This window comes from Rattus norvegicus (genome assembly GCF_036323735.1).
Source record: "Rattus norvegicus strain BN/NHsdMcwi chromosome Y unlocalized genomic scaffold, GRCr8 chrY_unlocalized_31, whole genome shotgun sequence".
Taxonomy (NCBI): Eukaryota; Metazoa; Chordata; class Mammalia; order Rodentia; family Muridae; genus Rattus; species Rattus norvegicus.
Window position 1 is genome coordinate 3,027 of NW_026947391.1, and position 72,089 is coordinate 75,115.

Sequence of the window (72,089 nt, forward strand, 5' to 3'; positions counted from 1 at the left end):
AAAATAGTAAAGGTCATGAGCTCTCAGGAAATCTACTGTGCACTTCATAAAACTTGGTTTTGGAATAAAAAAATGAATGATATAATCCCTCTGTCATCCACGAACCATAAAAACAGGGAAGTCAAGATGTTTCTGAGAGTCTCCCAGCTCTTGATTTCCTTATGTGGAAGGCTCAGATCAAGGCTATCTCTTCAGCGATACCACTCAACCACAACCCAGAACTCACTGAGCTTTCCAAACGACCTTGTTTTTATACCAAGACAGAAGGCCAGTTTCCTTTCCCCTATTTCCAATCTCATCATCCACTTTGTTATCACTCTCCAATTTTCTCTGAATTAGGGGCCAATTATTAAACCCTAGAGTTACTGAAGGATATCTGAGAAGCAGTTGCAGTTATGAGAACAGTTGTGAAATCAGAGAAGAAGGTATGACTCTCCAGGTTTCAAGAGTGTTTTAAGGGAAGGCCTAATGGTGATGTCACTGAGAACTGCCATAGCCTACATCCTGAACAGCTTTCCTTACATTGACAGGATCGAGGGTGCCCTTTCCAGGTCCATCTCCATTGATGCGGAGGAAACCTTTACGTACACCATCTCTCTAAAGCTAGAGATTTCTGTCTACTTCAATAGAGGTTACATGTTCTGTGTGGAGAAAGTTAGTCAGGGTCTTGGCATGGGTAGAAAAGATTTAGGAACATGGAGTGTCGGAGATTCTTCTAGATAGTACTTATATTCCCAGGTTCATTCCTGTGACTCACTTCAATATTCTAGGTATTCTCTGTTTCCCAAAGGCCAGTATTTTCCCTACAGACGTTTAATTGAATGAATGTTGTATTTCAATTTCTTATTGAAAATTCGTTGATAGGGGACTTTGTAAATATTCCTCAATGTGTACTCAAAAATTCTGTTTTCCAATTCCATTTTCTGCAATGATTTTGGTCACAAAGGGGGCCCAACTAAAGGGTGAATATAAAAGTGTAAATACTGTGTACCTACTTCAAATGGTAAACTCCCAAATTTTTATTTTCTTGAAAAATTACCAGACATCAGGAAAGCAAAGGACAACATGGACTATTAAGTTTCTTGTCCCATTTGATATCAGTACTACACTCTCTAGCTTCCTGTGTTGTGAAGGCCAAAAGTAAGATACCGGATGATGTGCAGGGAGAAGAATGGTTTGAGGACCTGTTAAAGGTCTACTTCAATAGATTATAAAAACAGGAGGGATTCTTTTAAAAATTGTCATTTGTGAATTCTCCATTCTTGAAATAGTTGTGCAGAATCCATGTTAACATTCCTCTTAACTACATAGGTGTAGGATCCACCAAAAGTATATATGTTTACATCAGCCAACAAAACTAGATAAGATTGATGAAGGTAAGAAGTGCGTTCTTCCATGAACTGGATATAGATATTTCCTGAGAGACAGAGATACAGCAAGTCAAGTACAGAAGTGGATGCCAGTAGCAAACTAGTGAACTGAAAACGGACCACTTGTTAGTAATTTTTGAAAAAAAATATTAGAAGAGCTGAAGGTGCTTTCAACCCCATAGGAACAACAATGCCAATGAACCACCACTTTCTCATACTAGACCAATATACAAAGAACGTACATTGAACCTATGGCTCCAAATGCATATGTGGCAGAAGATGAGATTTTGAGCAACATTGGAAAGGAAGCACTTGTCTTCCCTAGCTTGTCTCCCAGTTTAAGGGAATGTCATGCAGCAGAAAGGCTGGTTAGGGAAGAAAGAAATGGAATGGTTAGGGATTTTATGGGCAGAAAACTGGGATAGGAAAGAATATTTTAAATGTAAATATAGAGAATTCCAATTAAAAAAATCAATAAATTTCTCTAAAAAATAAAAAAAAAAATGAATGATATAAAGGAAAAGAAACCTGCCAAGTAATCACACGTATTAACTCAGAAATCCGAAGTGTAATAGTAAAGTAAAATAGTGAAGTAATTAAATAGTGAAGTAGTCAGAGTAATACTCGTGGAAAGTCTGGGATGATGAAATCTCAACTAGTAGCACTTCTTTCTTCCAAATATCAGTGTCAGACAGAAACTGCACTATAGATATCCAAAGCATGGAGGAGTTTACTCAGACCTAGGGACACAATACTTGTTTTTCACTTCTTCCTTATGACCTTCTCTTCTTGACAAATTGAGTAAAGGCCATGAGCTCTTAGGAAAACAACTGTGCCCTTCACAACACTTGGCTTTTGGAAGTTAGAAATGAAGGATATAAACTCTCCAGGAACCATAAGAACAGGGAAGTCCAGATTCTTCTGAGGGTCTCCCAGCTCCTGATTCCCTCATGTGGGAGGCTCAGATCAAGGCTATCTCTTCACCCATAGCACTCAACCCCTATATATGTCTCACTGAGCTTTCCGTAGGACCATATATTTGTTCCTTGTATTTTGTACCAAGACAGAGGACCAGCTTCTTTCTCCCTATTTCTGATCTCTTCATCCTCTTTGTTATCACTCCCCAATTTGCTCTGAATTTAGAGGCCAATTAGTAAAACCTAGAGTTACTGAAGGAATATCTGAGAGACAGTTGCAGTCACGACAACTCATGTGATATCACAGAAGAAGCTAATGCTCTCCAGGATACAAGAGATTTTGCATGAATGAACTAACTATGATGTCTCTAAGACCTGCCATGGCCTATCTGCTAAAGAGCTTTCCTTAAATTGACCAGATTTGAGGGTGCCCTTTCCACATATATCTCCTATTACACAGTGGAAATGTTTACGTACTCCGTCTCTCTAAAGCTAGTGACTTCTCTTTGCTTCATTAGTGGTTACATGCTCTGAATGGACAAAGTTATTCAGGGTCTTGGCATGAGTCGATAAGATTTAGGAATTTGAGTTTAGAAGATTCTTCTAGATAATATTTTCTTTCCCAGGTTCATTCCTGTGACACACAGTTCAATTTTCTTCATTTCCTCTGTTCCCAAAGGCCAGTATTTTCCCTACGGATCTTTAATTGAATGCATGTGTATTTCAATTTTTATTGAATATTCCTTGATAGGTGACTTTATATATATTCCTGAATTTGTACTCAAAAATTTGCTTTTCCACTTCCATTTTCTGCAATGATTTTAGCAACAAAGGCGCCCAGCTATAGAGTGATTATAACAGTGTAAATAGGGTGTACCTACTTCAAATGGCAATCTCCAAATTCCTATTTCATCCAAAAATTTCCAGATATCAATAAACCATAGGACCACATGGAGTATAGAATTTGGTTCTCAGGTCCCTTTTGATCTCGGTTCCTCAATATCTCTTTTCCAGTGTCTCAGGGTTAGATTTGAGGTTTTTGGATGTTTTACCATGATTCTTTCTTGAGGCCAAACATAAGATAGAGAAGTATGGGAAGTGATAAGAATGGCTTCAGGACCAGGGAAACCTCAACTTCAATAGTTTCATAAGAACAGGAGGGAATCTATTTGCCAATTCTATTTGTGGATTCTACATTCTTGACCCAGTTGCACTGAATCCATGATAAAATTCCCCCTAACTTCATACAGTAGGAGCCACCAAAAGTAATATATATGTATATATATATATATATATATATATATACATATATATATATATATATATATATATATATATATATATATATATAAAATCAGCCACCAAAACTAGATAAGATTTAGGAAGCTAAGTGCATTCTACCAGGAACTGGATATAGGTCTTGCCTGAGAGAGAGCTGGAGCATATCAAATACAGGAGTGAATGTTAGTGGCAAACCAGTGAACTGAAAACAGACCTCTTGTTGGTAGGTTTTGAGAAAGGATTACAAGAGTTGAAGGTGCTGTTAACCCCAAAAGAAAACAATGTCAATGAAACAGAGCTTTCTGGTAATAGACCAATATTCAAAGAATGAACACGGACAGACCTATGGCTCCAAATGTATATTTGGCAGAGGATGGCGTTGCTGGCACCAATGGAAGGAGAAGTCCTTGGTCTTATGGTGGTTTGTCACCCAGTTCAAGGAAATGTCAAGGGGTAGAAGTATGGTTAGATAAGAAAGGATTGTGAACAGGTAGTGATCTTATGGGCAGGAAACTAAGAAAGGAAATAATATTTTAAATGTAAATATAGACTCATCCACTTTAAAAACACTAAAATTTTATAAAAAATAAGAAAGATATAAAAATAAAGAAAACTGCCAACTAATCACAGTTATTCACTCAGAAATCTATAGTGGTATTCAGAGTAATACTAGTGGAAAGACAAAGATGATGGAAGTCTCAATTAGAAGAACTTCTCTCTCCCAGATATCAATGTCAGACACAAACTGCACTATAGGTATCCAAATCTTGGAGGAGTTTCCTCTGAGCTGTGGACATAATACTTGTCCATCCTTCTTCTTTAGGACCTTTTTCTTAGGACAAAAATAATAAAGGCCATAGCTCTCAGAGAAACAACTGTGCCATCTCAAACTCTTGACTTTGCAATAAAGAAATGAATGATATAAATCCTCTGACATCCAGGAATCATTAGATCAGGGAAGTCCAGATGCTTCAGTGAAGCTTCCAGATCTTGATTCCCATATGAGTAAGGCTCAGATCAAGTCTATCTCTTCAGTGATACCACTCAACCCCTACCAAGGGCTCTCTGAACTTTCCCAGTACCACTTATTTCTTCATTTTTTTAATACTAAGACAGAAGGCAAGCTTCCTTCCTCTCTTCTCTGATCTCTTCATCCTGTTTGTACTCCCTCCCAAATGGCTGTTTACTCTGAATAAGTGGCCTATTAGTAAACTGGAGAGGTACTGAAGGAATATCTGAGAGGCAGTTCCTGTCAGGACAATACTTGTTACATCACAGAAGAAGCTAGGGCTCTCCAGTTACAACAGATTTTTCAGGTGGTGCCTATTTATTATGTCACTGATAACTGGCAGGGCCTACCTACTGAACAGCTTTCCTTACATTGACCAGATTCAAGGGTGTCCTTTCTAGGTCTGTCTCCTTTGGCACAGTGGAAACCTTTACGTACTCCATCTCTCTAAAGCTACAGAATTCTCTCTGCATCACTCGTGGTTACATGCTCTGATGGAGAAAGTTAGTCAGGGCCTTGGCATGTGTCCCAAAGATCTAAGAATATGGAGTGCAGGAGATTCTACTGGATAATAATTTTATCCCTAGTTCCATTCCTCTGGCTTATAGTACAATTTCCTCAGATATCTCTCTTTTCTAAAGGCCAGTATTTTCCCTACAGACCTTTAGTTTAGTGAATATTTTATTAAAATTTTTTGTACATTCCTTGATAGTGGAATATATATATTGCTGAATGTGTACTCAAATGTTCTATTATCCTATTCCATTTTTTTGTTATGATTTTGAAACAAAGGGGCCCAGCTCTATAGTTCTGAATATCTTGTATTTACTTAAATGATAAACTCCCAAATCCTTATTTTATCCAAAAATTACCAGATATTAGTAAAAGAAACGACAGCATAGACTATATGATGCATTTCTGTAGTCGCATTAGATAGCAGTTCTCTAATATCTATCTTCCTGTGTTTCAAGGGCCAGACTTGAGGGTTTTGGATGCTTTACCATGATTCTTTCTGCAGTCCAAAAATAAGGTTCATGTCATGGGCTGAGGGATGAGGGGCTTGAGGTCCAGTGAATCTTTTACTTCAATAGGTTCATAAGAATAGGATGGAGTCTCTTTGGCTTAGTCATTTGTGGATTCTAAATTCTTGACCTAGTTTCACAGAATCCTTGTTAAAAATCAACGAAACACCCTAGCTGTATGAGGCACCAAATATATCTTAGCCATTCTGATTGGTGTGCTGTGGAACCTCAGGATTTTTTTTTATTTCCATTTACCTAGTGGCTAAGAATGTGGATATTCCTCAGTTGAGAATCCATTGTTCAGCTCTACACACACACACACACACACACACACACACACATACACACACACAGACACACACACACACACAGACACACACACACACTCAGCAACCAAATGTAGATAAGACTGATGAAGCTAAGGAGTCTATGCTGCCAGTGAACTGAAAACGGACATCTTTTTGGTAGAGTTTGAGAAAGGATTAAAAGAGCTAAAGGTGCTTTCAACCCTATAAGAACAACAATGATAATGAACCAGAGATTTCTGGTACTAAACCAATATTCAAAGACTATACATGGATAGAACTATGGCTCCAATGGCATCTGTGGCAAAGGATAGCGTTGTTGGTCACCAATGGAAGGAGAAGTCCAATGGAAGGAGAAGTCCTTGGTACTGCCTGGGTTTGACTCCAAGTTCAAGGGAAAGTCAGGGGGCAGTAAGGTGGGTTATATAAGAAGGTTAGCGGATTTAGATAGGGCAATTATGGAAAAGAAACTGAAAAAGGAAATAACATTTGAAATGCAAATGTAGAAATATCCAAATAAAAAAGCAATAAAATTGTATTAAAAATAAAAAAAATGAAAGAAAGAAAAGAAACCTGCCAGATAATCAAACCTATTGACAGAGAAATCCAAACAGTCACTGTCTGGAAATGGTATTCAGTGTAATACTAATGGAAAGACTGAGATGATGAAGTCTCAACTAGATCCCTTCCAGATATCAGTGTCAGACACAAATTGCACTACAGGTATACAAAGCTTGGAGGCATTTACACTGAGTTGAGGACACAATACTTGTCTTTTCTTTGTTTCTTTGGACCTTTTTCTTCAGGGCAAAAAGAGTAAAAGCCATGAGCTCTGAGGAGAACAACTGTGCCCTTCCCAACAACTAGCTTTTGGAATGAAGAAATTGATTATATAAAAACTCTGATTTACAGGAACCATAAGAAAAGAGAAGTCCAGATGCTTCTGAGAGGGTCCCAGCTCCTGATTTGCATATGTGGATGGCTCAGATCAAGGCTATCTGTTCAGCAATACCAGTCAACCCCTACCAAGGAGTCACTGAGTTTTCCCAAGCACACATATTACTTCCCTTTTTTAGACAAAGACAGAATGGCAGTTTCCTTCTACCCATTTCTGATCTTTTCATCCTCTTTGTTCTTACTCCAAAATGGATGTTTATTCTGAATTAGATGCCTATTACTGAACCCTAGAGGTACTGAAGGAATACCTGAGATGCAGATGAAGTCATGACAACAATTGTGACATCACAGAAGAAAAATCTCTCCAGGTTACAAGAGATTTTTCAGGCAAGGCCTAATGATGATATCACTGAGAACTGCCATGGCCTACCTGCTGAACAGCTTTCCTTACATTGACCATATTTGAGGGTGTCCTTTCCTGGTATGTCTCCTGTGACACAGTGGAAACCTTTATATCCTCCATCTCTGTAAAACTATAGATTTCGCTTTGCTTTATATGAGATTACATGCTCTGAACAGAAAAAGTTAGTCAAGGGCTTGGAATGGGTAGAAAAGGTCTTTTAACATAGAATGGATGGGATTCTTTTGGATATTAATGTTATTCCCAGGTACATTTCGTGAAATACAGTTCAATTTTGTTTCTCTTCTCTGCTTCCCAAAGGCCAGTATTTTCACTACGGACCTTCAATTGAATTAATATTGTGTTTCACTTTCTTACTGTACATTCCTCGATATGGGACTTAATAAATATTTCTGAATGTGTACTCAAAAATTCGGTATTCCAATTCCTTTTTCTGCAATGATTTTGGAAACAAATGTGGCCCAGCTCTAGAATGAGTATAACATTGTACATATTGTATACCTACTTGAAATGATAAACTCATAAATCCTAAATTTATCCCAAAATTACCAGACATCAGTAAAGCAAAAAAAAAAAAAAAAAACATGGACTGTAGAATTCGGTTCTCTAGTCCAATTTGATACCAGTCCTGCATTATCTACCTTACTGTGTTCCCGTGGCAAGACTAGAGTGTTGTGGATACTTGACTATGATTCTTTCTTCAGGCCAAACATAAGATTCACGAGGTTTGGAAGAGTGAGGAATGGCTTGAGGTCCTCAGTTTCATTAGGTTCATAAGAACAAGAGAGAGTCTACTTTGCACTGTCCTTTTTAGATTCTACTTTCTTGACATTATTCCCCAGAATCCATGTTAAAATTCCATCTAATTTCATATCTGTAGGTTACATATGTATATATATATATATATATATATATATATATATATATATATATAGAGAGAGAGAGAGAGAGAGAGAGAGAGAGAGAGATGGAGATGCAGATGTAGATATAGATATACAGATATATATATATACAGATATATATATATATATATATACATATATATGTATATGGGTATATATATATATATATATATATAGAGAGAGAGAGAGAGAGAGAGAGAGATGGAGATGCAGATGTAGATATAGATATACAGATATATATATACATATATATATGTATGTATATATATATATATATATATATATATATATATATATATATATATATATCAGCCACCAAAACTAAATAAGATTGATGAAACTTAAAATTGCATGATCAGAAGATATGGATATAGGTCTTTCCTGAGAGACACAGCTAGAACATGTCAAATACAAAAGTGAATTGTAGTAGCAAAAAAGTGAACTGAAAGCACATCTCTTGTTGGTAGATTTTTGAGGAAGGATTACAGGAGCTGAAGGAGCTTTCAGTCCAATAAAAAAGACAATGCCAACGAACCGGAGTTTTCTTGTAATATATGAATATTCAAATATAGTACATGGATAGACCTATGGCCCCAACTTCATATGTAGCAGAGAATGTCCTTGCTGGGCACCAATAGAAAGAGATGCCCTGGGTCTAACCTAGGTTTTATTACCAATTCAAGGGAATTTCAAAGGGCAGTAAGGGGAATTATATAAGAAGTGTGGGGGGACGGGGAGGGATCGTATGGACAGGAAACTGGGAAAGGCAAAAATATTTGAAATGTAAATATGGAAAAATCAAATAAAAAAGCAAAAAAAATTGCTAAAAATAAAAAGAATTAAATATGTTAAACATAAGAAAACTGCCATCTAATCAGACATATTGACTGAGAAATCTGAAGGGTCACAACCAGGCAATGGGAGACAGAGTAATATTAGTGGAAAAATGATAGGATGAACTATAAACATGTCTCTCTCCCGAATACCAGTATCAGAGTCAAACTGCACTTTAGGTATCCAAATAATCGAGGAGTTTACTCTGAGCTGAAGACACAATACTTGTCTTTCACTTCTTCCTTAGGACCTTTTTCTTCTGAGCAAAAAAAAAATAAATAAATAAAAGCCATCAGCTCTAAGGAAAAGAACAGTGCCCTTCACAACGCCTGGTTTTTGGGATAAAGATATTAATGATATAAACTCTCTAACAGGAACCACTTGAAGCAGGGAAGTCCAGATGCTTCTGACAGGCTCCGAGCTCCGAGCTCCTGATCCCATGTGTGGAAGGCTCAGATCAATTCTATCTCTTCAAGGTAACTACTCAACTCCTACCAAGGACTCAGTGAGATTTCTCTGGGTGGACATATTTCTTCCTTTTTTTATACCAAGGCAGAAGTCCATCTTCATTCTCCCCATCTCTGAGCTTTTCATCCTCTTTATTCTTACTCCCAAATTGATGTTTCCTCTGAAATAGAGGCCAATTAGTAAAACCTATAGGTACTGAAGGAATATACGAGAGGCATTGCAGACATGACAACATGATATCACAGGAGAAACTAGGGATCTCCAAGATACAAGATATTTTTTCATGGAGGGCCTAATGATGATGTAACTGAGAATTTCCATGGCCTACCTCTAAACAGCTTTCTTTACATTGAGCAGTTTCGAGAGTGCCGTTTCCAGGTATGTGCCCTGTAACACAGGGGAATCCTTTATGTACTCTGTCTCTCTAAAGCTAGAGACTTCCCTTTGCTTCATTACTGTTTACATGTTCTGAATGGACAAAGTTAGTCAGGGTCTTGGCAGGGGTAGAAATGATCTAGACACACAGAGTAGAGGAGATACTTCTGGATAATAATTTTATTCCCAGTTCAATTCCTGTGACATACAGTGCAATTTCCTAGGTTTTCTCTGTTTCCTAAAGGACAGAATTTGCCCTACAGTATTTTGACTGAATATTGTATTACACTTTCTTATTGTACTTCTTTTATTGGAGACTTTGTATATATTCCTTTGTATATATATATATATATATATATATATATATATATATATATATATATATATATATATATTTGTGTACTCAAAAACTGTATTTTTCAATTCATTTTTTGCACTGATTTTGGCAACAAAGAGGGTCGAGCTATAGAGTAAATCTAAGACTTTAAATATAGTGTACCTAATTCAAATGATAAACTCCCAAATCATAATTTTATCCCAATATTACCAGACATCAGTAAAGCAAAGGACAAAATGAAGTACAGATTATGTTTCTTGTAGTCCCATTAGATATCAGTACTCTAATATCTGAATTCCTGAGTTCACAGGGACGGACTTGAGGGTTTTAAATAAATTACCCCGATTCTTTCTTCTGGTAAAACATAAGATTCAGGAGGATGGGCAGGGAGAAAAATCACTTGAGGTCAAGATAAACCTCAACTTCAATAGTTTCATAAGAACAGGAGGGAGTCTATTTGACATTGTCATTTGGTGATTCTACATTCATGACCTAGTTTCCCAGAAAACATGTTAAAATTCCACCCAACATCCTAGCTGTAGGAGCCAGCAAAATGTGTGTGTGTGTGTGTGTGTGTGTGTGTGTGTGTGTGTGTGTGCATACATTTTCTATATATATTTCAGACACCAAAATTAGATAAGATTGATGATGCTAAGAAGTGCATGCTGTGTGGAAAACAAGGGCACTGGAGAAAAATTCCTGAAGAAACCATGGCCTATGATCTAAGATCAAGAATCAACAAATGGGATCTCATAAAACTGAAAAGCTTTTGAAGGCAAAGGATACTGTGGTTAGGAAAAAACAGCAACCAACATATTGGGAAAAGATCTTTACCGATCCTACAACAGATAGAGGGTATATATATATATATATATATATATATATATATATATATCTCCAAACTCAAAAAGTTAGACAGCCGCAGGGAGTCAAATAACCCTATTAAAAATGGGGTTCAGAGCTAAACAAAGAATTCACAGCTGATGAACACGGAATGGCAGAGAAACACCTAAAGAAATGTTCAACATCTTTAGTCATAAGGGAAATAAAAATCAAAGCAAACCTGAGATTTCACCTCACACCAGTGAGAATGGCTAAGATCAAAATCTCAGGTGACAGCAAGTGCTGGCAAGGTTGTGGAGAAAGAGGAACACTCCTCCATTGTTGGTGGGATTGCAGACTTGTACAACCCTTCTGGAAATCAGTCTGGAGGTTCCTCAGAAAATTGGACATTGAACTACCTGAGGATCCAGCTATACCTCTCTTGGGGATATACTCAAAAGATGCCCAAACATATAAAAAAAAAACACGTGTTCTACTATGTTCATAGCAGCCTTATTTATAATAGCCAGAAGCTGGAAAGAACCCAGATGCCCTTTAAGGGAGGAATGGATACAGAAAATGTGGTACATCTACACAATGGAATATTACACAGCTATCAAAAACATCGCCTTTATGAAATTCATAGGCAAATTGATCAAACTGCAAAATATCATCCTGAGTGACGTAACCCAATCACAGAAAAACACACATGGTATGCACTCATTGATAAGTGTCTATTAACCCAAATGCATGAAATATCCTAGATGCACAGAACACGTGATACTCAAGACGGATGATCAAAATGTGAATGCTTCACTCCTTCTTTAAAAGTGGAACCAGAATACACTTGGCATGGAATAGGGAGGCAAAGATCAAATGAGCGGCAGAAGGAACACCCATTCAGAGCCTGCCCCACATAGGGCCTATACATATACAGTCACCCAATTAGAAAAGATCGATGAAGCAAAGAAATGCAGACTGACAGTTACCACATGTAAATCTCTCCTGAGAGGCACAGTCAGAATACAGCAAATACACAGGCGAATGCCAGCAGCAAACCAATGATCTGAGAAAGGGACCTGCGTTGTAAGAATCAGAAAAAGGACTGGATGACCCTGAAGGGGTTCGAGACCACATATGAACAACAATACCAACCAACCAGAGCTTCCAGGGAGTAAGTCACTACCCAAAGACTATACATGGACTGACCCTGGACTCTGACCTCATAGGCATCTATGAATATCCTAGTAAGAGCACCAGTGGAAGGGGAAGCCCTTTGTCCTTCTAAGACTAAATCCCCAGTGAACGTGATTGTTGGGGGGCTGGAGGTAATGGGGGGAGGATGGGAAGGGGATCACCCATATAGAATTGGTTATACAATGGACACCTTTACATACTACATCTCCCTAAAGTTAGAAACTATTTCTTGCTTCATTAGTGTATACATGCTGTAAATGTAGAAGGTCAGGCACTGGGCATACAGAGAAAGGATCTAGGAACATGGGGTGAAGTAGATTCTTCTGGACAATCATTTTATTCCCAATTCCATTCCTCTGACATACAATTCAATTTCCTAGGTTTTCTATGTTTTCCACAAGCCAGTATTTTTTCTACAGACCTTTAATTGAATGAATTTCACATTACATTTTCTTATTTTACATTCCTTGATAGGGGACTTTATAAATATATTCCTGAATGTGTACTCAAAACTTCTGTTTTCCAATTCCAATATTTTAAATGATTTTTTCAACAAAGGGGACTCAGCTATAGAGTATAATAATTTAAATATTATGTACCTACTTCAAAGGATAAACTCCCTAAACCTTATTTTATCCAAAAATTACCAGACATCAGTAATGCAAAAAACACCATGGAGTGTAGAATGCAGTTCTCTTGTCTCATTAGATATCAGTTCTCATATATCTACCTTCCTGTGTTCCCAGTCCCTGTCTTGAGGGTTTTGGATGTTCTACCATGATTATTTCTACAGGCAAAACATAATATTCAGGAGGATGGGCAGTGAGAGGAATGGCTTTAGGTCCAGTAAAACCTCAAAACCAATATGTTCATATGAACAGGAGGGAGTCTATTGGTCATATTCATTTGTGGATTATAAAATCTTGACATAGTTGTGCAGAATCCATTTTGAAATTGCACCTAACCAGCTGTACGAGCCAAAAAATGTATATTTACTAGCCACAAAAACTAGATAATGTTGATAAAGCTAAGCAGTGCATTCTGCAAGGAAGCTGATATAGATCTTCCCTGAGAGACACAGGAAGAACCTGTCAAGCAGAGAAGTGAATGCAAGTGGCAAACCAGTGAACTGAAAACAGACCTCTTGTTGGTATATTTTGAGAAAGAATTAAAGGAGCTGAAGTGGTTTTCAACCCCATAAGAACAACAATGCCAATGAACCAGAGCTTTCTGGGTCTAAACCAATATTCAAAGACTAAATGGACAGACCTATGGCTCCAACTGGATATGTAGCAAAGGATGGCTTTTTTGTGCATCAACAGGAGAAGCCCTTCATCCTCCCTGGGTTTGACTCCCAGTTCAAGGGAATGTCAAGGAGCAGTAAGGGACATTGTAGAAATGGGGAGAGGGACAGTTTAGGGATCTTATGGGCCGGAAATTGGGGAGGAAATAACATTTGAATTGTAAATATAGAATTATCCAATTGAAAAAAGGAATAAAATTTGCTAAAAAAATAAAAGAAATTAAAGTAAAGAAATCTGCCACCTAATCACACCTACTGATTCAGAAATCTAAAAGGTCACTGTCAAGGAATGGAACTCAGATTATTACTAGTGAAAAGACTGAGATGATGAAGTCTCAACTAGAAACAATTCTATCTCCCAGATATCAGTGTCAGACACAAACTGCAAAATAAGACCAATTTTTCCCTAAGTTTCAAACCACAGATGAAAATCACCACGTGATTCAGGTAGTCTCTTTACTCTCCTTAAAACAAACTTTAAACACCTTCTATTGTTGTTGTAAAAATTAATAAAAATAAAAAATAAAAAATAAAAATGAAACAGTAAATGTTTTTCTCTGGTTGGTTTACCCTGCTTGGGTTCCACACCTCAGTGCCCCAGATATCTGCTGGATATCTTGGCAGAAACACAGCCCAGCCACACACTTTCTTACAGTGAGACTCTTACATATAAAAACACACCACACAATAATCTTATTTCCAATTGGTAAGATATAATTGCCCACTTAAACATACAAAGCCCGGTACCATCTATCCCTTGCACCTTATATTTACCAAGTCTCCAGCTTCTCCCACAACGACTCCTTGCTTCTCCTCTCTCTCTCTCTTTCTTTACTCACTCTCCCAAATATATCAACCCTTTCATGCTTTAGTTTCTCTTTCTCTTACAAAGACTCCTAGCTTCTCCCCTCTCTCCATCTCCTGTCAATTCTAACTCTTCTCAGTTCCCCATCCTGTCTCTAAACCGTTCCCTTCTCCTCCTAGCTTCCTTCTCCTCCCCTATCTCCATCTCCTGTCTCTTCTAAGACTTCTCAGTTCCCCATCCTATCTCTAAACCATTCCCTTCTCCTCCTTGCTTCCTTCTCCTCCCTTCACAGTCCCAACTGTTCCATCCTCTCCCCCTCCTGCTCAGGTTCCACTGGCTCAACTGTCAGCAACTGTTCTCTCTAACCCTATTCTCTGAATCTAATCCCCCTCTTGCTCCTGACTTTTCCCTCTGTCCAAATCTCACGCTCTTGCCTTTATTTAACAAATTCAGAGAAAATTTCAAGGCAAACCACAACATTCTATCAATTCTACAATCAATATGCAACTTAAAACTCAGGGCTTTAGCCCAAAATATATCCATCACTTAAGCTCTCTACCCGGAGCCACAGATTTTTCTTTAACCTTAATAACTTCTACAATATATGTCTGCATTCACTCTGCCTGCTGTTACAGACATTTATCACAACTCTCAACTTGGTGGTAGTGACTAATTTTTCCTTATCTAAGTTCTGAAGCTTTTATGAAAATCCCCCCTGTTTCAGGAAATGTCCCTACACTCTTCTTTCTAAAACCAAATTTTATCACTTTTTAATAATACCTTTAATAATGAAGTACCTTGTGTAGCTAGGATTTAATCCCAAAATTCACTTGGAGCCCACCTTAAAAAGAATATGAGTATCCTGAAAAACTTTCTAAACAACTTTCTTTAAAAAGCAGCTTTAATCTCTTAACTCTCTGAGCTGCCCTTACTTATCACAGAGCAGCGGACCTACAGCCTGTCAGTACAGGCTGCTTCGCTTTTTCATTATTTGAATTCCTGGCCTTAAGTTATCACATGCCTTAACATAGAGCCTGTGTCCTCTTACTTAGAAAATAAAACTTTTCAGTAAACTCTAAGGAATGCTATTGGATTCTTGATCATCACCTTGGTTCATGATCTGTTGTAAAAAGAGAAAAGAAAAAAGTAATGTTGCCTTTTACACCGCTAGCACTGGCACCATATTGTCCCATGATATCTGGTAGATATCTTTTGGAAAACACATCCCCACTCCTTGGCTGCCCAGTGTCTCTTGCTGCCACACACTTTCCTATCCTCAAACCCTCATGTAAAAGAACACACAACACAATAATTTTGACCCAATTAATAAGATATAATTGCCCACTTAAACAAACAAAGCACTTTACCATCTATCCCTTAGGAACATTAATACCAACCTGTAAATACAGAGAGCAGAATCTTGACTTCACCTTCAATGGCTTCTCACCCTCTCCTCTTCCTGTCTCTCCCTTTTCCTCTAGTCTCCTCCTCTCCTTTCAAACATCTCTCCCGCCCATCCTTCCTTCTCCTCCAATGACAGGATTCCTTCTATCCTGTTCCTGCCCCTCACATGTACTTTACAAATTCAATGGGAGGTGGTTCTTGTGAAGTCACCTGAGTTCTGAGTACAAGACTAGGCAACTATCCTTGGGCCAGTGGATTTAGCATCAAAATACAGATAACTTCAGGGCAAACCACAACAAGTAGCTTTGATATCCTAGTGAAATCTTTCAAGCCGTTAAAAATTGCAAATGTGAACATGTACTAATTTTCTTCTCTTGCTTGATGGTGAAAAAAAGTGGTACCCAACACTGTATGAGACCTAGTATTACATAATACAAGTAGAGAAAACAAATTACTCCCAAGGCCAACGTAACTTCATAAGTAAGCAATTTGTTATAAAGTAACAAAGAACAAACAAAGTACTTTTTTCAGTTGGTTTCCCTTCACTGTAGGCAGCAATTTGAATTTCTAGAGCAATGGTTAAGTATTGTATTATTTATCATTAAAAGTACCCTCATAATAATCTTAAAAAAAAAAAGAAATCTAAACATCTGTATAAAAACGTCATATCTGCTTTAAATGATCAGAATATACGTCTGTGATTGGAAATCCTTATTAAATCTTATCAGGAAGCTGAGGGTAAAACTGGATCAGAAATGAGTCATCAACAGTCCAGCTTCTGTGACAGTCACACCATTACCTGTACCACCATTGTTCTTGATCCCTGACCTTAAAAGGTCCCAGCCTTTCCGAACATCAAATTGTTCCATATATATATATATATTTTACATCAGAGACAGTAGTGAAAACATCTTAGCCAGCTTCACGAACAATTTTATTTTCCCAAAAGCTTTTTAAGGGTTGTGGTCGTCTCTGACCATTGTACATTTCCTCAGGCAATGATGGAAGCACTGATCTGCCCCAGAGGCAATCCCTAAATGACCTTGACCACTGTTATTGCCAATACCAATAGTGCTGCCTTTTGAATGGTGGGAATCTCCATGAGGATTTTCATGCACTTCTTAGATTAAGAGAGATATGAGTGGTATAACCGAGCAACACTCTGCATGAAGTCCTCGTTGGGTTCATGACTCACCAATGCCCAATGAGACTGTGCTGAAGAGTGGGCCATACCCCAGGAGTTCTAAATCTCTATGCCATTTCTCCTTCTCAGGCCTTGGCCATACTCCATGTCAGAACCAAATTTGAACCATTCTTTTACCATGGATAGAATTTCAAATACTCTACTGATAGTGGGCATCCTTACATTGTCCTTGACTTTAATGGAATTGCTTTATGTTTCTCTCCATTTAGGTTGATGTAGGGTACCGACTTGCAGCTCATTGCTTCTATTATGTTTCTGCATAGGACTGGTATCCCTGCTCGCTCTTATCCTTTTAACATGAAAACGGTTTCGAATATTTTTGCAAGCCTTTTCAGCATCTAATCAGATTATCATGTGATTTTTTTCTTTTATTTTCATTAGGTAGTGCATTATATTGATGGATTTTCAGAAATTGAACCATCCCTGCCTCCCACTAGAAATTAATAATTGCACAGCATAACCTACAGAAGTGTTCTCATATTCACACACATACTCTAAGAGCTCCTCCAAAAAACAAAAACGAAACATGTTAACAAAAAAAGCCATGCACCCTACAGAACATATCTAATACTCACATACACACTCAAACATCCCAATCGAAAAAACAAAAACCAAAAAACATGCAATCAAAAAAAATAACCATGCTTCGACAACATCAAAATAGAATGAACTAAATATCACTTATCATTAATGCCTTTAAGCATTAATGGCCTCTACTCAATAGTAAAAGAACACAGGCTATCACAATGGATTTAAAAACAGGATCTATCCTTCTGTTGCACTCAAGAAACACAATCCAGCAACTGAGATAGACACAACCTCATACAAAGGTGTTTGAAAAGCTTTTCCAAGCAAATAGACACAAGAAACAAATGGCGTAGATATTCTAACATCCAGCAAATCAGACATGCAACCAAAAGTAATCAATAGAGTTGGGGAAGGACAATTCATATGCATCAGAAGAAAAATCCACCAAAATGCCATCTCGATTCTAGATGTCTATATGCCAAAGACAAAGGCAGCAATATTGCTGAAGCTTAAATATCAAATCGAACCTCACAAATGAGTAGTAGGGAATATCAATGTCCTACTCTTACCAAGGGCAGGCCATTGAGACAGAAATTAAAAAAAAATGATGTAACTAACACGGGGTTCAATTAAGTTGACCTCACTGATATCTAAATAATAATTCACCTGAATACAAAAGTAAACACTCTCCTTTCAGTACCTCATGGAACCTTATCCTAAACTGACCATGTTCTCACACTCTAAAAAAGCCACAAGAGATACAGAAAGACTGTGCTAACCAATGTATTTTCTCAGATGACAATGGATTAAAACTGGACTTCAACAATAAGAAAAAGTGTATAAACTCATTGAAATTCAATAACTCGCAACTGAAGAACCATCAGTTCAGAGAAGACATAAAAAAAAGCATTCCTAGAATTCAAAGAAAATGAAGGCACAGCTTCTCCAAACTTAAGGGAAATAAGGAAAGCATTGCTAAGAGTAACAGGCATATGCAGCACAAGGCGCTTTCATAAAGAAACCAGAGAGAACCAACACTAGCAACTTCCCAGCACACCCTAAGTCTCTAAAATAAAAAGAAGCAAATACATATTAAAGGAGGAGACAGCAAGAAATAATCAGACTCGGGGTGAAAGTGGTACATCAGAAACAAAGAATACAAAGATCAACAAAAAAAAAAAAATAGCTGGTTCCTTGGGAACATCAACAAGACAGACAAACCCTAAGACAGATAATGTACTAGGAGGAGAAATAGCATCCAAATCAGAAATGATCAGGGAGCCACATCGATGGACACTGATGAAAGTCACAAAATCCTTAGGTCTCACTTCAGAAACCTGGTGGTTACACAATTTGAAGCTCTGAATGAAATGGATGATTTTGTAGATGGATAACACTGACCACATGTAAACTGAGGTAAGATAAACTATGTAAATAGCTCTACAACACCTAAAGAGACAAAAGAGTAATTAAAAGTTTCCCCACTGAAAGAGCCACAAGGCCAGATTGTTTGAGCACAGAGTCCTACCAGATTTTCAAAGAATTCTCAACATACTCCAAAAAACAGAAACAGGAGGAAAATTGCCAAACTTATTCCTTGACAGCACAGTCACTCTGACACCTAAATCACAAAAGGACTTAACACAGCAAGAATTTCAGACGAACTTCCCTTAAGAACATAGGTGGAAAAAATACTAGGTAAAATTATAGAAAACAAAATCCAAGGACACATGAATATTCCATCCAGTGCCATCTAGTAGGCTTCCTCCTGTAGCTGCAGGAGTGGTTCAGTCTATGAAAATCGATCAAAGTGATTCACCATATAAGCAAACTGAAGTGTAAAAAATTCTGCCCTCAGCATTTCACATTAACTTGTGAGCTACACATGGAGTTAAACTTTGTTTAAGTTGCATATAAACCAATATATATATATATATATATATATATATATATATATATATATATATATATATACCTAGCTATACTACTCCTGGCCTTATAACTGAAAAGACCTCTGCCATACCTCAAGGACATGTGCTCCATAAGTTTCCTTACTGCTTTCTTCATAATAAGAAGGAAATAGAAATAACCCAGATGCCCCTCAACCAAAGAATGGCTACAGAAAATGTGGTTCATTTATAGTATGGAATACTATGCAGCTATGAAAATAAGTACATTGTGAGGATGTAGTCAAGTAGATGGAATGAGAAAGTATTGTTCTGAATGAGGTAATTGAGACACAAAATAACATGTACATATTCACTTAAAAGAAGGTATTAGCCATAAAGTACAGAATTCACAAGCTACGATCTACGGAACCAAAGAAGCTAAACAAGAAGAAAGGCCTAAGAAAATGCTTAAATTTCACTCAGAAAGATGAATAAAATAATGAGAGTAGGCAGATGGAAGGAAAGGATTGGGTGGTGAGAGGATGGGAAGGGAAATGGGGTTTGAGAATCATTTCTTGGGAGAGATGGGCAAGAGGGACAGACGGCAGGAGAATAAACTGAAATCAGTGACTGTCCAGGGTGGGTGATATCTGTATTATTTGCCTGCAATCTGGGATGTGTGAGGCTACCCCAGCATCCATGAGGGTGACTTTAGCTGAGATTCGTAGCAGTGGGGATACGGGTACTGAAATGGTCACTTTCCATAGCCACAGAGGACCCAAGGTGGAAGGATAATAACCCAAACACACTCCCAAAATTTTGACCCAGAATTTGACCTCTCTATAAGAAACACAAGTACAGAGATGGAAGAGGAAATGAGGGAATGGCGACAAGGTAAGTGGCCGGATGTGAGACTTATCCTATGGGCAAACGGCAAACCCTGACATTATTAATGGTCCTTTCTTATGTTTGCAGACAGGAGGGTAGCATTATTGTCCTCTGCAAGACTCAACAGAGCAGCCGACTGACACACGTGCACAGACATACGGCCAAATATCGAATGGAGCTCAGTGAGTCTCACTGAAGGGCTGAGGGAAGTGCAGACAGAGACAGAGGAGCACAATGATCTTCAGGTGGGGTCACTAAACCAGTCGCTTGTCTGTGGATCCTGTTCTCCTACCCGGGCTGCGTTTTCAGGACCTGGTGGGAGACGATGAATCTAGTTGAGTAGAGACTTGATGTGCCAGGGGAGAGGGTGAACCCAGAGGGGTCCTCCACTCTCTCAGATAAGAAGGGGAGAGGATAGAAGGAGGGAGTATAAATGGTAGGAGCCTGGAGGAGTATGGTTCCAGGGCAGCATTCAGAATGCTACCTGGTGAATAGATGCAACCATTCTAGCAAGGGACTCAGGCATGACATCACTGGGAAGGGGGCGGGACATCATGGGTGTGGGACATGACATCATGGTGGTGGGGCATGACATCACGATTATCCATCAGAAGTAATTATCTGGCTAAACATTCATCACGAGTGTCAGCTCCACAGGCTCACTGAAGATCCTAAACCATAGTTGTTAGTGAAGTTATATATTGAAAAACCCAGTCAATATCTTATCTTGTGTCCTTTCACCTGTACCAAATCGTTTGATCTCTTTGTTTGACTCTTGATAACTGTTTTGGAACCTCTTGGAATGTGTTCTGAGTAGGATTAAGTCTGTTTACTCTCTCAGAACAATTAAATGGTCACACCTGGGAGACTGGCAGAGTTGTCACTGGAATTTTGACTAATAGAAAGAGACTTATAGCAGTCCCACTATAAAAGAGCTTAATAACCATTGATATAATTTTAAGAATTATTGTAGGATCGTTATTAAGACTAAAGAATTCATCTACTTGTCTGTATACTAACACTACGGGACAGTACAACTTCATAGGCCTGCAGAGATGTGCTCCAAAGGTGCTATAACTCAATTATTGTTATATATGTCTAATAATAACAACAGGAATAGCATTTTAATAGCAGGAAACTTTCCCAAAATGAATCCATTACAGCCTTGCTTAATAAGGGTGTACCAGTTGTGGATTATAAAGTAATCCGATGCTGTTCATCTGAGGATGATCACCTGCCAGTTATTAGCTTGTCCAGTCATGGCTCCTGACACTTTCTTCTCAGTCCCACATAGTACCTTCTCCAAAACTGACAATATGATCCATCACAAAACAGGCCTCAACAAATACAAGAAGACTGAATTAATCCCTTGCATCCTATGAGATCACTAAACACTAAGAATGGTCTTCAATAACAACAAGAACAACTAAAGACCCACATATACATGGTAGCTCAGGAATGATTTACTCGAGGAGAACTTGTTCAAGGAAGAAATAAAGAAAAAATTAAAGACACTTTTGAATTTAATGAAAATGAAGGCATAACTTGGGAACACAAAAAAGAAATTCTAAGAGGAAAACTCACAGCTCTGAGAGCCTCCACAAAGAAACAATTGCTATGATCCACTAGTAGTTTGACAGAACACCTGAAATCTCAGAACCAATACAAATCCAAATACACCAAGAGGACTATACAGCAGGAAATAATCAAACTCCAGACTGAAATCAACCAAGTAGAAACAAAAGGAATTATATAAAGAATCAACAAAACCAGGAGCTGGTTCTTTGAAAAATCCAGAAATAGGTAAATCCTTAGTATTCAAATTAAAAATAACAAAATCAGAATTGAAATAGAGATATAACCATAGAAAATGAGAAAACTCGAAAAATTATCAGATCCTACTATAAAAGCCTATGCTTAAAAAAACGGGAAAGTAAGGAATAAATGGATAATTTTCTATTCAGATACAAGTTACCAAAGTTGAAACAGGATCAGATAAACCATCTAAATACTCCCATAACTCATAAAGTAGTAGAAGCAGTCATTAAATATCTCCCAACCAAAGATCCCAGGACTGGAAAGGTTTAGTACAGAATTCTCTCAGACCTTCACAGAATACCTAATACCAATATTCTCCAAACTATTCAACAAACTAGAAATAGAAGAAACACTACACAATTCTTTCTCTGATGCCATAGTTATGCTTATAACTAAAGCAAACAAAGACCCATCAAAAAAAGAGAATTTCAGACCAATTTATTCATGAATATCCCTGCAAATATTCTCAGTAAATTTCTTTCAAACCAAATCCAAGAACACATCAAAACAATCATCCATCATGATCAAGTAGGCTTCATCCTGGAGATACTGGGATTGTTTAATATACAGAACCTGATCACTAATCAAACTAATCCCAGTATAAAAACAAATTCAAAGAAAAGAAAACAATTAATTATCTCATTAGATGCTGAGAAAGCATTTTACAGTTAAAAGTCTTGGAAATATCTTAAATTCAAGGACCATACTGAAGCACAGTAAAAGCAATATACAGCAAACCAGTAGCCAGCATCAAACTAAATGGAGAGAAATTTAATGCAATCCCACTAAAATCAGGAACTAGACAAGGACACCCACTCTTTCCCTACCTTTTCAATATAGTATTCGAAGTCCTAGCCAGAGTAATTAGACAACAAATGTAGGTAAACAGACTAATATTGCAAATGAAGTATTCAAAATGTCACTATGTGCAGATGATGTGGTAGTATATTTAATTGGCCCCAAAATTTCCACCAGTGAATTTATAAGCCTAATAAACAACTTTAGCAAAGTGGCAGGGTAAAAAATTGATTCAAACAAATCAGTACTCTACTCAAAAGAGAAATAGACTGAGAAAGAAATTACAGAAATGACACACTTGACAATAGTCAAAAAGCATATGAAATACTTCAGTGTGACTCTAACCAAGCAAGTGAAAGATATATATGACAAGAACACATGTCTCTGAAGAATTAAATTGAAGGTCTCAGAAATTAGAAAGATCTCCCATGCTTGTGTATTGACAGGACAAATGTTGTGAAAATGTCCATTTTGCCAAAAGCAATTTACAGATTCAATTCAATCCCCATCAATATTACAAGTGAATTCTTCACAGACATAAAAATGACAGTTTGCCAATTTATTTGGAATAAAATAAATCCCAGGATAGAGAAAACTATTCTCAAAAATAAAAGCATTTTGGGGAAATCACCATCCCTGAGCTCATGTTGTGTTACAGAGCAATGGTGATGAAAAACTGTAATGTATTGGTATTGAGACAGGCAGGTAAATAAATGGAATAGAATTGAAGATGCAGAAATGAACCCACACAGCTATGGCCACTTGGAAATTGATAAAAGATCTAAAACCATTCAGTGGAAAAAACGATAGCATTTTTTAAAAAATTGTGCTGTTTCACCTGAAGGGCAGAATGTAGAAGAATGCAAATTAATCCATTCTTATCTCCTTGTACAAAGTTTAAGTAAATGTGGATTAAAGTCCTCCACATAAAGATCACCAGTGGAACAGGAAGCACTTGGTCCTGGTAAGACTGAAACCCCAGTGAATGTGATTGTTGGGGGAGGGTGTCAATGGAGGTAGGGTGGGGATGGGAACACCCATAAAGGGGAGGGGGAGGGATTAGTGGGATGTTTGCCTGGAAAACTGGAAAGGGAATAACACTGGTAATGTAAATAAGAAATACTCAAGTTAATAAAAAAATTAAAAAAAGACCTCCAAATAAAACCAGATACACTGAAACTAACTGATGAAAAAGCAGGGAAAAGCCTTGAACACTTTAGAATTGGGGAAAATTTCCTGAATACAACACCAAAGTCTTTTGTTCTAAGATCAAAAATTGAAAAATGAAACTTCATAAAATTTCAAAGTTTCTGTAAGGCAAAGGACACTGTCATTACTTCCATACAGCAACTAACATCTTGGGAAAAGATATTTAAAAATCCTATATCCGATGGAGCACTAATCTACAATATATACAAAAAATTCAATAAGCTATCCTTCAGAGAACCAAATAACACTATTTAATAGTGGACTACAGTTCTAAACACAAAAATTCTCAACTGATTAATATTGAATGGCTGAGAAGCACCTAAAGATATTTTCAACATCCTTAGTCCTTGGGGAAAAGCAAATCAAAACAATCCTGAGATTCTACCTCATACCACTCAGAATGGCTAAGATAAAAAAGTCAGGTGACAAAAGAGGCTGGCAAGGATGTGGAGAGAAAGGAACACTCTGTCACTGTTGAAATTGCAAGCTCTTTAAATACTCTGGAAACCGGCTGGAGGTTCCTCAGAAAATTGAACGTAGTATTTACTACTTGAGGACCCAGCTGTACCATTCGATGGCATATATCCAAAACTTGCTCCAACCTACAACAAGTTCACATACACCACTATGTTTATAACAGCCTTATTTATAAAGGACCGAAGCTGGAAAGAGCCCACATGTCCCTCAAAAGACAAACAGATAAGGTGGTACATTTACACAATGGTGTGGTACTGAGGTATTAAATAGAATGACTTCAGGCAATTCTTAGGCAAATGGATGAAACTAGAAAATATCCTGAGTGAAGTAACCCTAACACAAATAAAGGCACATGGCATTCACTCACTGGTAAGGGGGTAATCTCTTGAATTTCTCAGATACTAAGGATGTGACAGGTTCCCTGGACCTAACATTGATGACATTAGACAACATACACAACAACAGTGATATTGAACCTGAAGACACCACCTGCAGTAGATAGACATGGTCCACAGTGCAAGAATGGGACAACTCACCCATCTCTTATTAAATCACAGTTATCCCTGTCTAGTGGAAATGCAGGGCAAAAATGCAGCAGAGGCTGAAGGAAAGGCCATCCAGAGATCTGCAGACACCAAACTGGACACTGTTGCTGATCTTGAGATCTGCTTGCAAACTGGAGTCTGGTATGCCTAACCTCTGAGAGGCTCTGCCAGCACAGCCAACCATTGAACTGAGCCTCGAGATCCCAATGGAAGATGTAGGGGAAGGCCTGAAGGAGCTGAAGGGGATTGTAATTAGAGGTCGAATAACGATATCAATTAAGCAGACACCTCAGAGCTCCCATGGCCCTAACAACCAACCATAGAATGTATATGGTCTGGTACCCTACATATGTAGCTGAGGACTGCCTCATCTCACATCAGTGGAAGGGGAAGCACTTGGCCTTTAGATGCTTGATGTCCCAGAGAAGAGTGATTCTAGAGGGGTGAGGCAAGAATGAGTGGGAGATTTGGGGAGGCACCCTCTTAGAGACAAAGTGGAGGAGTATACTGTGGGGTGGTTTATTAACAGGGACTGGAAAGTGGTTAATATTTGCAATGAAAACGAAAACAATGATTAATAATACTAATAATAAAGGAGTGGCATTTTCCATACATTATTTTACTGCACAGGTTAGCTTGGAACATTTATTGTTGCCTAGATGCATATTTCTTCCTACAGTTTCTGATTTCTTGTTTTCTGAGGAGTGTAGCCTTAGGTCTTTCTCTTCATTCAAAGAAGGCATAACACTTAACTCCTTTCTCCAAGCAAGGGTGATTGTAGATATGTCTGTAAAAGGCAGGAGCCATTTCTACAATCTAATTGGGGGTCACCAAAAGAATTAATTACAAGCAAAATTTGTAACACGAACAGTATGTGTTCAATAAACTTACTAGTATTGAATGCATCCCAGGATTTCTAGCCAGGCAACTGTGTACGATAACAAGAGACATTTAGAATTTCAATATATGTGACTAGAGAAAATACATTCCATTGAGTAGCATACTCAATATTTCAAAAATATCATCATGGAAATAATATTAAGAGCTTTAGGACGAGAAAAAATAATGAACACCAAGTCACAAGCATCACAGAAACACCTGGAAGTCACATGGAATTCTAATATCAATCACATGCATTCTATGCTCTATTCATATCCTATCACATGTTCATTCCCTAACACAGTCCACCAGTGATTTTCTAGTCCCTGCAGTCTCTGAGGAGCAAGGGTCTGGATCAGCTTTTCACATTCGGTTTTGAGGCTCCAAGACACATGACTGCACCACTGATGGCCTTCAGTTTACAGGAAACTACCCTGTTTTAAGAGTCGCTTGACTGCACAGTGTCTTAAGCACTCCTTGCCCTTTCCATTCATGTTGATCCTTCCAGAATCCCTTGTCTTGGCCCCTGACAGTGTGCACAAGAGCAGACAGCACTCTGGATTCAAAGGAGGAGAGTCGACAGGGATCCTCCCCATTCAGAAAGCTTGGATGATCGCCCGCTACTACAAGCAGAATTGACAAGTGAGGCAGCTCCTGACTGGGCCATGAAGACCTCGCGACTGCCTCGTGCAGACCTCGCGACTTCCCGGTGCAGACCTCACGACCCCCGTGCAGACCTCGCGACTGCACCATGCAGTCCTCGCTACTGCCCCGTGCTAACTCGAGGACAGGCCCTCTCGAGCTTTGGTTGTTTCCTGAGATCAATGGTCACTCGAGATTTCCCTGCTTTGCCTTCCGGACTTGTCCAAAGTTCTCGGGAGAGAGAGCAATACTCAAATGATAAAGCTCAACTGATGTTCCTCACCACTGGGAAGTACATTCACTGCCACTTCACGAGTAGTAGCCCATTTGCCATTTCTTGTTCAATTTCCTAACGGCTAAAAGGCCAGATGTGTGGAGAGAGGCCAGTGAGCTTCATCCCGGACTTTACCCTCTGACCATGCACCGCCGATTTCCCAGCCTCCTCGGCCTTGGAACGCCTTTAGATTCCCCCAAGATGATTATAACACCGGACTCCAATGGGGGAAGCACTTTAAGGGTTCCCAGTGTTCGCCACCTGAGACCGCCTTCAGTGTCCCCCAACCGGATTATAACTTCCTACACCAGTGTGGGAAGCAATTGAACAGCAGAGACCCGAGCGACTTTGTACCTCCCGGACTACTTAGACGCACTCGGTACAAGTTCAGATGCACAAAACCCTATGAAGACCAGAGATTCAAAAAAACCTGATATTCGTGCTACAGAAAAGCTACGGAAACTCGAAGATCATATGAAGGCTTCAGTCAGTAAGGGGGTCCTAGACCACAGACCGGAACTGACAGAGAAGAAGAAATGGACAGTTCCACTTCCTCTGAGGGTTCCTGAGGGCATGAGTAATTCACTGACCAAGGATAGCAGATCACTGAGTAACCCACTGACCAGGGATACCAGAACATGTGCTTACATCCTGCTACCAGAAAAAGAGTGGCCGCATCTTTAGTGCTCATTCTTGGGAAGATGAAAAAAAAAAGTGGGTTATTTCTACTGGGTTTGAAGAAAATATGGACTTTGACGAGTTGGTAGCCAGAGTGCCTGCAACATCTACAAAACACAGTACTGGAGAGAACACTGAAAGATTCAAAGTAGATCACACTGTGCCTGGGCCACCTTCTGCTGACTCTTCTACTGACAAACTTGGACAGGTAATTTCCCCACACTTTCCAGGTTCCCAACATCCTTCCCTATCTAGACATGGAGAACTTCGATCTCCCATTTTACCCCAAGATGTTACTACCCACCCAAGACTTTGCGGAAATAACCAAATGTTTCCAATGTTCTATAGGGTTATTCCACATTTGCCCAAGTGTCCAAAATTCTTCCCACAGATACTGAACGGAAAATGATACATTCTCCTCTTCCAGAAGGAGTGTTTTTTTTTTCTTCAATCTTTATTAACTTGGGAATTTCTTATTGACATTTCAAATGTTATTTGCTTTCCAGGTTTCCATGTTAACATTTTCCTAGCCCCTCCCACTCCCCTTCTACAGGGGTGTTACTGTCCGATTCTCCCCCAAATTACTGCCCTTCTCCCAACAATGCCATTCACTGGGGGTTCAGTCTTGGGAGGACCAAAGACTTCCCCTTCCACTGGTGCCCCTACTAGGCATTCAGTGATTCCTATGATTTTGGAGACCAGGGTCAGTTCATGTAAAGTCTTTGAGAAGTAGCTTAGTCCCTGGAAGCTCTGGTTGGTGGGCATTTTATTTCACATGGGGTCTCATGCCCCTTCAGTTCTTTTAGGCCTTTCTCTGATTCCTTCAACGGGGATCCGTTTCTCAGTTCAGAGGTTTGCTGCTGGCATTTGCCTAAGTATTTACCATTATCTGGCTTTGTGTCTCAGGAGACATCTACATCCAGTTCCTGTCAGCCTGCCCCTCATTGCTGCTTCATCCATTTATTTAGTTTGGTGGCTGTATATGTATGGGCCCCAATGACTGTTCCTTCATTCTCTTCTCTAAACATTGACACCCCGTGCCCTACTATGGGTATTCTTGTTGCCCTATTAAAGAAGGAATGAAGCATCCACATTTCAGTCATCCTTCTTGAAATTCCTGTGGTCTGTGCATCTTGGGAAATTAGAGCATTTGGGTTAATATCCGCTTATCATTGACTACATACCATGAGTGTTTTTTCTGTGATTGGGTTACCTCACTCAGGGTGATATTTTCTAGTTCCATCCACTTGCCTATGAATTATATGATGTCATTTTTTGAGAGTTGAGTAGTATTCCTTTGTGTAGATTTATCACATTTTCTGTATCCATTCCTCTCTTGAAGGGCATCTGGGTAATTTCCATCTTCTTCTGTGAATATAGTGGAGCATGAGTCTTTGTTGTATGTTGGAGAATGTTTTGGGTATATGCTCAGGGGAGATATACTTGGGTACATAGATAGTGCAATGCCCAGTTTTCTAAAGAAGCTCACAGAATGATTTTTACCAGTCTGCAATCCCACCAAAAATGGAGGAGTGCTCTTTTTTTTCTCTATATCCTTGCCAGAATCTGCTGTCACCTGAGATTTTTTTTTTTTTTAGCCATTCAGACTGGTGTGACGTGGAATGTCAGGGTTGTTTTGATTTGCATTTTCCTTATGATTAAACATGTTGAAAATTACTTTTTTTTTCTCCATATTTATTAACTTGGTTATTTTGTTTTTTAACATTTCAATTGTTACTCCCTTTCCCAGTTTCTGGACCAACATCCCCGTATCCCATACACATCCCCTTCTATATAGGTGCTAGCTCCCCTTCCTCCCTCATTAGTGCCTCCCCAAAACAATCCCATTTAATGGTGAATTCAGTCTTGGCAGGACCAAGGTCTTCCCCTTCCACTCGTGCTCTTCCTAGGATATTCATTGCTACCTATGAAGTTCGAGCCCAGGGTCAGTCCATGTATAGTTTTTGGGTAGTGGCTTAGTCTATGGAAGCTCTGCTTGGTTGACATTGTTGTTCAGATGGGGTCTCGAGCCCCTTCAAGCTCAACTGATTCCTGATTCCTTCAACAAGTGTCCCGTTCTCAGTTCAGTGGTTTGTTGCTGACATTTGCCTGTTTATTTGCTGTATTCTGGCTGTGTCTCTCAAGAGAGATCTACATCTGGATCCTGTCAGCCTTCACTTTTTTGCATCATCTCTTATCTCCTTAGGTTTCTGTATATGTATGGGCCACATGTGTGGGAGACTGTGAATGGGTGTTCCTTCTGTCTCTGTTGTAAACTTTACTTCCCCATCCTCTCCCAAGTATATTATTGTTCCCCATTTAAAGAAGGAGCAAAGCATTCACATTTTGGTCAACCTTCTTAAGTTTCACATGTTCTGTGCATCTAGGGTAATTGGTCTAATACCCACTTATCAATAAGTGCATACCTTGTGTGATTTTCTGTGATTGGGTTACTCACTCAGGATGATATTTTCCACTTCCATCCATTTGCCTATGAAATTCATAAAGTCATTGTTTTTGATAGCTGAGTAATATTACATTGTGTAGATGTACCACATTTTCTGTATCCATTCCTCTGTTGAAGGCATCTGTGTTCTTTCCAGTTCCTGGCTATTATAAATCAGGCTGCTATGAACATAGTGGAGCATGTGTCTTTGTTACATGTTGGGGCATATTTTGGGTATATGCCCAAGAGAGGTATAGCTGGGTCCTCAGGTAGTTCAATGTCCAATTTTCTGAGGAACCTCCAGACTGATTTCCAGAATGGTTGTACCAGTCTGCAATCCCACCAACAATGGAGGCCTGTTCCTCTTTCTCCACATCCTTGCCAGCATCTTTTATCATCTGAGTTTACATCTTAGACATTCTGACTGGTGTGCAGTGGAATCACAGTGTTGTTTTGATTTGCATTTGCCTTAAGACTAAAAATGTTGAACATTTCTTTAGGTGTTTCTCTGCCATTTGATATTCTTCAGCTGTGAATTCTTTGTTTTGCTCTGAACCCCATATTTCAATAGGGTTATTTGTCCCCCTTTAGTCTAACTTCATGATTTAGAGTTTGACAATCATTATCCTAAGGATCCTTTGCTACAATTTTTTACTGAGCATCCAGTGATCTTTCCTCAGGTCACTGCCTCAGAGCATTAGATATTTATACAGATGGCTCCAAAACAGGTGTAGGTGCCTACATGTTTGATTCTCAAGAAACAGTATTGATTCAGTACAGTCCAGGAACACCCCAAATCACAGAATATAAAATGGTATTGGAAGTTTTTAAAATATTTCATGATTCTTTTAATTTAATTTCTAATTCTGCTTATGTAGTTTACGCTCACTTGAAATTTCAGGGCCAATTACTTCGACTAATACTGTATGTCAAATTATTTTCGAATTACAAAAATTGATTTGGGTCAGAAAAAATAAGTTTTTCATACAACATATCCGAGCTCATACTAATTCGCCTGGTCCTGTGGACAATAATAACGACTTGGTGGATGCTAGTACTCGTAGAGAATTTATTTTTCATGCAGCTCCAGTTGATCTTACTAGAGAATTGCATCAAAAGATTCATGTTCCTGCCTTTACAAAAGTTTAACATCTCTAGGGCTACAGTTCGTGATGTGGTGTTAGTTGCCAGAATTGTGTTCAATTTCACCACCCTTGTCATGTGGGGATTCACCCTTGTTGTCTGATCCCCCTAAAACTTTGGCAGATGGATGTCATACACATATTTCAATATGGAAATTTAAAATATGCTCATTTTTCTGTTGATACTTGTTCTGGTATTATACATGCTACTCTGGTGACTGGTGAAAAGGCTAGTAATGCCATTAGTCATTGCTTAGACACATGGGTGGCCTGGGAAAGCCTGATAGTGTTAAGACAGACAACGGGTCTGCATACACAGCAAAGTCCTTTAAGGAATTTTGCCAGACAATGCAGGTTTGTCATACTACAGGATAACCATACACTCCCTAGTGGCAAGGAATTGTGGAAAGAGCACATTGTACCTTAAAAGAGCTTATAAAAAGCAAAAAGGGGGATTTGCCAGTGGCCAAACACCAAAAGAAGAACATTCATTAGCTCTTTTTACTCTAAATTTCTTAATTTTGTCCGTGCATGGCCGCTCTGTCACGGATTGCCATGCTGCTACTACACCTATGAGTAATGCAGAAGAAAAGTGGAAGGAAGTATTAACTGGTGAATGGTGTGGGCCAGATCTTGTGATTTCGAGGTCTAGGGGAGCTGTTTGTCTTTTTCCGCAGAACTAAGAAAATCCAATTTGTACCTGAGCACTTGACTCAAAAATTGCCTTCTGCTCTCCTGAAGATGAGACTACGAACCCTACTATAGCTGGGAATGGTAATCCAGGTTGATTCACTAATCTTGTGGGCTACTGCCAGATCCTGGCCAGTACCCATGCCAGTTCATAGCAATTCAACTGTTTTGCCAAACTTTTCCTCTGCCTCCTGTTTGTGTGATGCTCCCTGTATTTTGCCAAATGGAGAAATGCCCCAATGCTATGCAGCCATTAACTTTTCTCTGTCGCAACCTTATGTTTTATTTAAAGAACTCTTCCCTGCCTTGCATTTGGTTGCGTAGAGCCACATTTCAATATTCAATATAATATAAGCTCTAATGTGAGCAATATACCCATTTGGTATCTGGCCTCCTATTAGTTAATCAAAGGATAGATTTAGTTCAAGGACAAATTGAAGCACCTTACCATATTACGCAGCTGTCCTGCTTTTCTTCCCATAGAGGCTTATGCATTACTCCTTTGCAAGTTAACTTTTCTCACCATTCTCAACAGAGCAAAGAAATCTTGAATTATCTGAAAGGGAACTATTCCATGAAAGCAGAGCAACTATCAAGACAATTGCTGATGTAGATTGCTGACTTAACAGCACTAGGTTGGACCCTATCACAGTTGAAGACTTTACGTCATGGATTGCCAATGCTTTCTCCCTTTATTATGGAGTGGGCTGGTATGTTTGCCTGGGGAGCTATTTTCCTCCTTGGATGCAGAGTATGTCTCTAGCTTATTGGCCATTTAAAAAGATAACATGTCAGACAAAAAGCGGTTGTTTACCAGGCTATGATCGTCTTTGAAAATGGTGCTTCTCCCAACATAGGGCTGGCCTCTTTATAAGATTAAGTGTTCGCCCTAGATCATTTTTGTCATTGTCATGTGGAATCATTGTATCCAGAGATGGGTAAATATCCTCGAGTTCGGTCCAACCTGAGACAGGAGGCCCAGTGGTTGTTTGTGAACCCAATGATGGGTAAGTCTGAGTCATCATCAGGAATGACCTAAGACAGGAGCAATGCAAAGAATGATGTTACACCCAGATCTAGACCATTCATATTATTAAACAAAAAAGGGGGAGAAGTGGGGAGCAGCATGGTAAAACAAAGATGGCGCAGACATCCTGTCCCGTGTGGTAGTAAATGACTTATCGAGGATGCATAGGCTTGTCCACTTGCCAGGGCGGCCTTATGATAATGAGGTAATCCAGAGCCCTGCTGTGGTGAACAACGGTATTTGCATACTGCTCATGCATGGAATTTGCACCTGGCATCAGTTGGATGGGACAGGAATGTGCTAATGAGGGATTCATTCTCTGCCAATCCATGAAGGACAAGTAGCAGAGTAATAGTGGGGTGATCCATGATCCACCAATCCCTGAAGGACAATTAGCATAACCACAGTCTCTTCTCTACATAAGGCAAGCGCTTTTCCCGCTCGAGTTCCCCTTATCAGTAAAGAGGTGATCCCGCAATAAAGGCTGTTAAGAAGAATCCCACTGTGTTGCGTATTCCTTGCCAGCCGAGGTGGAAGTGACACTTCAGAATAAAAGTCGTAGAAAGATCAGGAATTGAAGGCCCATTTCTAAACATAGTGAAAGAAACATACTGTAAACCTCTAGATAACATCAAACTAAATGGGGAGTAACTTGAAGCAGTCTCACTAAAATCAGGGACTAGATAAGGCTGCACCACTTTCTGCCTACTTATTTAAAACAGGACTCCATGTCATAGACAGAGAAACCAGACAACAAAAGGAGGTCAAAAGGATACAATTGGAAGGTTAGATATCAAAATATCACTATTTGCAGATGATATGATTGTATACTTAAGTGACCCCAAAAGTTCCACCAGAGAACTACTTAATCTGATAAATAACTTCAGCAAAGTGTCAGGGCATAAAATTAACTCAAACATACCAGGAGCCTTCCTATCCTAAATGGATAAACAAGCTGAGAATGAAAATAATGAAATCATACACTTCACAATAGTCCCAAATAATGTAAAATATCTTGTTGTGAGATTTACCAAGCAGGTGAATAATCTGTATGACAAGAAATTCATGTCTCTGAAGAGAGAAATTGAAGAAACTCAAAAGATACAATGAGCTTCCAGGCCCATGAATTGACAGAATTGATATAGTAAAGATGACCATTTTGCCAAAAGCAATCTACACAATCAATGCAATCTCCGTCAAAATTACAATTCTTTAATAGAGAAAGAGCAATTTGTAAAATCATTTGGAATAAGAAAAAGCCATGATAGCTAAAACTATCCTCAACAATAAAAGAACTTCTGCGGGAACCACCACCCCTGAACTCCAGCAGTATTACAGAGCAATAGTGATAAAAACTCCATGGTATTTGTAGAGAAACAGACAGATAGAGAGTGAAAAAGAATTGAAGACCCAGAAATGAACCCACAAACCTTTCACTTGATCTTTGGCAATGGAGATAAATCCATCCAAAGGAAGAAATATAACATTTTCCGAAAAAAGGGCTGGTTGAACTGGAAGTCAGCATGAAGATGAGGGCATATTATACCATTTTAAGACCATGTACAAAGCTTAATTACGAGTGAATCAAGGACCTTCACATTATACCAGATACACTCAAACTAATATGTAGGGAGAAGCTAAAGATGGCTCCGACATCCGGTGATCATTAGTGATAAACAACTACAAGGTACATGTCGTGACATTTCTCCAGCAGTTATCAGACTGGAGTAATATTCATGTTAATAAGGTATTTCATACTCCACCAATCCCCAGAGAACAAATTTACAACCACAGCCTATCTTGTATTTAAGTCAGGTGCCTTTGTTCCCCAGGGTCCCCCATATCAAGAATGAGGTTTTCCTGCAAAAAAGGCTGTTGAGAAGAATCCAATGGTGTTGTGTCTTCCTTACTGGACGACTTGGGCACTACAACTTGTACGGGGACCCAAGAAAATTCTCTTTTCTCAAGTGGATTCGGAACTTTTCAGCCTCAGGACTGTGACGTGAGGAAGTTTCTTGATGGGACGATAAAGCTCCTGGATAAGAGATCATAAAGCTCCCAGAAAAGGGACGATAAGTATCCCAGATAGTGTCGATCAAGTTCTGGTGTGTTAGGGACTATAAAATTTCCCTAATGAGAAAATAAGTTTCTCTGGAGTAAGCAGAGACGATGAAAGCCTTGTTTTACAGGCAAAAAGGTGAGTGAAACGTGGCAAAGTTTTTTTTTTCCCCAAATGATCTTCTATGGGTTGTACTAACACTTTTGCCTTTTACACTTTTTGTGTGGTGGTGTTGCTACTGTTTGAATTGCCACCATCCAGGCCATGAATACATGTGCTGGGTAGAGACCACTAATGATGAGCTACAAACTGGTGTGTAAATAAACACTCCAGCTTGCCCTGCTCGTAAATCAATAGTAAATAAGGTCGTAGATCATGGGAAACTCACACTCCACCCCCTCCTGTCAGCTATTCAGGAGCTTGTTGGTCAGCGTAAGCTTAAAATCAAAAGGAAAAGAGACAAGGAACCTTGAGGAAGAAATCACTCTTAAATAAAATTTCCCCAGATAAGGCCTCTGGCTAAGGAGTAAGTGTAGTAAAAGGAAATTTAATTTTATGGACCCTGCTCTAGTAGTGGTGTGTTGGTTGATTCCCAATGTTAATTTTTGAAACATAGTGTTTTATCTGTGCTTGTGTTCCCAGCCCACACAGTAGGGGGGAGCAAAACTAGCTGCGGAGCTGCTACAGTGAACATGGAAACTTCTCAGTCTCACCCAATTTTCCTGGCTCTTCAAGAGCTGTTTGAAAGAAATAGACAGGATAAAAAGAAGCACTATAGAGAGATTTCTTAGTGATTTCGAAGCCATTACTCCTTGGCTAACTCTCTGGGAATCTCATGGTGGACAGCTGAGATAAGCTGGGAAAAGATTTAAATTTTGCTTGGGAGCAAGGAACTATAAAGACAGAGGATGGGCCGGTTTGGCACTTAATGAATACCTGCCTAGAAGATCAGAAATGCTGTTAACAGGCTATAGAAAAGGGACAGGCTGTGTTAGAAATGTTACAGAAAGAACGATCTGAAAAGGCTGAGCGTAAGGCGGGGGAAGACTCTAAGTAAAACAAGAACTAGAAAGGAATTTATCCATAACTCAAAGAACAAGGTCAGAAGAAAAAATTCCACTTGCTCCCAGTTGAACACCTGACCTTCAACATTTGCTCACAGAAAGAGAGTGCTCATTAAGACAACTTCCTTAAGAGAGTCTGCCTTATCTGCTGGCTTTATTCCAAGAGAGGAGTCAGTCTCCAGCATTAAGTTACTTTACCCCTTGATCTCCAGCATTAAGTTACTTTTCCCCTTGATCATCATTAACATGGAGAGTGCCTTTGATCCTGTCCCCTCAGCAGCCAGTTTCTGCCCCTATGGTAAAAATGCCCCAGATTTGGGGACAGGGGGTGCCTAAAGTAGTTTCAGAAAATGTCTACAGCAGAGTATGAGTAACTTTGTCTTTCTAGACAGAACAGGCTTTGCTCTAAGATGATAAGAGGTGAAAGTCTTGGCATAGGCTCTTCACCTTACTCCAATAAGGGGTTGTGACCAAGGTCAAGATTAAAGTTTTCTTTTCCATGGGCCTTTAGCCCTCTGAGACAGTTTGATAAAGGGCCACTGTTGAGGTCCTGAAAGTCCCAGGTGAACTGGTTACAATTCTTTTGTCAGTCTTTTGATGAAAAAATCATGTCAAAACATTAAATGACTTTCAAAAGTTACTAGGAAGAATAAATTGAATTTGACCCTATATTAAAATGCCTAAAGTAAATTTACAACCACTCTATGAGATCCTGAAAGGAAATTCTCAGGTTACATCACCCTGTGCTGTAACCAAGGAAGCAAAATTATCCTTGAGAAAAGTAGAAGAAAGACTGGAAAAAGCAATGCTAAGAAGGTAAAAGGAAAAGGAGGTTCTCTTTTTGTGTATACTGAGAACTTTTCGTCAGCCTACAGGAGTGCTATGGCAAAAAGGACCACTACTGTGGATTTATCCCCATATTTCTCCGAATAAAACCCTTGAATATTTTTCCTCTGCTGTCGAACAGCTTGCTATGTTAGGTGTTAAATCTTGTATTCAGCATTTTGTTATTTTGTCCAAGAAAATTATACCATATACTACCACTCAGGTGGAAACATTGTGTGCCCTGATAGATGACTGGGCCATATTATGATGTAGTTTTGATGGAGAGTTTGAAAATCATTATGCTAAGGATTGTTTGTTACAATTTTTTACTGAACATCCTGTGATCTTTCCTAAATTCGCTGCCTCAGAGCCTTTGTCTGGAGCGTTAGATATTTATAGAGATAGCTCCAAAACAGGTGTAGGTGCCTATATGGTTTATTCTCAAGAACCAGTATTAATTCAATACAGTCCAGGCACCCCCCAAATTGCAGAATGTAAAATTGTATTGGAAGTTTTTAAAAGATTTCATGACTCTTTGAATATAATTTCTGATTCTGCTTAAGTAGTTAATGCTCTGCGCTCACTTGAAATTGCAGGACCAATTATGTCGACTAGTACTGTGGGTCAAATTCTTTTATTATTACAAAAATTGTTTTGGGCCAGAAAAAATAAGTTTTTCATACAACATATCCGAGCTCATACTAAATTGCCTGGTCCCATGGCCAATAATAACATCCTGATGGATGCTAGTACTCGTAGAGAGTTTATTTTTCATGCTGCTCTGGTTGATCTCGCTAGAGAATTTCATCAAAAGTTTCATGTTCCTGTTTTCACTCTTCAACAAAAATTTAAAATCTCTAGAGCTGCAGCTCGTGATGTTGTATAAAGGTGAGAATTGTGTTCAGTTTCACCTCCTTCCTCATGTGTGAATTAACCCTCGTGGTCTGATCCCGCGAAAATTTTGACAGATGGATGTCACATACATATCTCAATTTGGAAATTTAAAATATGCTCATGTTTCTGTTGATACCTGTTCCCGTATTATGCATGCCCCTCTGATGACTGGTGAAAAGGCTCGTAATGCCATTAGTCATTGCTTACAGACATGGGCAGCCTGGGGAAAGCCTGATAGTCTCAATACAGACAACGGTCCTGCCTACACTGTAAACTCCTTTCACACATTTTGCCAGACAGTGCAGGTCAGTCATAGTACTAGATTGCCATACAATCCCCAAGGTCAAAGAATTGTGAAAAGAATAGATCGTACCTTAAAAGAGCTCTTTCAAAAACAAAAAGGGGAAATTGCCAATTTTAGAACAACAAGAGAAAAGTTGTCTTTAGCTCTTTTTACTCTAAATTTCTTAATATTAGATGTGCATGGCCGCTCTGCTGCGGATTGCCATGCTGCTACTAAACCTATGGCTAATGCAGACTTAAAGTGGAAGGATGTTTTAACTGGTGAATGGTGTGGCCCAGACTCGTAATTTTGAGATCTAGGGGCGCTGTTTGTGTTTTTCCACAGAATCAAGACAATCCAATATGGGTGCCTCAATATTTGACTTGCAAACTGCCTCCTGCTATTCGTGAAGATGAGACTACGAACCCTACCATTACTGGTGGAAATGGTAATCCAGGTTGATTCACTCACTCTGTGTGCCATTGCCAGATACTGGCCAGTACTTATCCCAATTCACAGCAATTCTACTGTTTTCCAACTTTTTCTGTACATCCTGTTTGCATGATGTTCCTTGTATAGCGCCAAATGTAGAATTGCCCCAACGGTATACTGCCACTAATAATTCTTTGTTACATACATTATGTTTCACTCTTAAAAATTCCTCCCAGCATTTTATATGGTTGTGAAGGACCACATTGGCCAATTGGTTAGATCCTATGAACAATAGTGCTGTGGGCACTGGAACCATCCTGGCTGCTTTGAGTCAAATTGCCCAAGTAGCTTCTTCAGGCAGTGAAAACACATCAATCAATAATTCTGCTAAGTTGAACATTACAACTTTGATTAGGATACATAATTGTAGTTTTTCATGTATTACTCTTTACAGGTTAACTTTTCTCAGTATTCTAACAGAACAAAGAAATCCCAAATTATCTAAAAGGAAACTGGTCCATGAAAGCAGAGCAATTATCAAGACAATTGCTGATACAGATTCCTGTCCTTAACAATACTAAAATGGAACCCATCACGTTTAGAGATTTCACATCATGGATTACCAATGCTCTCTTTTTTTTAAAGAATGGGCTAGCATTTTTGCCTGGGGAGCCATTGTCCTCTTGGGATGTGGAGTATGTCTATGGCTCTTTTGCGGTTTACAACGAGAACATGACAGACACAAAGTGATTGTTTACCAGGCTATGGTTGCCATTGAAATTGGTGCATCTCCCAATATATGGCAGGCCTCTTTAAAAAATTAAGAGTTTGCCCTAGACTATATTTTGTCACTGTCATGTGAAGTCATTATATCCAGAGACGGACACCATTCCTCAGGTTCAGACCAACCTAAGACAGGGGCTTGGTGTCGATAGGGTTACACAAGGACAAGTAAGGCCGAGTCCTGGAGAAGAACGACCTAAGACAGAAACAATGACATATACTGATGTGACACCAAGATCTAGACAGTCATTTTTAGAAAACAAAAAAGAGGGAGATGTAGGGAGTGTCTAAAGATGGCTCCGACATCTTGTGGTTGTTAGTGATAAACACCTACAATGTGCATGTATTGACATTTCTCCGGCAGTTATCAGACTGGAGTGATATTCACGCTAATAAGGTATTTCATACTCCACCAATCCCCAGAGGACAAATTTACAACCACAGCCTTTCTTGTATTTAGGGGGAGGGCCTTTTTTCCCTCGGGGCCCCCCTCATCAAGAATGAGGTTTTCCTGAAATAAAGGCTGTTGAGAAGAATCCAACGGTGATGTGTCTTCCTTGCTGGTCGAGGTGGGCACTACACTAATAGAAGAAAAGATGGGGAAGAGTCTTCAACACATGGGCACTGGAGAAAGTTTCCTGAAAAAAAAACAAAAACAAAAAAAAACATGACTTATGCTCTAAGATCAAGAATTGACAAATAGGACCTCATAAAATAGCAAAGTTCTGTAAGGCAAAATACATTGTCATTTAGACAAAACTGCAACCAACAGTTTGGGAAAACATTTTTACCAATCCTATATCTGATAGTGGGTAATATCCAAAATATACAAAGATCTTAAGAAGTTAGACTTTAGAAAGCAAAAACAGAATTAAAAATGGGGTACTGTGAGTTACAAAACATTCTCAGATGCAGGTTATCAAATGGCCAAAAAACACATAAATAAATGTTCAACATCCTTAGTAATCAGGGAAATTCAAATCAAAACAAATCTGAGCATCTACCTCACACCAATGAGAATGGCTAAGATATAAATCTCAGGTGACAGAAGATGCTGGTGAGGATGTGGAGAATGAGGAACACTCCTCCATTGTTGGTGAGATTTCAGACTTGTACAACCCTTCGGAAAATCACACTGAAGTTTCCTCAGAATATTGGACATTCCATGAATGAGGACGCAGCTACAACTATCCTGAGCATATACCCAAAATATTGTCCAACATACAACCGAGAAATATATTTGTCTGTATTCATAGCAGCCATATTTAAAATAGTTAGAAGCTGGAAAGAACTCAGATGCCCTTCAACAGAAGAATGGATACAGAAATGTGGTACATCTACAAAATGGAATATTACTCAGCTGTAAAAACAATGACTTCATGAAATTCTAGTCATATAAAAGGAACTAGAAAATATCATCCTGAGTGAGGTTACTCAATCACAGAAAAACACACTTGATATGCATTCATTGATAAACAGATATTAGCCAAAAAGCTTGAAATACCCATCATGCCATACACAGACCACATGAAGCTGAAGAAGGATGACCAAAATGCAGATGCTTCACTCCTTCTTTAAAAGGGGAACCAAAATACCCGTGACAGGGGATAAGGAGGCAAAGTTCATAACAGTGACTGAAGGACCTGCCATTCAGAGCCTGACTCACATGTAGCCCATATATGTACAGACACCAAAACTAGTTAAGATGGATGAAGTTAAGAAGTGCAGGCTGACAATGACTGGATATTGATCCCTCCTGAGAGACACAGCCAGAATATGTCAAATACAGAGGAAAATGGAAACAGCAAACCACTGAACCAAGAACCAGAACCCGGTTGGAGGAATTAGAGAAAGGATTGAAAGAGCTGAAGTGATTTGCAACCCCATAATAATAACATTGCCAACCAACCAGAGATACGAGGACCAAACCACAAGAGAAAGACTATACATAGACAGACCCATGGCTCCAACTGCATATGTAGCAAAGGATGGCCTTGCTGGGAAAAATGTAATGAGAAACTCTTGTTTCTACCAAGGTAGGACCCCCAGTGTTGGGGAAAAAGGGGAAGTGTGGGGAGGCCATGGGTGGGAATGTGAACTCCCTTACAGAAGAGTAGGGGGAAGGGTTAAGGGGCTTATGGACTGAAAACATGGACAGGGAATAACATTTGAAATGTAAACATGAAATCTCCAACCATGAGAGAGAGAGAGAGAGAGAGAGAGAGAGAGAGAGAGAGAGAGAGGGAGGAAGAAGAGGAAGAAGAAGAAGAAGAAGAAGAAGAAGAAGAAGAAGAAGAAGAAGAAGAAGAAGAAGAAGAAGAAGAAGAATTTGAAACAGAAATAGAACTAAAGTTCCATTCTTCTCCATTCCCTCTCTTCGTCAGCTGTTGTTTAGGCAGTAGTTTTAGTGAGATGATATAAGTGTAATTTCTGGTGTTACATTGAGACACCATCTCATAGAAAACTTTAGTCTCTTACAATCTTCATGCTCCCTCTTCGGTAATGTTCCTCAGCCTTGAATCATGTGACATTTTGTAGATAGAGTCATTGAGACTGGGCTTGAAATTACTATCCTGCATTTTTTATGGCTGGGATTTTTACTGTGATGTTTGTTCCAGAGACTGTAATTAATTCTGTATATAAGGACACATGACTTTGATTGTTGTTAGATATGATACTGGCTTAAGTAAGTAAGGGGCTGTACATTCTCCTTCGCACCCACAGCTTCAATAGTCTTATATACATGGCTACATTTCTACTACAAACGATTTTCATTGAACAGGACTTAAGCCAAGTTAGAGAGCTGTTGGCTATCACCAAGCTATTTACGCCATTGCACTGCCCTTATGGTTATACTGCATGTTTATCATTGTGTTTTACAGGCATGATGTGAACAATCATTTGAAACTGACAAGACTGATGATTGTAATAACAGGTTATACTAGAAATTTGACCTGTGCCTGGCATATCTTCCAGTATAAGAATATTGATTTTCTGATAGGTAGGGGGATGTAAAAGTTAAATTTTGTTTAAAAAAAAGAGGAAATTAAAATTTTCCTCCTATAGCATGTTTAATTAACTGAAGCAAAATAAAATCTATTTACTTGATGTTGGGGAAATATCATTTAACAATATAATTCTAACTCTTTTTTTTAATCTATTAGCCATTTCTGAGTTTTTTGCCTTTTTTTGTAGAATGTCACATTTTAAAAACAATTGTCAAAGTTTCCACTCCTTGGTTAGATTCTAAGAATGAGAATTGGCACATCTCCCTGGAGTAGGTCAGGCATTGCTCTTCTTTTGGGTATTTAGGCTTTCTTTGTGGGAGAGTCATGGGGATTGTAGTGTCAGAAGAGGCTCAACTCTTCTTTTGAGAATTTTTTTTTAACTTGAGTATTTCTTATATACATTTCGAGTGTTATTCCCTTTCCCAATTTCTGGGCAAACATTCCCCTCCCCCCTCTCCTTCCTTATGGGTGTTCCCCTCTCAACCATCCCACCATTGCCGCCCTCCCAACAACAGTCTAGTTCACTGGGGGTTCAGTCTTAGCAGGACCCACGGCTTCCCCTTCCACTGGTGCTCTCACTAGGATATTCATTGCTACCTATGAGGTCAGAGTCCAGGGTTAGTCCATGTATAGTCTTTAGGTAGTGGCTTTGTCCCTGGAAGCTCTAGTTGCTTAGCATTGTTGTACATATGGGGTCTCAAGCCCCTTCAAGCTCTTCCAGTTCTTTCTCTGATTCCTTCAACGGGTGTCCTATTCTCAGTTCAGTGGGTTGCTGCTGGCATTCGCCTCTGTATTTGCTGTATTCTGGCTGTGTCTCTCAGGAGCGATCTACATCCGGCTCCTGTCGGTCTGCACTTCTTTGCTTCATCCATCTTGTCTAATTGGGTGGCTGTATATGTGTGGGCCACATGTGGGGCAGGCTCTGAATGGGTATTCCTTCAGTCTCTGTTTTAATCTTTGCCTCTCCCTTCCCTGCCAAGGGTATTCTTTTTCTCATTTAAAGAAGGAGTGAAGCATTCACATTTTGATCATCCTTCTTGAGTTTCCTTTGTTCTAGGGATCTAGGTTATTCAAGCATTTGGGCTAATAGCCACTTATCAATGAGTGCATACCATGTGTGTCTTTCTGTGATTGGGTTAGCTCCCTCAGGATGATATTTTCCAGTTCCAACCATTTTCCTAAGAAATTTCATAAACTCGTTGTTTTTGATAGCTGAGTAGTATTCCATTGTGTAGATGTACCACATTTTCTGTATCCATTCCTCTGTTGAAGGGCATCTGGGTTCTTTCCATTTTCTGGCTATTATAAATAAGGCTGTGATGAACATAGTGGAGCACGTGTCTCTTTTATATGTTGGGGCATCTTTTGGGTATATGCCCAAGAGAGGTATAGATGGATCCTCAGGCAGTTCAATGTCCAATTTTCTGAGGAACCTCCAGACTGATTTCCAGAATGGTTGTACCAGTCTGCAATTCCACCAACAATGGAGGAGTGTTCCTCTTACTCCACATCCTCGCCAGCATCTGCTGTCACCTGAGTTTTGAACTTGGTCATTCTCACTGGTGTGAGGTGAAATCTCAGGGTTGTTTTGATTTGCATTTCCCTTATGACTAAAGATGTTGAACATTTCTTTAGGTGTTTCTCAGCCGTTCGGCATTCCTCAGCTGTGAATTCTTTGTTTAGCTCTGAGCCCCATTTTTTAATAGGGTTATTTGTTTCCCTGCGGTCTAACTTCTTGAGTTCTTTGTATATTTTGGATATATCTGTTGGATATAATTTGGCCATTATCTGTTGTAGGATTGGTAAAGATCTTTTCCCAAACTGTTGGTTGCCGTTTTGGCCTAACAACAGTGTCCTTTGCCTTACAGAAGCTTTGCAGTTTTATGAGATCCCATTTGTCGATTCTTGATCTTAGAGCATAAGCCATTGGTGTTATGTTCAGGAAATTTTTTCCAGTGCCCATGTGTTCCAGATGCTTCCCTAGTTTTCTTCTACTAGTTTGAGTGTGTCTGGTTTGATGTGGAGGTCCTTGATCCACTTGGACTTAATCTTTGTACAGGGTGATAAGCATGGATCGATCTGCATTCTTCTACATGTGGATCTCCAGTTGAACGAGCACCATTTGCTGAAAATGCTATCTTTTTTCCATTGGATGGTTTTGGCTCATTTGTCAAAAATCAAGTGACCATAGGTGTGTGGGTTCATTTCTGGGTCTTCAATTATATTCCATTGGTCTATCTGAATATCTCTGTACCAATACCATGCAGTTTTTAATCACTATTGCTTTGTAATACTGCTTGATATCAGGGATAGTGATTCTCCCTGAATTCCTTTTATTGTTGAGGATACTTTTAGCTATCCTGGGTTTTTTGTTATTCCAGATGAATTTTCAAATTGTTCTGTCTAACTCTTTGAAGAATTGGATTGGTATTTTGATGGGGATTGCATTGAATCTGTAGATCGCTTTTGGTAAAATGGCCATTTTTACTATATTAATTCCGCCAATCCATGAGCATGGGAGATCTTTCCATCTTCTGAGGTCTTCTTCTATTTCTTTCCTCAGTGTCTTGAAGTTCTTATTGTACAGATCTTTTACTTGCTTGGTTAAAGTCACACCGAGGTACTTTATATTATTTGGGTCTATTATGAAGTGTGTTGTTTCCCTAATTTCTTTCTCGGCTTGTTTCTCTTTTGTGCAGAGGAAGGCTACTGATTTACTTGAGTTAATTTTATACCCAGCCACTTTGCTGAAGTTGTATATCAGCTTTAGTAGTTGTCTGGTGGAACTTTTGTGATCACTTAAATATACTATCATATCATCTGCAAATAGTGATATTTTGACTTCTTCTTTTTGGATCGGAATCCCCTTGACCTCCTTTTGTTGTCTGAATGCTCTGGCTAGAATTTCAAGAACTATATTGAATAAGTAGGGAGAGAGTGGGCAGCCTTGTCTAGTCCCTGATTTTAATTGGATTGCTTCAAGTTTCTCTCCATTTAGTTTAATATTAGCAACTGGTTTGCTGTATATGGCTTTTACTATGTTTAGGTATGGGCTTTGAATTCCTATTCTTTCTAGGACTTTTATCATGAAGGGGTGTTGAATTTTATCAAATGCTTTCTCAGCATGTAATGAAATGATCATGTTGTTTTGTTCTTTCAGTTTGTTTATATAATTGATCACATTGATGGTTTTTCGTATATTAAACCATCCCTGCAAACCTGGGATGAAGCCTACTTGATCATGGTGGACGATTGTTTTGACGTGCTCTCGGATTCGGTTTGCCAGATATTTATTGAGTTTTTTAGCGTTGATATTCATAAGGGAAGTTGGTCTGAAGTTCTCTCTTTGTTGGGTCTTTGTGTGGTTTAGGTATAAAAGTAATTGTGGCTTCATAGAAGGAATTCGGTAGTGATCCATCTGTTTCAATTTTGTGGAATAGTTTGGATAATATTGGTATGAGGTCTTCTATGAAGGTTTGATAGAATTCTGCACTAAACCCCTCTGGACCTGGGCTCCTTTTGGTTGGGAGACCTTTAATGACTGCTTCTATTTCCTTAGGAGTTATGGGGTTGTTTAACTGGTTTATCTGTTCCTGATTTAACTTCGGTACCTGGATTCTGTCTAGGAAATGTCCATTTCCTGTAGATTTTCAAGTTTTGTTGAATATAGGCTTTTATAGTAAGATCTGATGATTTTTTTTGAATTTCCTCTGAATCTGTTGTTATGTCTTGCTTTTAATTTCTGATTTTGTTAATTTGGACGCACTCTCTGTGTCCTCTCGTTAGTCTGGTTAAGGGTTTATCTATCTTGTTGATTTTCTCAAGGAACCAACTTTTGGTTCTGTTGATTCTTTCTATGGTCCTTTTTGTTTCTACTTGGTTGACTTCAGCTCTGAGTTTGATTATTTCCTGCCTTCTACTCCTCCTGGGTGTATTTGCTTCTTTTTGTTCTAGAACTTTTAGGTGTGCTGTCAACCTGCTGACATATGCTCTTTCCTGTTTCTTTCTGCAGTAACTCAGCGCTATGAGTTTTCCTCTTAGCACAGCTTTCATTGTGTCCCATAAGTTTGGGTATGTTGTACCTTCATTTTCATTAAATTCTAAAAAGTCTTTAATTTGTTTATTTCTTCCTTGACCAGGTTATCATTGAGTAGAGCATTGTTAAATTTCCACGTATATGTGGGCATTCTTCCCTTATTGTTATTGAATAACATTGGCCGTGGTGGTCCGATAGCACGCATGGGATAATTTCTATCTTTCTGTACCTGTTGAGGCCCGTTTTTTGACCAATTATATGGTCAATTTTAGAGAAAGTACCATGAGGAGCTGAAGAAGGTATATCCTTTTGCTTTAGGATAGAATGTTCTATAAATATCTGTTAAGTCTATTTGGCTCATGACTTCTCTTAGTCTGTCTACGTCTCTGTTTCCATGATCTGTCCATTAATGAGAGTGGGGTGTTGAAATCTCCTACTATTATTGTGTGAGGTGCAATGTGTGTTTTGAGCTTTAGTAAGATTTATTTTACATATGTAGGTGCCCTTGTATTTGGGGCATAGATTTATAAGATTGAGAGTTCATTTGGTGGTTTTTCCTTTGATGAATATGAAGTGTCCTTCCTTATCTTTTTTGATGACTTTTAGTTGAAAATTGATTTTATCTGATATTAGAAAGGCTACTCCAGCTTGCTTCTTCCGACCATTTGCTTGGAAAGCTGTTTTTCAGCCTTTCACTCTGAGGTAGTGTCTGTCTTTCTCTCTGAGGTGTGTTTCCTGTAGGCAGCAGAATGCAGGCTCCTCGTTGTGTATCCAGTTTGTTAATCTATGTCTTTTTATTGGGAAGTTGAGGCCATTGATGTTGAGAGATATTAAGGAATAGTGATTATTGCTTCCTGTTTTATTCATATTTGGATGTGACGTTATGTTTGTGTGCTTTCATTCTCTTTGTTTTGTTGCCAAGACGATTAGTTTCTTGCTTCTTCTAGAGTATAGCTTGCCTCCTTATGTTGGGCTTTACCATTTATTTTCCTTTGTAGTGCTGGATTTGTAGAATGATATTGTGTAAATTTGGTTTTGTCATGGAATATCTTGGTTTCTCTATCTATGTTAATTGAGAGTTTTGCAGGATACAGTAACCTGGGCTGGCATTTGTGTTCTCTTAGGGTCTGTATGACATCAGTCCAGGATCTTCTGGCCTTCATGGTTTCTGGCGAAAAGTCTGGTGTGATTCTGATAGGTCTGCCTTTATATGTTACTTGACCTTTTTCCCTTACTGCTTTTAATATTCTTTCTTTATTTTGTGCGTTTGGTGTTTTGACAATTATGTGACGGGAGGTGTTTCTTTTCTGGTCCAATCTATTTGGAGTTCTGTAGGCTTCCTTTATGTCTATGGGTATCTCTTTTTTTAGGTTAGGGAAGTTTTCTTCTATGATTTTGTTGAAGATATTTACTGGTCCTTTGAACTGGGAGTCTTCCCTCTCTTCTATACCTATTATCCTTATGTTTCATCTTCACATTGAGTCCTGTATTTCCTGTATGTTTTGGACCAGTAGCTTTTTCTGCTTTACATTATCTTTGACAGTTGAGCCAATGATTTCTATGGAATCTTCTGCTCTTGAGATTCTCTCTTCCATCTTTTGTATTCTGTTGGTGAAGCTTGTATCTACAGCTCCTTGTCTCTTCTTTTTGTTTTCTATATCCAGGGTTGTTTCCATGTGTTCTTTCTTGATTGCTTCTATTTCCATTTTTTAATTCCTTCAACTGTTTGATTGCGTTTTCCTGGATTTCTTTCAGGGATTTTTGTGTCTCCTCTCTATGGGCTTCTACTTGTTTATTTATGTTTTCCTGGAATTCTTTCAGGGATTTTTGTGTCTCCTCTCTATGGGCTTCTACTTGTTTATTTATGTTTTCCTGGAATTCTTTCAGGGATTTTTGCGATTCTTTCAGGCATTTTTGTGATTCCTCTCTGTAGGCTTCTACTTGTTCTCTAAGGGAGTTCTTCATGTCTTTCTTGAAGTCCTCCAGCATCATGATCATAAATGATTTTGGAACTAGATCTTGCTTTTCTGGTGTGTTTGGATATTCCATGTTTGTTTTGATGGGAGAATTGGGCTCCGATGATGCCATGTAGTCTTGGTTTCTGTTGCTTGGGTACCTGCGCTTGCCTCTCGCCATCAGATTATCTCAAGTGTTACTTTGTTCTGCTATTTCTGACAGTGGCTAGACTGTCCTATAAGCCTGTGTGTCAGGAGTGCTGTAGACCTGTTTTCCTCTCTTTCATTCAGATATGGGGACAGAGTGTTCTGCTTTCCAGCGTGTGGTTTTTCCTCTCTACAGGTCTTCAGCTGTTCCTGTGGGCCTGTGTCTTGAGTTCACCAGGCAGCTTTCTTGCAGCAGAAAAGTTGGTCTTACCTGTGGTCCCGAGGCTCAAGTTCGCTCCTGGGGTGCTACCCACGGGCTCTCTGCAGCAGCAGCAACCAGGAAGACCTGTGCCGCCTTTTCCAGGAGCTTCAGTGCACCAGGTTCCAGATGGTCTTTGGCTTTTTCCTCTGGCGTCCGAGATGTGTGTGCAGAGAGCAGTCTCTTCTGGTTTCCCAGGCTTGTCTGCCTCACTGAAGGTTCAGCTCTCCCTCCCACGGGATTTGGGTGCAGAGAACTGTTTATCCGGTCTGTTTCCTTCTGGTTCTGGTGGTGTCTCAGGCACAGGGGTCCTGCCGTTCCTGGGCCCTCCCCCACGGGAGCCCAGAGGCCTCATACAGTTTCCTCTTGGGCCAGGGATGTGGGCAGGGGTGAGCAGAGTTGGTGGTCTCTTCCGCTCTCCAGCCTCAGGAGTGCCCACCTGACCAGGCGGTTGGGTCTCTCTCTCACAGGGTCTGGGGGCAGAAAGCTGCTGCGGGCCGGAATCCGCGGGTGTCGGCATTGATTTTCTTATCGCATTGAAAGCACCTTCAGCTCTTGTAATCCTTTCTCAAAACCTACCAACCAGAGATGTGTTTTCAGTTCACTGGTTTGCCACTACTATTCACTTCTGTATTTGATATGCTTTAGCTGTGTCTCTCAGTAAAGACCTATATCCGTTTTTTCAAGTCATGCAATTAGAAGCTTCATCAATATTATCTACTTTTGGTGGTGATATATATATATATATATATATATATATATATATATATATATCTGTATCTGTATCTATCTATATCTATATCTATACATCATATACATCATATACATCATATACATCATATACATCATATACATCATATACATCATATACATCATATACATCATATACATCATATACATCATATACATCATATACATCATATACATCATATACATCATATACATCATATACATCATATACATCATATACATCATATACATCATATACATCATATACATCATATACATCATATACATCATATACATCATATACATCATATACATCATATACATCATATACATCATATACATCATATACATCATATACATCATATACATATACATATACATATACATATACATATACATATACATATACATATACATATACATATACATATACATATACATATACATATACATATACATCATATACATATACATATACATACACACATATACATATACATATACATACACACATATACATATACATATATACATATATATATGTATATATGTATATATGTATATATGTATATGTATATGTATATATATGAGGTTAGATGGAATTTTATCTGGATTCCTGGAAACATGGTCAAGAAAGTAGAATCCACAAGTGGCAGTGCCAAATAGACTCTCTTCTGTCCTTATGAATCTAATGAAGCTGAGGTTTCACTGTACCTCAAGCCATTCCTAATCCTGCACATGCTCCTGAATCTTGTTTGGCCTGAAGAAAGAATCATACTAAAACGTCCAAATCTTTCAAGTCTCTTCCTGGGAACTCATGAAGGTAGATATTAGAGAACTGATATATACTGGGACTAAAAAAAAAATTTCTATAGCCCATGCTGTCCTTTGCTTTAATGATGTCTTGTAATTTTTGGATAAAATAAGAATTTGGCAGATTATGATTTGAAGAAGGTACAAAATATTTACACTTTTATATTCACTCTATAGCTGTGCCCCCTTTGTTGACAAAATTATTGCAAAAAATCAATTGGAAAACAGAATTTTTGAGTACATATTCAGGAATATATATAATGTCTGAAGAAAGAATCATGGTAAAACATCCAAAACCTTCAAGTATTGCCCTGGGACCACAGGAAGGTAAATATTAGAGAACTGATATCTAATAGAACTACAGAACCACATTCTATAGTCCATGTTTAGTAATGTCTGGTAATTTTTGGGTAAAATAAGGATTTGGGAGTTTATCATTTGAAAGAGGTACACAATATTTACACTGTTATATTCACTCTATAGCTGGGCCATGTTTGTTGCTAAATTCATTGCAAAAATGGAATTGGAAAAAATGAAATTTTTGAGTACACATGCAGGAATATATATAATGTGCACTGTCGATTAATGTACAATCAGAAAATGTAGCACAATATTCACTCATTAAAGGTCTTTAGGGAAAATACTGGCACCTGGGGAACAGAGAAAACCTAGGTAATTGAACTTATTGTCACAGGATTGGACTTGAGAAAAATTTAATATACAGAAGAATCTCCTTCCTTACGTTTTCCTAGATCATTTCTAACCATGACGAGCCCCTGACTAACTTTCTTCATTCAGAACATGTAACCACTAATGAAGCAGAGAGAAGTCTCTAGCTTTAGAGAGATGTAGCATGTAAAGGTTTCTACTGTGTCACAGGAGACACTCCTGGAGAGGCCACCTCCAAATCTGGTCAATGTAAGGAAAGCTGTTCGGCAGGTAGGCCATGGCAGTTCTCAGTGACTTCATCATTAGGCACTGCCTGAAAAATCTCTGGTATCGTGGAGAGCCCTAGCTTCATCTGTGATGTCACAAGTGTTGTCATGTCAGCCACTGCCTCTCAGATATTCCTTCCATATTTCTATGGTTTACTAATTGGCCTCTAATTCAGAGTAAAGAGCCATTTGGAAGGGAGGACAAATAGGATGAAGAGATCAGAGATGGGGAGAAGGAAGATGGCCTTCTGTCATGGTATAATAGAAAAGAAGAAATATGTGTTTCTTGGGAAAACACCCTGGTAGGATGGCTTTAGTTCTTTTTTTCTCTAGGTTAACCGAGCTCTTGGAGTAGTTGCTGAACATCCTAAAGACCTTTGGGCAGATGGAAAAGTTTCTTTTTAGATTTTGATGTTCCTGGGGATTTTTTGGCTGATGGTAAATGTTTCCCAGGAAAAATGCTAGAACCAGATTGTTTTTTAGATGCTTTAGAAGACATGGAATTTTTCTGATATACTTTGGTTAATGGCACAATGTCTGATTGATTTTTTTTTTTCAGTGTGGGCTTTCCCTCACACCGTTGGATATATAAAAAAGTTTTTGTATTTTTGAAATCTAATTTCCACAATGACAAATTACTTTGAGGATGTAGAACACTTTCTGGAGCCCTCGAGAGTGGTGAAGAAATTCCCTGAAACTCTAGGGCAGACAGTGAACATACCTTTTTGGTTGGAGGAGGAATTACGAGAGCATCTTGGGAAAATATGGAATGTCCAGCATACTCTTGTAAGGATTGGAAACTTTCCAAAATTACTTCATCATTTTTGGAAAATTTCAAGGCCCTTTTGATAGATTGAGAAGGTGTGGGACCAAACTGAGGAGTAGTTGTAGCTTTTGGTGTATCTTTGAGAACAGAAGATGGCACAAGTTCCCTTTTAGCATAAGGGAGAAAGTTGAAACTGTCTTCCTTAGAGGAGAAATTTCTCAAGATTCCTTCAGTAGGATCAAATCTTAACCCTTTGTTTCTAGAAACTGGAGGCCTGTGGTCGACTTTGGTAGAGGGAGATAGTCTACTATTTCTTCCCAGAGTGGACATGTGAAATAAATCTACTTGGGTAGATGGGCATAGTTGTAAAGCATGGTGTTTAGATGCAGTAGATCCTAAGACATCCTTCTCAGATGAGGAAGGTCTTAATGTGCTGTGTATATGTGTAGAAATCCTGACTGTGATGTCAGAATGGGGGTTAGGTATTAGAGCTACTTCTGAAGATGTGACTTCTCCTAAAGCATCATGGACATATGTGAGATGTCTTAGAGCTTCATGCAGCAGATAAGGATGTTTCTAGATATTGTTGTGTAATTGAGGAAGTTCCATGAAAAATTTCTTCACTGGAGAAGAGGAAACAGACTTTTGTATAGAAGTGTCAGGATCCCTAGGCTTCTTGATAGACAAAACAGGTTCCAAGGAACCTTCAGAAGATTAGGTAAAATCCAGAGCCTATTGGGTATTTGGCAGATGTTCTGAGTCTGCTTGTGGGTATAAAGAAGGACTGACAACCCTTTGTGCACATTTGGAAGAGTGTGAAACATCTTCTTTAGTTGGGGAAGATGGCTGATCTTGAGGAGATAAGGAAGTTCCTATAGCCTACTGTGAAATTTGCGGAGGTTGTATGCATTCTTTTGCACAAATGGAATCCAAGGATTCCATTTCTTCAGATGTCGAGGATCCTACAGACACTGGTGTTTGCTTACCATGTTTCCGACTCTCGTTCACATATGGTTGGATCCGTAACCTTCTCTTCAGATGGAATATGTCCTAGAACATCTTTTGTACATGTGTCACAACCACAAGCCATTTCTAAAGATGTGACTGTGGGTAGAATTCCTTTTGTAGATGTTTCTTGTCCCACAGTCTCTTTATAAGATAGCGTATTACTCAGGGAATACTGGTCAACTTTGGGAAATTCTAGCATCTCTGATGTATATGTGGAACATTTTGGAGCCTCTCCTTTTAGGAAAGAATGACTCCAGTCTACTGAGGAGGTAGGGAATAGTTTATCTTCTCTCTACATTGTATAAATATGGAGTCTGCATGGTTCATTGACTGTGTTTTGTGATAAACTTGACTCTTTTGGCCCTTATGACAAGTCGGGAGGATCCTTTTCGGTGGTAGAGCATATGTGAATAAATCCCTGTTTTATAGGGACATTAGAAGTACTGGGTGAGATGTTGAGGGTGCTAAATCACATTTTTATGTGCAGAAGGAAGAAGAGTCCCTTGAGTGAACTCAGAATTTTGTTCCACATCTTGAGTGGGTGTGGAACTCTCAAGAGCCCCTTCTGAAACTGGCAATGGTCCTTGATCTAATGGTGTACATGCAGAAAGTTTTGTCTCTGCTTGGTCTTGTACGTGTCTTATGAGGTTCACGTGGGGATTTGTGACAGTATTTTGTACCCTTTGGACCATAAGTGATGAATTAAGCCCATTTTTAATATTGGAGGACTCTGAAGCTCCTCTTGGTTTAATAGGGAAGCTCTGAATTCCCCTTAGTCAGCAGAATCAGGTTTCAAACTCATTATACCCGAAGCAGATTGCAGAAGGGACTTTGGTGGAGATGGAGGACATCTTTGACTATCTTTGTGAGTGGACATAACTCTCTGCCCTGCTTTGACAGCTGGCAAAGGTAGTAAAGTCTCATATGGAGAGGGGGCAGGACTTAATCCTTTTGTAGAACATGAGAAATCACTGAGATTACCTTTAAGACAAGAACCCACTCTTCTGGGTGATCAGCTCTCTGTCCCACAGAGTTTCCAAAGCTGTTTCAAATGTTAATTCCCTATCCTACAGTTCTCCAGTCTTTCCAGTTCTTCTCCAAAGTGTGTTGGAGAAGACCCCTCTGGTCAAGGGGATGAATATAGGAGTAGTCAAGCTGCAGGAGCCCTGCAGTCCAAACTGCACCTGGATCTGAACTTGTCCAAACCGCATCCTACACCCAAATTTCGTGTGGGGTGGGGAATACATAGACCATCAGAGGGGCAGAAACCCCTGAGAACTCTGTTCACATTTTTGACTTAAGAAAAAAAAAAAAACACCTAGCTCCATCTCGGCCTCCTGTGCATAGGGACCTAGGAGCAGTAGGGGCAGAACATTTCTGGTTGCAGCTCTCATAGAGAGCTGAAAGTCAGCCCGAGGAGCGTCTTCAGGCCTGAGACCAGAGGTGAATCAAAATTTTCTGCTCTAAGTGACCTGATTGGTGGACTCAGGACACGAAAAAACAGAACTCCTCTGGGAGAAGGCATTTCCAGTTTCTAGCTGGCTCCTGAGCTTTACTACTCCTGACCCAGAGCTCCCTGCTCCCAGATGCTGTGGGAGAGAGAGCTGATCACCCAGGGGTGTGGGCAATAATGAGCCTACAAGGCACAGAGACTGCCACTTCTGCCCTCCATTTCCCACATCTCTGGCCCAAGACAAAAGAGCAGTGCCTCTGGACAAAGGAATATAAGAGGAGTAAAACTGCAGGAGTATCATGTGCCAGACAGTGCCTGGATCTGAAAGGAACTGGTCAAACAACTCCCTGCACCCAAATCCTGAGGGTAGGGAACTAGACCTTCAGTAAAGCAGACACTCCTGGGAAAACAGAGGAGTCTACACTCTGCCAAGTTCCTGACTCAAGAGGAAAACACCTTGTTCCTTCTATGCCACCTCACCAAACAGAAGGTCCTAGGAGAAATATGGGAAGTTCCTTCTGCTTCCTGCCCACAAGGACAGCTTAAAGCCAGTGGAGAGGAGTAACTGCACACATGAGAGCAGAATACTCTGTTCCCATAACAGGGTAAAAATAAAAAGAAAAAAACAAAAAAAGCAGGAAAACAGGTCTACAGGAGTCCTGACACATGAGTCTACAGGACAGTCAAGCCACTGTCAGAAAGAGCAAGACAAGCTAAATTCAGGAGCAACCTGATGGCTAGAGGGAAGCACAGGAAATCAAACAACATAAATCAAGACTACTTGGGTTCATCAGAGCCCAAATCTCCCACCAAAGCAAAAACTGGATATCTAAACACACCAGAAAAGAAAGATCTAGATTTAACTTCACATTTTATCATGACGATGGAGGATGTTAAGACGGTCATAAATAACTCCCTTAAGAAAATACAGGGCAATAGAAAATACAGAAGTAAACACGTAGAATCCCATAGAGAGGGAACAAAAAGGTACCTTAAAGAACTACTGAAAAAACAACAAAACAGGAAAAGGAAATGAACAAAACCATCCAGTATTTAAAAATGGAAATAGAAACAATAAAGTAAGCACAAAGGAAGACAACCCTGGAGATGGAAAACCTAGGAAAGAGACCAGGAGTCATAGATGTGAGCGTCACCAACAGGATAAAAGATATGGAAGATATAATCTAAGGAGCAGAAGATTCCTCAGAAAACATTGACACAACTGTCAAAGATAATGTAAAACAGAAAAATCTCCTAGCCCAAAACATACAGGAAATCAAGGACACAATAAGAAGATCAAACATAATAATAACAGGTATAGAAGAGGGTGAAGACTGCCAACATCAAGGGACAGTAATAGCTTCAACAAATTTATAGAATAAAACTTCCCTAATCTGAAGAAAGAGATGTCCATAAACATACACAAAGCCTACATAACTCCAAATAGATTGGACCAGAAAAGGAAATCCTCCCATCACATAATAGTCAAATCACCAAATGCACAAAACAAATAAAAATTAAAAGCAGTAAGGGAAAGGTTAAATGACATATAATGTCAACCTATCAGAATTACACCATAATTCTCACCATAGACTTTGAATGCCAGAAGATCCTGGACAAATGGCATACAGACACTAAGAGAACACAAACGCCACCCAAGGCTACTGTATCCAGCAAAACTGTCAATTAACATAGATGGAGAAACCAAGATATTCCATGACAAAACCAAACTTACACAATATCTTTCTACATATCCAGTAATACAAAGGACTCTAAGTGGCAAACCCCAATACAAGGAGGCAAGTAAAATCATAGATAAAGCAAGAAATTATTCTTTTCACAACAAAATAAACAGAAGCACACAAACGTAAACTAACGTCCAATTATGAAAATAAGAGAAAGTGATCATCACTATTCCTTAATATCCATCAACTTCAATGGACTCAATTCCCCACTAAAAAGACACAGATTGATAAACTGAATATGTAATGAGGACCCATCGTTTTGCAATACAGGAAACACACCAGAGATAATGACAGACACTAACTCAGAGTAAAAGACTGGAAAACAACTTTCCAAGCAAATGGTCTGAAGATCTAATATCATATAAAATCGACTTTCAACCAAAAGTCATAAAAATCCATAAGGAAGTACACTACATATTCATCAAAGGAAAAATGCACCAAAATGAACTCGAAATCCTAAAAATCTATGCCGCAAATACAAGGACCCCTACATACATAAGAGAAACCCTATTAAAGCTCAAAGAAAGTATTGCATTTCAAACAATAATAGTAGGAAATTTCAATATCCCATTCTCATCACTGGACAGATCACAGAAACAGAAATTAAACAGAGACATAGACAGACTAACAGAAGTTATAAACAAAATGGACTTAACAGATATTTTAGAACATACTATCATAAATAGAATATCATAAAACAAAAGGATATAACTTCTTCTCACCACTTCTTGGCACTTTCTCCAAAATTGATCATATAATCAATCAAAAACCAGGTCTCAAAGTATACAGATAGATAGAAATAATCCAATTCATCCTATCAGACCACAATGAGCTAAGGTTGTTCTTCAATAACAATTAGGAAAGAACACCCACATATACATGGAAGTTGAACAATGCTCTACTCAATGATAACTTGGTCAAGGAAGAAATGAAGAAAGAAATTAAAGACTTCGTAGAATTTCATGAAAATTAACGTACAATATACCCAAACTTTTGGGACAAATGAAAGCTGTGCTAAAAGGAAAAATATCTCTGAGTGCCTGCATAAAGACAGGAGAGAGCATACATCAGGAACTTGACAGCACACCTAAAACTCTAGAAGAAAAAGAAGTAAATATGTACAGGAGAATTCTTTCAGGGATTTTTGTGTCTCCTCTCTACGGGCTTCTACTTGTTCTCTAAAGGAGTTCTTCATGTCTTTCTTGAAGTCCTCCAACATCATGATCAAATATGATTTTGAAACTAGATCTTGCTTTTCTGGTGTGTTTGGATATTCCATATTTGTTTTGATGGGAGAATTGGGCTCCGATGATGGCATGTAGTCTTGGTTTCTGTTGCTTGGGTTCCTGCGCTTGCCTCTCGGCATCAGATTATCTCTAGTGTTACTTTGTTCTGCTATTTCTGACAGTGGCTAGACTGCCCTACAAGCCTGTGTGTCAGAAGTGCTGTAGACCTGTTTCCCTGTTTTCTTTCAGCCTGTTATGCGGACAGAGTGTTCTGCTTTCGGGCGTGTAGTTTTTCCTCTCTACAGGTCTTTAGCTGTTCCTGTGGGCCTGTGTCTTGAGTTCACCAGGCAGGTCTCTTGCAGTAGAGAAGTTGGTCTTACCTGTGGTCCCGAGGCTCAAGTTTGCTCGCGGTGTGCTGCCCACAAGCTTTCTAGGGCGACAGCAACCAGGAAGATCTGTGCCGCCGTTTCTGGGAGCTTCAGTGCACCAGGGTTCCAGATGGCGTTTGGTGTTTTCCTCTGGCGTCCGAGATGTGTGTGCAAAGTGCAGTCTCTTCTGGTTTCCCAGGAGTGTCTGCCTCTCTGAAGGTTTAACTCTCCCTCCCACAGGACTTGGGTGCAGAGAACTGTTTATCTGGTCTGTTTTTTTCTAACTCCTTTTAAAAGATTAAAAGTCACAGATAGTTAGTAGCTGTCATACTGTGTAATGATTGTGAAGATGATATATTCTCTGTTTTATGCAAATGCATAGTAATATTGAAAAAAATTATGTACCAAGTTTCATGCTTTAGGTATCTAATTGCATGTATTCAATTGTATCTAAGATAATATCATATTAGCTAGGTATCAAATGCATAATAATTATGATTAAATTATTAATTATATATTAAAATAAGCATACTAGAGTTACCAAGTGGAAATGGAAAATAAAATAAATTAGAGTAAACAAAATATATTTATTAAAATCCAAATGACGTATACATTGTATATATACAAGCACCCTGGAGGTATATGTCACCTTAAAGTTTTATAGTGTGTTCTAGAGAGGTGGCCGAGCAGATAAATTTTCATGCCATGAAAAACCAAGAATCTAAATTTGATACCCACACATATATGTTTTGAAGATTTTCATATTTACTACATGACCTGAGCACATAAAAGCTTAAACAGAATATTAGTAATGAGACTAATAAGAAAAATAATAATAAGAAAAAGAAAAAAAACCCTATGAATATTTTAATACAATAATGTATTGTATTGGCCTTAAAAAAGGAAATTCAACACATTTTCTTAGTAGATTAACTCTTCAAAGAAAAACTAAAAGTCTTTTACTTCATTCTATATGAAATAAAAAACACATGAGATGGATTGTGTAAAGGAAGAGAGAACAGCAAACTGTAAAATTAATATAGTCATTGCAGAGGAAAGAAAAAGATACTGAACCAAGGTTATATAAGTAAAAATTTGAAAGATTTACTGCATAATATTGACATATTTAATCTAAAACATCTTAAAAGATAAAGGGAAGAAAACTGGAAAAAAATGCCTGAATGTAGTCTCAGCACCGAGAAGGAGGCAAGATGTCTCAAATACAAAGATACACTGAAATACATGAGAAAATGATAAATAGGTTGATTTTATTATGGAATAAGTATTGTAGTATTGCCTTAGTGGTTAAGAGCACTTATTACTCTTTAGAGCAAACTCGTTAAGTTTACAACACCCATGAAGACACTTGCAACCAGCTGTAAAAGCATCTCCAGGGGATCTGATAACTGATCTCCCCAAGTGCCTGTGTTCATGTGCACAAATCTATACATAGACATTCACACATAACAGATCATTAAAATAAAAGATTCCTAAATATATTTTCTGCACAAATAATAAATAGTAAGCATACGACATATGAAAACACAATTGATGCAATGTAGTAAGAATGGAAAAAATCGCAAATAGTATGAAGAGTAAATTAAGGATTAATGCTTACACAGTTCAGTAAGCGAAAACGCTAAACTTCACAATTGAATTGCAATGTAGATGATAAAAAGAAACTAGCATTTGAATTTATGAGTGAAACTATTTTAAAAATTATTTTATTTATTTACATTCCTGCCATTGTGCTATGTCCTTCCCACAGTTCCTCATCCCATTCCACCTCTTCCTCCCCTGACTCGAGGAGGATTCTCCCCAGATCCTGCCAGGCACCATAATCCCTGTGGCCTCAAGTTTCTCAAGGATTACGCCAGACCAAGCAGTCCTCTGCTATACATGTGTCACGGCCTCCGATCACCTTAGGTGCCCTGCCTGTTTGGTGGATCAGTGTCTGGGAGATCTCAGCGATTCAGATTAGTTGTGACTGCTTGTCTTCCTATAGAGGATGCCCTCCTCTTCAACATGTTCAACCCTTCCACTAATTAAAGAACTGACAGAAGTTAGAGATTGATACCTTTTTTAAAATATGTGTACCATTTAATTTTGAATGGTATAGTATGGTTTCTCATATAAAATTGATGGCAATATATATTTATTAGAGTCTTCTGAAATGGAAATTTGGCAGTATTTATACAAGTATTACATTACTTAACAGTCTTGACATCATTCCAACAATGTGTTTTGTAATTTATACAAAATATAATGTAAATAATCACCATTGAGTAGAGTGCCTGAGTCAGTGTACACTCTGTAGCGAACTTTAGTTAATGAAAATGAAAATGATCTGAATGGCACAATTAGATTATTATTTAAACAAATGAGTATTCTACCATTTATTAAATGCATGATATTCCATGAAGAAATTCCCCATGCACATGTATTCAAGATATATTGTTAATTGAAAAACAAATGACAGAATAATGCATTATTTAATGAAACTTCAAAAACAGAATATTTACATATATTCTATAGTTTTGTCAATATTGAGTAAACCTGATAAAAGAGCAGGGGATGCAGGAGACAGAACACTGGTAGTTCTAGGGTAATTTGAGCTACACAATGAGACACAATTTTTAAAACAAATAGAGCAGATTTGAAAGAATATCTCCCAAATTTTCTTTGTGGTTACATTTAGAAGTTTTAAGAAAGGAAGTTATTCTTTGACAATTCCATACATGCACAAAACATGAATGTAAGCACTCTACACTCTCAACCTCATCCTCCCCAACCAACATAATCTCTTTGGACTAAATCCTGATAGCGCGTGAATATCTTTATATTTTCCTTCATGAACCCCTGGATATAACTTGAGCCTTTTTGGTGAACAAGGACATGAAGCTAAACATTTAACCCCTAGTAAGACACCAGTGGCTACATCATCTTTTATTTTCCAGCACTGCCCTTAGTAACTTTGAATAGGCAGGGTCAACATAATTTAGGGACTGTTCAGATAGATGTAATTATTGCGAATTCCTGAGTGTCACAACTGAATATTGCTCAGAAGACAACACCTCACAGAACTCGTTACCTGTTAATTAGCCCTTTAAAGAAGCCAAGCCCTGAACATCACCTTATCTCTCAACCAGAAATTATCTCCAATGGGTAATAATTTTAAATGAAAGCATACTTTTCTCCAAGGGACTCTCACTGGGTACACAATTCAATTTTAAGGGTAGACTGCATAAAAAGCACTAAGGGAACTCAAAATTATCTTTGGAGAATCGTTGTCTCATAATCCACCAGGACATTTCCTTCACAATTTCTTTTACCTCTTTTTAATTTGTTTAATTATCTATTAATTGCTACTCTGTATGATTTTGTATATATTGTTTCCTGGTTTTATGTTTCCTTAGAATTATCCAGTATGTGAATGGAAGTCTGGGTCCCTGTGTCTGTACCTGATTCTTGTGCCTTTTATTGGCTCTTTGCTATCTGCTTGTTTTGTTCTACTCCAGTTCATTAACCTTTACCCTAATTTTGTCCCTTAGATGATTTTTTGTTATCTACTGAGAGTCAGAAGGAATGTAGATACAGGTGACAGGAGAGGTATAGAAGAAGGGGGAGAAATAGAGGTTAGAGGAACAGTAAAAAATGTATTGCATAAATAAGTCTATTTTAAAGAAAAGAATTTTAAAAACATACTTTATATGGCCTGTCTGCTCCCTTTTCTCAAAGTCCTAACTAGTTTCATATCAAAAGTTTTAGTCACTTTCCAACTCACAGAAAGTGATTTGTTTACAGCCAATCTGGAACTGCAACTATATGAGTGAAGCTTCTGCACGCTTAAAGTAATGCAGTCTTTAAATGCTTTCAGAGACATCAATCCATTGGGGTATAGTGGGTATTTCACATGATGGATGTTACACATTTTCAATGGGAAGATATACATTTTTGATACTTCAGTTTTCATGAAACTCTTCAAGTTCAAATTAAAAGTTGTATGGGATATAGGTATGTTCCTTTGAAATTTTCACAATTTACCAAATAAAACTAAAATACCATTAATAAATCAGAATATATTGTATCCTAAGCCCATATCAATATGGCAATTAAGAAATAGAAGTAGATGTGAATTATTGGATAAAAGCTGTTTCTGGAGAGGCACTATTTTATTTCTGGCACAATTTCACTTCGTTGGTACATGGGTTAAATCAAACTTCTGTTAATGAAGGTCTTGCTGTAGAAGACCATTCTTTCACTAAGGGACTCTCAAAACCAGTTGCAAAGAGCGCTAGCATTTCAATAAATCATCTGAAGCAATTTTGGCAATGTCTTTATAACACTAAAATGACTGCACAGGAGTTAGTCTTCATCAATATCTCTGCTTCAAAGGGAATACTCCTCATTTCATTGTGTAATAAAATTTCAAATTCAGTTTCATGTAAATTAGATGATGATGGTAATGATGTCATTGTTGTTGTTGTTGGTGGTGGTGATGAAAATGATGAAGAAGAATTCAAAAAAAGAACTTTTGGGACAGAAAACAAAGCCCATACTATTTTCAGTGTTTTTCCTATCTTTAGTGTATATAAGATCGACAGTGAAAAATAATCTATAGTAAGTGCTATGTTGGGAAGGAAGAGGGTTAAGCTCATCAATAGCCGACAAACCACCAGAAGAGGAAGCACATTTTGTCATGAGAAATTTATAACTATTCTACAAAAAAAATCATTATCATAACCATAGCAATGAATCAATTTAGTTTTGAGAGGGAGCAAATTGACATTCAGAGTTTAACCAATATACATAAAGTTATCATGGACAGAGTGCAATCCATGGCTGTCAGGACAAAAGCCCATGGATTTTAGATCTTGGTGTCCTAGGATTTTTAAAATGAATGACATAATGAAGGCAATGTGCAACCCTGAATGTCTTGCCATAAAAGTCACAAAGACACCCTACTACATGTTGTGTATCAGGATAGACCTTTTTTCTTCACATGTATTCAGAGTTTCAAAGATTAAAATGGTTGAGGTTAAGAAGAGGGCATTTTTCAGGTTGCATTTACCTCTCCAGTGTGCAGTTTGGTTTTGGTGGATCATTACAGTGTTTAATTTTATTATATTTGAACAGGTGATAGAATTTATCTGTACAGATTAATGACCTCAGTTTGATATTTCCATAATGCAGACACCATGCACTGAACTAATGTAACTACCTTTTACATTGACTTTCCTGCAACTTACCAAAAGTGAGGATACATTTAGGGGAAAAAAGTGACTTGCAGAGGTTACAAAAATTCTTAATAGATTTTCAGAATTTTTTCTTATTTTGGAATTTTTACTTATTCTTCATACATATATACAATGTACCTTGATCACACCTATCCTAAACTTGGTTCTACTCTTTCCAGAACATTTTCACTCCAGTTTCATGTTCTTTATTTATTTTTTTCTTTTCTTTGTAATCCATTGCTTTACTGAGTACTGCCTGCTGGGATGTTGCCTAATCTTGTCTTAATCATGTGCTGGACTTTTGAATTTGAGGGTAGATGCAGTGAGTCCATAGGTCCAATAACTGTGTCATGTCCAGAGGTCACGATTGCATCCTCCCAATCCTCACATTCTGTCTTCTTATTTTCTGCATTGTTTCCCCAGCCGTATGATCAGCTTTCTTCTTCTCACAGTCTTAGCACTTATACCAGTTACACATATCAGCAGTAATTGCTGCACAGTACACATACACATTTCTCTGACCACAGCTCATGAAAGCTGTAATCTATGGACAAAAACAATAAGAATTGGAAGACAGTTTGACAACATGGTCATTTAGCAAAACAGGAGTAGTAGGATCCTCTCTACAAACATTTGAGACATGGGAAAAATTTGACCATGTTTACAACATGATATCTGACTTCCCTTCTATAGAAGAGGATTCAAAGTCAAACAAACAGTAGTTGTCTACTTTCATAAGATTAAGGCATTTGTCCTCACAGTTCTATTCTTTTCAATTGGGACAATGATATCTAGCTTCATCAATATCCATGCCAATTATGTATTTTTTCTCTTTTTATGGTGACATAAAGGTCTAGTGTCTATATATGTCATTTATCCAATTTTGTAACATGGATATTGTGAACAGTGAGAAGATAAACTCATTTAATAAAGGTATCATAGAAATATATAGGTAGATACTTTCAGGTACATATTCTTTCAGTGGTACTATTGAATCACAAGTGATTTCAGTTTTTAGTTTCTATATCGATTTCTATAGTAGCTATATTAAAATTTAGTCTGAGCATCTGTATTCCAGGGTACATTTTTCCAGCAACACAGTATAAACATTGTCATTTGTATTTATACTTAACCAATGATTTGTGGGTTTAGTATTTTTCCTGTACATTTTGGTAATTTTTGTGCTATTATTTTAAGCATTTGTTCTAGTATGTAATATATTTTTGAAGAATAAGTTATTGGGTCTTATTCAATGGATATGATCCCTATGTCAGATAAAGAGTTGGAAAACACCTTCTTTAATGATAAGGTAAATCGCATGGTCATTGCACTGAATCTTCTGCTGAGTTTCAAGTGCTGTTCATGCATATATATATATATATATATATATATATATATATATATATATATAAACTAGAAATATCTATGGGAAGTTGAAGGAAAGGAAAATGTAAGACCAAAAATATGTTATATGTTATATATATATGGAATCTTCTGTTCCTGTATTTGTTCATGATAAAAAGGCATGTTATTAAATGGGAAATAACTTTTCTGTTCACTACTCTAGCTCAATCTTCAGTTTTCAGTTATATTTCGTTTGCCTACTCTCCTCGTTTGTGGTACATCTATGCCTGCCTTCTGAAGAAAATTGCATTGCCAGACCCCTATTTATGAACTCTGGTGGTAAGGAAAGAGAAGCTAAACAGCTATCCTAATAGAAGTCCACAAATAGAGATTGGATTTAAACACAGTATTTATCTACAGTGCGACTATAATCTAGGAGATTACTGAAAAAGATATAGCAAATTTAGTAATTATTTTTTTTAATTTCCATACCAAACACTGCCCCTCCCTTGTCACTTCCTCACAGAGTCTCTGTCCCACTCCTCTTCTCTCCTAAGATGATGACACACCTAGTTATGGCCCCAACTCTGAAACATCAAATCTCTTCAGAATTAGGCACATCCTCTCCAACTGCAGTTAGACAACGGAACCCTGTCTGGGAACAGATTCCTCGGTCAGGCTACAACTTTCAGGACTTCCCCCACTCAAGTTTTTGCGGAAGCCACATGAAGATTGATCTACATGTCTGCCACATATGCACCAGGGGCCTAGCTACACCCTGTGCATCATCTTTGGTTAGGGCTCAGGCTCTAAGAGTACCCCGGGGACTAAGTTAGTTGACACTCTTGTTCTTCCTGTGCAGTTTCTATTGCCTTTTGGGCCACCAAACTGTCCTCAAGCTCCATCCAGTGTTTGGCTGTAGGTGTCTGTATCTGCCTGAGTCTGCTGCTGGGTGGGGTCTCTCAGTACAACATGCGCCTATCTGCGAGTGTAATAGAACAACATTAATAATGCCATGAATTGTTGCTTGACTATGGGATGGATCTCAATTTCACTGGCAAGTCACTCAGTCGCTGATTTTCTTTTAGACTTGACGAATTTTACGTTGAATGCTTTGTGGGTGTACTGGTGTCTTTAACCCTCCACTGGTGGTACTTCCTTGCCACAGGAGTTGACCTCTTCATGTTCCATATCACCAATGTAAGTCACAGCCTAGGAAACCCCCATTGATTCGTGGGTACCTACCCTATCCCAGGACTCTTTCTCACCCTGGATATTTCCCCTACGTCCTCATCACCATAAGTTCAAGATTTCCTTTCCTTCTCATGACTATCTGGCCATATCTCCTGTCCCTTCCCACACATAATCCATTCTCTTCTCCCTTCCTTCTTCCAACCAGTTCCTTCCCTCAATCTCCCTCCAAGACTATTTTATTCCCCATTCTAAGTGAGAGTCAAGTACCTGCATTTAAGCCTTTCTTCTTGTTTATCCTCTTTGGATCTATGAGGTTTGTGGAGGGTATCCTGAAGTTTATGGATAATATGAACTTATAATTGAGCAATTTCAAAAACCCTGCAGAAACATATTTTTATAGTAGTATATCAACATTGAAAATTATATTTCAGTATGAGTGAATGTCAAGAGGGGCAAAAATTAAGCAAAAAGCAACTTAAAATATAAATCAAATCACATTTTTCCAGCTGATATTCTTATAATAATAATACTCTTCTACCATAAATAATTATTACCTCACAGGCGATTTTTTAAATGATACCACAATTGGAAGATAAGTGATGTTTTTAACAAATAATTATGCAGAGTATGACTAAGATCAAATAAGATAAATATATTATTTTGATATCACTTGCTGGCATTTTATCTCAAACATGATGTATATTGCATTAAAAATTAAGGTCTTATCCCAGCTCCAAAAAAAAGAAAGAAAAATAAGGTATCAGTTTTCAATTTTAGTATTTATTTTAACCTAACCTATAAAGTGACAGGTTGCCTTATGTCATGTTTCCAGACATTGAACTTCATCCTCCCTCCCTCAGTTCTTTTTCCACACCGCTTCTATGCCTCTCCTACTTATACTATACTGTCTGCATCATTCTTACTTCTACATTCATATCCCACATGCTCGATATATTCCAAACCACACTGTTTTAACCCTACTTTCTAATCTCATGTGACCCATTCCTGTTTAATAAACTCAAACGACCCACAGCTTCACCTAAATGCAATTACATTAAAATTAAATTGCACATCTAAGACCTTCATACCGAGTTGCTGAATGATCTAGTCACATAGCAAGCTCTCTGAAGGAACTGAAAATAACAAATATTTGCTTTCATTACAGGAATAAAGAAAAGGCCAGCTCACTGCACAATCACTTGATATCATGAAACAATTCTGCCAACACTAAAAAGGGAAATCTCATAAAGAGCCCTGTACCCGAGTCCACAGTTTCTTACCTTCTGTTTCATTGTGCACACTCTGGCCACAATTTCATTACAACCAGTTTGAAACCAAAGGTATTCTCTGCACCAAGGATCCATTTCTATTATATTGTCATATTCAGCCATGTTCAGTTAAATTTAAGCACCGACCACACCAAAGGCCAGGTTTATAAAGTATCAAACAGAAACCTGAGAAGAAATGCTACAAAAATACATTCATAACTAGTAAATAAACAAAAGGTCTTTTACTAGTTTAAACACTGCATCTATCCCTTTTCATTGTCTTGAATGTTTCTGGGTATATTCACAAGCCAAGAAAAATGTGTTTAAGTCAAGAAACAACTTGTAAGATTTACTTTTCTCTGTCTATTATATAGACTATAAAGACTAAATTTAGATATCAATGCTTAATAGAAAGCAATCTTACCTGTTGTGTCCTTTCACCTGTTTCTCCAATGTTTCTTTTTTATAATTGAAAAAAAAATATAGTTAACCCTGTTATTAAAATTTTCCCCGGTCCACTTCAATTTCTACTTCAATTCTGAGTGATAAGTCTAACTGGGATCTGATTACATATATTGGCCACATACGTATTTTTCTTAAAAATCCTGAGGCAATGTTTTATATGCCTGAAAGTATTCTTTTGCGAGAGCAGTATTCTGGAAATTTAGTTCATCACTTTACATGGTTTTCTCTGAATGAATTTATTATTTGCTAATTTGTTTTAAATTTTTAGGAGTATTGTGTGTGTGTGTGTGCCTGTGTGTGTGTACATACACACATACATGTATATGTATGCTTGCTAATTCAACTTTAATATGAGCATAGAAATTGCTTGAGTCATATTGATAATTTATGGAGATAGTGTATTTTAGTATATGCTGTACATAAACTTGAAAATACATTATGTATATTTCTTCAAATGCAATGTTTAAATGTGTATATTCGATCTAACCTACTAATTGCAGTTTTAGCATTTTCCAACATTAATTTTATCTTATTAGGTGTCTAGAAAGAAATACATGGAATCATGAATCATCTCTTAACTCCAACTGTAAGTAGACTCAGTGATATATCTTTTTTTTTTTGTTGTTTTTTTTTTTCGGAGCTGGGGACCGAACCCAGGGCCTTGAACTTCCTTGGCAAGCACTCTACCACTGTGCTAAATCCCCAACCCCATGATATATCTTGGTTTTATACATGATTGCTCACCTTTGGTTCATTAAGTATATGTTTAATTTGCTCTATGTATATTATAAGTTTGTGCCACATTGTTTATATGTATTCGTTGATAATTTACTTCTGTCAACAAAAATTAAAAATGAATGATTTATATACATTATTTTCAAAATCTAAGATCATTCAGTTTCTTCCATAATCAAATACCATAATGTATAAATATCAGAAACATTTCTTGTTTGTGGCTATTAACAAAAATTATTTGATGTACCATTACTACAAACATATTTGATATTATCCATTGAAGTTTTTTCAAGGAGTTGTCTAACTTTTAATAAAGGGAAGTATAGTAAAATTGTTAGTATCTTTCATTCTCAAATGATATCAGTATTTTTTCAATCTATATTCCTTTAAATTGAAAAATAGATTTTTGTTTATATAACTCATAACAAAAAGAGACATGTTGGCTATAGACAGCAAAAGAGACCAAAGGAAGTTAATGCCAAACTCTAACATTTGTGCCAATATCAGAAATGGGAAATGATATTTTACTGTATGATTAATTTAATGAGACAAAATGTCATTTTTATCTAATAATTTTCCTGACTATTTTATGTATTTACATTTCAAATGTTATCTCTTTTCCTCCCTCTCCCATAACCCCCACCAGATACATGACATCGCTGGGGATATTCCCATTCCCACCAATCCACTTCAACTTTAATGCCCCGGCATTACCCTACATTGGGAAACAAGTCTTCACAGGATTAAGGGCTTTTCCTTTCAACGATGTTAGACAGTGCAATCCTCTGCCACATATGTGGCTGCACTCATGGGTCCCTCAATCTTTACTCACTAGTGGGTGGTTTGATCCCTCAAATTTCTAGTGGGGTCTGGTTGGTTGATATTATTGTTCTTCCTGGGGTTTTGCAAACCCCTTCCGCTCTCTAACAACTCCATTGAACCCCCTTGTTCAGTCCAATGTTTAGCTACAATCATCCTCACCAGTGTCAGTAGGGTTCAGTCAGAGTCTCTCAGGAGACATCCTTATCTGAGTCCTGTCAACAAGGGCATGTTTGCATCAGCAATAGTGACTGGTTTGTGTGACTGCATATGGGACAGATCCCAACAAGAGGCAGTCTCTGGTTGACCCTTTCTTCAGTCCCTGGTTAACTCTTTATCCTTGTATTTCCTACCATGAATATTTTTCCCCTTCTAAGAAAGAATGTAACATCTGCATTTTGGTCTTCTTTCTGCTTGGGCTTCATATGACCTGAGAATTCTTTCTTGTGTATTCCACACTTTTGGGCTGATACACACTTCTAATAAATGTTTACCATTTGCATTCTTTTGTGACTGGGTTACCTCACACAGAATGATAATTTCTACTTCCATCTTCAGAATTTTATACAAACTTTGTTTTTGATAACTTAGAAGAGCACAGGTGTGTAAATGTACCACATTTCCTTTATCCATTACTATGTGGAGAGACATCTGGTTTCTTTTCAGCTTCTGGCTATTATAAAAAAGAAAGTGCTCTCAACCTGTAGCATCACGTGTCCTTCTTATATGTTGGAGATCTTTTGGGTATATATCCAAGAAGTGGGTTTGTGGTATCCTCAGGTAGTCCTATATCCAACTTTGTGAGAAAACTCCAGACTGATTTCCAGAGTGGTTGTACAAGCTTGCAATCTGACCAAACATGGAGGAGAGTTTGTCTTTCTCCACCTCCTTGCCAGCATCTGTTGTCATCTCATTTTTTTACTTTAGCCATTCTAACTGGAGTGCGCGTAACCTTAGAATTTTGTGATTTGCATTATCCTGATGGCTAAGGATGTTGATATTCCTCAGTAGAGAATTCTGTGTTTAGCGCTATACAGCATTTTTGAAAGGACTATTTGAGTCTTTGTATAGATTGATTTTAGCCCTCTATCAGATGGAAGATTGGTAAAGATCTTTTCGTAATTTGTTGATTGTACCTTTTTCCAAATGCCACAGCCCTAGCCCTACAAGAGCTTTATGAAGTCCCATTTGTAGATTCTTGATCTTGGAGTAAAAGCCATTGGTGTTCTGTACAGGAAACTTACCCACTTTTTCTTCTATTTGTTTAAGATTATATGTCATTTTTTGTGGAGATACTTGATCCACTTCGACTTCTGCTTTGTACAGGGTGATAAGAATTGATAGATTTCCATTCTTCTACATGGTAACCTCCAGTCGAATGAGAAACATTTGTTGAAAATGTTATCTTTCCATTGGATGGTTTTGGTTTATTGTCAAATATCAAGTGTCTATAGTCCATTGATCTACCTCACTGTCTCTGTACCGTTCAGATCAATTTTTATTAATATTCATATTAATATTTCAAATTGGTCTTTCTAACTCTGTGAAGAATTGAGTTGGAATTTTGATGGTGATTGCCTAGAATCTGTTGACTGCTTTTGGCAAGATGGCCATTTTTACAATATTAACCCTACACATGCATGAGCATGGAAATTATTCCATCTTATGAGACCTTCGTCAATGTATTTTTTTCTTCAGAGACTTGAAGTTCCTGTCATACAGAATTTCACTTGCTTGTTTAGAGTAAACCTGAGGTATTTTTTCTTATTTGTGACTATTGGGAAGGCTGTTATTTCCTTAAGTTCCCCTCAAACTGTTTATCCTTGAAGTAGAATGCTATAGATTTGTTTGAGTTAAGTTCACATCCAGCCACTTTGCTGAAGTTGTTTATCAGCTGAAGGAGTTTTCTGGTGGAAATTTTGGGGTCACTAAAATATACAATCACATCATCTAAAAATCGTGATATTTTAGCTTCTGGCTTTCTAAATTTTTCCGTTTTGCCCCGTGTTTTTTTTTTTTCTATTTTCTGTGAATAAGACTTCCAGTACCATACTGAAGGAGTAAGTAAAGATTAGGCAACCTTTTCCAGTCCGTGATTTTTGTGGTATTGCTTCAAATTTCTCTCCAGTAAGTTTGATGCTGGCTACTTTTTTTTTTTAATACTTACTATGTTTTCGTATGGCCGTTGAATTCCTGATATTTTCCAAGACTTATAACATGAAGAAATATTTATTTTTTAAATTTTTATCAGCATCTAATAAGATGTTCATTTGCCATCCCCCGGAGGTTTGTTTACATAATTGATTCTTCTATATGCTGACCTCCAGTTGAACCATAATTTCGTGAAAATTCTGTCTTTTTTTCCATTTCGTGGTTTTAGCACCTTTGTCGAAGACAAAGTGACTGTAGGTGTGTGCATTCATTTCTGGATCTTCAGGCTAGGATATCTGGTGAAATTTTCAATTACCATGGATGGAGAAACCAAGACATTCCATGGCAAAGTGAAATGTACACAATATCTTTCCACAAATCCAACCCTACAAATGATAGTAGATGGAAACTTCCAACCCAAGGAGGGAAACTACACCGTAGCAAAAAGTAGCGAAATAATCTTTCAACAAACCCAAAAGATGGTAGCCACACAATAGTAGTTCCCTTTCTAACAACAAAAATAATAGAAAGCAATAGTCCATTTAATTTAATATCTCTTAACATCAATGAACACAATTCCTCAAATAAAAAGACATAAACTAGGAGACTGAATACGTAAAGAGGATCCAAGATTTTGCTGCATACAGGAAATACACCTTAGTGACAAAGAAAGAGTATCTCAGGGTAAAAGCCTGGAGAAAAATTCTAAGCAAATGTCCCCAAGAAACAAGTTGGAGTAGCCTTTCTAATATCGAGTAAAATTGACTTTCAACACAAAGTTATCAAAAATGATAAGGAAGGTAACCATACTTGTCAAAGAAAAATAATGCTAAGATGAACTTTCAATTCTGAACAACTATGTTTCAAATGCAAGGACACCTAAATTCATAAATGAAACATAACTATAGGTCAAAGCAAATATTGCACCACACACAATAAATTGTAGGAGACTTCAACCCCGCACTCTCATCAACGGACAATTTATGGAAACTGAAAGTAAACATATACGGTTAAAATAACAGAATTTATTTTAATAACTTGAAAAATCCAAATGTATTTAACAGAGATTTAGGTAACATTTCATCCTAAAACAAAAGAATATACCTTTTCCTCTTCACCTCATTGTAACTTCTCCAAATTTGACCATAAACTCATTCACATAACAGGCCTCAAAAAATACCAGAATATCGAAGTAATCCTATGCATCCTATCAGATCACCATTGGCTAGGGTTGCTCTTCTATATTTTATTATTTTTGTATTTGTTTAAATTATCAATGATTTAT

General features: G+C 38.1%; 2 long non-coding RNA genes across 2 annotated transcripts in view; both read left to right on the top strand.

The window, feature by feature from the left end:
• Positions 1-4,119: 4,119 nt before the first annotated feature.
• Positions 4,120-34,591, top strand: LOC134484702 (uncharacterized). The gene is made up of 4 exons (XR_010062381.1): positions 4,120-7,282; positions 9,333-9,434; positions 20,266-20,423; positions 31,764-34,591. It is a non-coding gene; the product is annotated as an uncharacterized LOC134484702 (long non-coding RNA).
• Positions 34,592-67,633: 33,042 nt separating this feature from the next.
• Positions 67,634-72,089, top strand: part of LOC134484701 (uncharacterized) — a 7,732-nt gene continuing 3,276 nt past the window's right edge. Inside the window, exon 1 of the long non-coding RNA XR_010062377.1 lies at positions 67,634-67,685. This is a non-coding gene — a long non-coding RNA (uncharacterized LOC134484701). The remainder of the gene's footprint in view (positions 67,686-72,089) is intronic.